General features: G+C 40.1%; 1 protein-coding gene across 1 annotated transcript; it reads left to right on the top strand.

Annotated features, from left to right (window-relative positions):
• Positions 1 to 8,510: 8,510 nt before the first annotated feature.
• LOC131364576 (integumentary mucin C.1-like) lies at positions 8,511 to 30,391 on the top strand. Its single transcript, XM_058407777.1, has 5 exons — positions 8,511 to 8,639; positions 9,489 to 9,545; positions 11,061 to 11,349; positions 11,515 to 11,651; positions 30,215 to 30,391. The coding sequence occupies exons 1-5, from the start codon at positions 8,511 to 8,513 to the stop codon at positions 30,389 to 30,391; spliced, it is 789 nt and encodes a 262-aa protein (XP_058263760.1).
• Positions 30,392 to 72,089: the final 41,698 nt, after the last annotated feature.

A 72,089-nucleotide genomic window follows, 5' to 3' on the forward strand; every position in this document is an offset into this window, starting at 1 on the left:
TTTTGCTGCCGAAGAACTACAATCTTTTTTTTCCCTTCTTTTGTTTGCCTGTGGCTTGAATGACACATTCCAGCTTCTGAGTCACGCTGTTTCATTCAGGTATTATAACCTCGCTGCTGCAGTTGAACCCTGCATTAAATGAACAAAACCCTACTGGCTGTGGATGTGATCGAGGAGAAGCAATGTAAATGTTGACGTGTCACGACATAGCAGTAACTTTACCCTTTTCCCTTACCAATTTTCACCTTAAGAATTAAAATTTTGTAAGAGATTTGCATCGGCATACGAATCATTTTTGGCATACGAATGAACTGACCCGAAGTTGCACGTGCGTCCAGGAGCCGTTCAAAACTTTAGCATCAGTGGAAAGCCGAGCAAAGCCAATTTGTTTTCAGTCAGTCAAAGCTGTTTGGAAAGAGTCAACCCACGATACCAACGTTTCCTTCAGCATGCGTCCTCAGCTAGCATTCTCTAGTAAGCTAGGTGATGTTTTTGGGCCGTATTTTTTTGTCGACAGATCGGTGGCGTGGGTGGTCTGTTCTATTTTTAGCCCAAGCTTGGTGGCACAACTTCCTGTGAGGACTCGACATGGAATGCTTGGCTTGGGTCGGGTCAGTTCTTTTTAAGCAATCATACAGATTACATATGCTTGGGAATACTGGTCATATTTTTGGGTGGCTGGAACAGATTATTTGACTTTACATTATTTCTTAAGGGAAAATTCATTTCAGTACAAATTTTCACCTTAAGAACTCGCGTCCAGAACGGATTCAATTCCTATTCTGAGGTTCCACTGTATTCCCTGAAAGCTACTTACAACGATATTATCTCCAGTCGCCAGTGGGAGTTTCTACTTTACTAGTGGTTGCCATAGCAATAACATTTTACAGTGGGTAGCATAACCCACTAGCATTCCACTTGACAACTAATCAGGTTTCTTGCACTTAAATTGAAACATCCAGGTAATAAATTCTTATGTGCATCATGTCATACAAGATACAAGAGGAGTAAGGAAAAGAAGTTTGTGCACTTTTCCCATGGATTAGGTGTGGTCTAATGTCTTTGCTTCTGTTAGTAGTCACACAGATTGTGTTTCCTGTCCTTTTTACTGTCCAATCCATATTCATATTAATATAATATCATTGAAGGGCCAGCAAAAAAACGCCCTCCTAACACACTCCCTAAATGTGATACTTGGAGTCGTAATAATTCTATTTTATCTTCGAGGGGTGAGTTTTATACTCTGCTAAACGGTCGCCTAAAGAGGCAGTGGACTAATCCACGCCTTTGCTAGCACGCTGAATGTTTCCCTCGAGCCGGCTGCCTTTCACACCGCCGCTCTGCAGGATGCCTCGACTTATTTATGAGCACCGGAGTCTCCGAGCATAATCGCTACCCGTGCTGCTGAGTGCCAGCTGGGTAGCAAAGGTAAAGACACCATTCCCATGCAGCCCGCTGAGAGCAGCTAACCCACTGGGTGATTGATGACCGCCCATTCAGGTTTCCACTCCGGCTATGTTTAGAGCATTTAAATGATGTCTTTGAAACGGCAGGAAAATTCCTCGAATGAAAAGGGGACTGGATAAAGTGCCGGGAGGATGTCAATTTGATATTTTGAAAGCCCTCGAGAAAGGGCTAATGATCTACGGTGGATGATATCAAGCTAGCTTGTTTAGGGGAAGGAAAAAAATGACAATTCAGCATGGATTTATGCAGGGAAGGTTAGCGGTGTTCAGAGTCGGGTTGCACAGCTGCTCAGGTTCTTATAATCACCTCTGATCAGAGATTTATTGAGTATAAGACATGTTTTTGTTTCGTCTTTAAGGAAAAAAAAAAATCAGGGATAGAATATACGGACTAAACAACCAAAAATTACTTATATATATATATATATATATATATATATATATATATATATATATATATATATATATATATAAATAATGTATATAAATATATATAAAATGCATATTAATTCTCAGATTTTTTTAACAATTTAACCATTTACACAAGAATTAATTATAGCTTTCTAACAAAAGCTTCACCTGTCAGTCACTCCAATTTTTGTGTAAACATCTGGATTTTGTGCTTCAGAAAAGGATCCTGTGATTGCTAGCGTCAGCGCTAAGAAACAGTCATTGTGTACAAATAGCTGAAGCTGATGGAGTACTTCCTGTTTGATTTTCTTCCTCACACACTGTTTCTTTGCTTCAAACAAAATATTTCCCTATGAGGAAGAGTTTTAGGTTGCTTTTTCCGGAAGGAAAGAACCCTTAATTATCCAAAGAACCCTGGAGGTGAATTAGCCAAAGCCTCAGAGTGTGTGTGTGTTTTTGTGTATTCTATTTGTGAATATAGAGCGTGATGCTAATGCAGCGTTAAACCCAGACGGAGGATAAAAGATGCGGTTTGTTTAGCCGCCACCTGAGTGTGTGTTTTCATGCTGCTCTCTTTCGAAATCACACTCGCTCCGTGTGCTGCTGCGTGATCTAGTGCTTAGTGCTTTGGCTAAACTGTTTGCTTGTCTCTCGGACTCACGTTGCGTCATGCTGTTACTGTCGCACGTGTGTTAAGCGAGGCATCTGTTTGGGTTCGAGAGCAAGCAGGGTAAAATGGAACAATGTTTTATCCCAGAATTAAGCCTATACAGAGTGCTGAGACAGCTAAATTGCTAACTGGCTACATTTTGTCTTGTTTATCAGCCTTCATTGATTAACACAAACAGAGTAGGAATGCTAATATGATTATAGCATCTTAGTTTAAAAATATTAGCATCAACAATGGAGTCTGATTAAAATGTCAGGATTTTTTCTGGTTCCTGCATGTTGTCAAAACCACAGTAAAGTCCGAGAAGGAAATCCACTCCGAGTTCCAAGATGACGGCTTGTTTTGCACTTGTCAACAGATATCTCGGCGTGTGAGGCGACGTCGGCGTTTGGCCCGGGCATGGCCGCGGTTCTGGCAGCAGGATATAGGTCACGCTTCCTCAAAATAGCCGTGAAGCCGGAGGCAGGAGGAACGGCAGTGACCTGGTGAAACAGTAACTCTGTGTGGCAGGCGCCCACGTCCCTGTGTGCTCTCTGCGGTGTTTCTCCCGAAACACTCGACTAGACGCTGACATTTCAGGACTCCTGCGTCTCACCGACGTGACCGAGAGTACAGTAAGATCTACAGGGCCGAGTCCACTCCAGAGAACTAGAAAAGAAGCTAATGAAATTTTTCATTTATGGGAATATCGTGTTCTTAAGAGCTGTTCTGACAGGATGTCTGACAGGAATTTAAGTTTTATTGATAAATGTTGCTAATATTCAGTGCTAACACTGGCAAGCAGGTTTAAAGATGAACTAATCTGACAGGATTTCTGAGAGGGATTTTAAGTTATATTAAAAAATGTTGCTAATATTCAACTCATCTGACAGGATTTTTGAAAGGATTTTGAAAGATTTTGCTAATATACACTGGTAATACTGAATATTTTATATTGTATTAATAAATGTTGCTAATATTTAGTACTAACACTAGCTAACGAATTAACGCAGGCTGTCCTGAAACAATTTCTGAGAGGATTTTTAAGCAATTTTGATAACTGGTGCTAATATTAGTGCTAACACTGGCTAGCAAATTAACACAAGCTGACCCGACAGGATTTCTGAGAGGAATTTAAGTTTTACTGATAAATATTCAGTGCTAAGACTCACTAGCTGATTGACATAAACTGACCTGACAGGGTTTCTGATTTTTAAAAAAAATATATTAATAAGTTATATAGATAGATTTTGCAGTGCTAATGTTAGCTATCTAGTTTAAAACAAGCTACGCTGACAGGATTTCTGAGAGGATTTTCAAGCTCTTTTGATAAATGTTGCTAATATTAGTACTAAGACTAGCTATCAGATATACACAAGCTGACCTGACAGGATTTCTGAGAGTATTTTAAAAAATATTTTGATCAATATTGCTAATATTCAGTTCTAGTTTTAGCTAGATCATTAATCCAAGTTGACCTGACAAGATTTCTGACAGGATTTTAGAGGTGTATTGATAAATATTGTGTGTATTGTGCTAATATTAATTAGCACAAATTATTCTTATATACATTTTTGACAAATTCCCACACACACTAAAATGTTATGCACAGTGTTATATGTGTATATGTATATTTAAGCTAATTTCTGTTGACAAATATGTTCACAAATCTATTCACATTCTTAAAATAAATAAATAATATATATATATTTAATAAGGCTACATTTCAAGCCATCAGTACAAAAGGCGTATCCTTTTAATCTCAGGCAAGCTGCCAACGGTTCATTTCAGAGAGTAAGACTGTATATTATCCTGTAAGCGTCCTCGATTTCAGCAGGAAGCTGTGCCAAGACTACATGGGTAAATTAGGTTGCACTACATGATGACATGAAGGCCATCTGTCGCCCAATTATCGAACAGACACTGCCATCCAGTGGAAACAGGGTGAACTCGGTCAAAGCTTCGGAGGTCATCATGCATAATAGATGCCATTCATTTCAGCTACATAATTAGCGTCTGATCCGTTCAATGGGACAACACGACCAAGGACCAACAAACTTCCTGATGACCCATTTTTAAGTCCCTGAGACACTTAATCTGCAATAAAAGTGAGAAATTAGACATACCGCTGTCTAAAAGACGAGTAGCGGCAATCGCTATAAACCCTGGAGGAACTGGAGATAGCTGTTAGCATGAACAGCTATTTATGTCATTAGGTTGTACTGAACAGTAAATTTCCAACAAAGTAAAGAATAAAGTTATCCCTGGGTGTTTGTAGAAGCAAACCATTCTAGAAATGCTAGCCATGCTAACAACCTTGACTCATTTTGGTTCATAAACAAACAAATAAACTCCTATTTTTGAACAAACGTGTCAGGATCAGAATTTGGCTTTTCTCTGAGAAAAAAGTGATTGTAGAACAAAATACTGCAATTTTGCGCTACAACAGTACATTTGTGCTACAATAACCTGCTAGCTAATCATGAATTTCATGAAGATTTAGCATGAAAACGAGCACATGAGTGCACATGAATGCCTAGCATGAACTAGCTTGCTAGTTAATTATAGATAAATACAGCATGATGGTGGAAATGAGGAAAATTTGTGAGGAAAGAAAGCAAACGTTAGGCTACAATTAAAGCTTATTTACACGTAGCATCAACCGCTAAGCCAACCATCATGCATTCTATCATACTGAGGAACATTTTGAAACTCTGTCAAGATTTACATAGAATAGATTAGACTAATTCTGTCATTTGGGAAATTTCAGTAAATAAAGATTGAATTCTAGCGTGACAGGCAGATATCTGACACGCTCATGAGGTGGTTTCATCTAAACTATGTCAGGATCCAGAGGCGTAGCTACAGGACAAGAAGCAGGAGAGCAGGCCTCAGGCTCTGGAGCTGTCTCGTGCAGGTGATGGTAAGAAGTTAGGACAGAAAAGTTGAGAAAGTGCTGGAAGAAAAATAAACAGGTAGCATGACATGAGGTAAGTGGTGGAGAAAATGACAAATGAATTACTAGGCTAACAGTAAGCTAGTTTAGTGCTATGTTAGCTGACCTTTTGCTTGATTTTTGGCTGAAAATAATGGATTATCCTTTGCGCAGCTTATTGTTAGCTACATTTATAGTCTGATTTATAATAAGAGTAAATTAGCAACTAAATTAGGAACTAGCAATACAGAAGCAGCTGGTTAGCATGTTGGTTTTGGATGATATTATTGCTTAAGTAAACATTATTAGCACTTGTCTATTGGTTAGCATATAGATGGTAAAAAAAAACCACTTGACATCCCAAATTTGGCCAGGACCAGAACCCCTGATGAGATTCTACCAGGGATAAAATCAATCCTATCCGAATAGAGGTATATTCACACCAGCTGAGGCGTTTTCGAGCAGCTCCTGACGTTTCTCCTTGACGTTTTCTCGTTGATATGCTAATACGCTGCGAGAGGTAAGCTCCGGCACACACTTAAGCTGAGAGGTACGTTTTTTTTTTTCTTCCCTGTTGTCACTTCCAGCTGAAGTCTGCAGTGACATCACATCACACACACACACACACACACACACACACGCTAACTCATCAGCATGCCACCGCTAAGAATCACTCTCTCTCTCTCTCTCTCTCTCTCTCTTTCTATCTTTTCACTCTTCTCTTTCTCGACAAGATCCATTGCTCAGTGCCTCATCGCGCCCGACGTTTGCCTTTGATGCCAATCATTTGGTTTATATGGTCAGTCAGGAGAATATTGACGGAAAAAGCAGCGATAAAGCCTCGTTCAGAGTCCAGCGAGGATGAATGGAGCTGACTTTATTGGCCTTATCAGGGCCCTACAGGCACACCTGATACGTCCTCTTCACTCTCAAGGGCACGGGCTTCTTCTCAGCCTCTCCGTGGCTAATTGTGTCCGACGAGAGCCGGCGTTTTTTAAGGACTTTAAGTCAACAAGGCAATCCTGGGCTTTTGTGATCACTCCTTCCTCACGTCTCAAGTCACCCGGAGATGAGGACAGAGGAGTTTCCACAATGGGCTTGTAATACGGATGAAATTGAAAGGAGGAGTGTGCTTGATAGTGGTGAAGAAGAACACTTAGAAGGTTAGAACAGGAAGCAAACAGCACAGCCCGTACACACAGTCGCTTCCTGTCAAACGTCCTTTCAGTTCAATTGAACGATATAGTAATCATTTCTCACCCGGGGAACTCCGTGTGCTTGGATCGGTTTATCTAATGAAGAGAGGGTTCATTTCAAAATCCAGTTTGTATTACAGATTACAGAGATTCACTTGATTTGACAGTAACAGGGAGACGGCAAAATGAAAAAGCGCTCTTTAAAACTTTAAACACCTTCCTACAGAAACATTTGTTAACATTGTTAACATAAACAGCAGACATAAGCTGTCATAAAGATGACATGTCCATTTTAACACAGTTTTTCATTGCCATGATGATATGTAATAATATAACTGACTTTCTGTTTATTACACAGTTATAACAACTTTATCTGTATTTGGAATTCAATCAAATCCCAGATTTATTTTAAAGAAATCTCGGAATTCATCGTTTCTGGATTCTTCGGATTGGGAAAACGGACCACAATGACTCCCTTCAACATAAAAACCTAAAAATTACACCGATCCTTAGTGATGGTTATAACTATAGCAGTCGTTACATTGTTATAACAGTATTCCGACACAAGCTTTGTATTTATCCGTTTTGATATCCGTCAGTTGACATGTCGTCGTGCTGCTTTGAAAGTTGTCATAGCAGCAAAAGAAAAAGTGTTCATGACAGCAGACCTTGGAACAAAGTCGAAATAGGTTTATGTCACCTGACATAGCTGTCATAAACATGTCATACTGCTCATACAGTCACGAGCCATGATGACAAAACAGCAAACTCTGCCAAAATATTAGCGAATAAAATGGTTGAATACAGGTTTTTATGTTGTAAATGAGTTGTAAATGGCTGTAAAATGTGTGTGTGGGGTCAATAAGACGTATAGTGTTCAGCGCTAAATATACACAGCGTCGGAGCACGGAGCTGCTGAAATATTAGAAGCTGGGCTTCATTGATTAGCGTCGGGTTTTGGTAACAGGCATCTGATTTTCGAGACCTTGCGCATTATAGACCGGACCATTAAAGAAGAAGAAGAGGTGTAATTTCTTTTCAGCGTTCAGATATCAGGATCGTCAGTGCAACTTAAAAAGTTGAAGGTCTCCTAAAGATCATTTTTCTTGCCTTTTTTTTAAAAACCTCATCAAAAAATGGTGCTTGATGGTGGGATGGAGCGGCGGAGGAGACAGAGCCTGGAGGAGAAGCCGATGGTGGAATTGTCCTGTCACTGGATGGATTGACTCATTCTTCCCAGCACAGAGGGACCTCTAACAACTACTTGTCTCCTTCTGATTATATCTCCCCCAACAGATTATTGAGTTAGAGACTCCGACTTTGACCTTGGCTAAGTGCTCCGCCGAGTCAGATCTGAGCTTCTTTTTTTTCCTCGCATGGGTATTAACCCTAGTTTTTCATTTCTCCTCACAGCGATGATGATTTCTTCAGATTGATCGGTGTATCATATATACATTATGTATAATACCATTTTTGTGCTTTGAATGAAAATGAATGTTTTTTAACAAAACCCATGCATATCCTAGAGACCTTTAACATTTAAGGAAGAAGCCTCCAGTATCAGGGACAGGGGAAAGTCTTCCAGGAATTTTATTATCAACATGAAACATTAAAGGTAACTCATAATGGATAGAAAGTAAATAGAAAGCTAGAAAATATTCCGCTTTTATATTTAAGCTTCTGTCCAATCAGAAGAGAGAATTGACACGTCTTCCTGTGCGAGAGCATGTGTCCTTGGAGGAAGGTGTGTAGGTAAGTGGCAGATGGTGTTTTAGTGACAGCGCTATTGTCTCTGACATTACGCTGAGAGAGACAGAATACAGCCTTCGGAGGCATCCGTCTGTCCAGGAGATATGCGGCTTATCGCTGGCTCGTTCTTTAGTTGGCACGTCCTGCCGTTGGCCCTCATCACACGCTTGGCATCGTCCACCAGGGCTGAGATCCAGGAGCTGGGGACAGACGTTGTGTCTTTCGTAGCTGGGGTCAGAATTACACCTCTCTATAGCTCTAGAGTTGTATCCGGACATTTTATTAGACTTTACTAGAAAGCTGCTAATCTGTATGCTTAGAGAAAAAAAAAGATATTTAACAAATGAAAATATCTTCAACGAGGACAAATTTATTGAGTGTGTTCTATTTCCTGTTTATTTTTTCATTTCAAGCTTGAAAACAGTTTTTTTGCCTGGTAATTTTGATCATTTTTTTCTATGGGAAGGTAATTTAGCTTTGTTTTCTGGAAAGAAGTGAAAATGATCTGCCAACAGAACAAACAAATAAACCATCTGAACGTTTATTTACATGAAGTCGATGTTTCCAGTGATGTAGCTGTAACTTCAACGCTTTCAATTCATATAAAATTAGTCTGAAACCGGTACTGCGCTTTGCCCCAGGCTGTCAGTCAGTCTGTGTGTTACCGTGGCAACAAGCAATCCAGCTGAGGCTTCTTTGAAAAATATTGTCATTGAAAAAAAATATATATAAACAAAATATTTAATCGGTGTTGTGTCTGAAATGTCAGTTACTCAATCTTCATTTGTTATTTACAGAACTGTTGTATGAATTTTTGTGGTACTGAATATCAGAAAGGTCGTGGTGATCTGTGATGACCTGCAGTCTCCGTGTCCACAATCACAGTCGTGCTGAACTTCATATGACAGCGAAAGTTCTCGTGCAATATGGCTTAAATAACAACAAAAACAACACCTACAGCTACAACGCATACAAAAACAACAACACCTACAACATCAACACCTACAAAAACAACTACACCTACAACATCAACACCTACAAAAACAACTACACCTACAACATCAACACCTACAAAAACAACTACACCTACAACATCAACACCTACAAAAACAACTACACCTACAACATCAACACCTACGGCTACAACATCAACACCTACAGCTACAAAAACAACTACACCTACATCAACACCTACAACACCTACAAAAACAACTACACCTACATCAACACCTACAAAAACAACTACACCTTCATCAACACCTACAAAAACAACTACACCTTCATCAACACCTACAAAAACAACTATACCTACATCAAAAACCTACAAAACTACACCTACATCAACACCTACAAAAACAACTACACCTTCATCAACACCTACAAAAACAACACCTACATCAACACCTACAAAAACAACTACACCTACATCAACACCTACAACACCTACAAAAACAACTACACCTACAACATCAACACCTACAAAAACAACTACACCTACATCAACACCTAAAAAAACAACTACACCTTCATCAACACCTACAAAAACAACTATACCTACATCAACACCTACAAAAACAACTACACCTTCATCAACACCTACAAAAACAACTATACCTACATCAAAAACCTACAAAAACAACTACACCTTCATCAACACCTACAAAAACAACTATACCTACATCAACACCTACAAAAACAACTATACCTACAACATCAACACCTACAAAACAACTACACCTTCATCAACACCTACAAAAACAACTACACCTACATCAACACCTACAAAAACAACTACACCTACATCAACACCTACAAAAACAACTATACCTACATCAAAAACCTACAAAAACAACTACACCTTCATCAACACCTACAAAAACAACTATACCTACATCAACACCTACAAAAACAACTATACCTACAACATCAACACCTACAAAACAACTACACCTTCATCAACACCTACAAAAACAACTACACCTACATCAACACCTACAAAAACAACTATACCTACATCAAAAACCTACAAAAACTACACCTACATCAACACCTACAAAAACAACTATACCTACATCAACACCTACAAAAACAACTATACCTACATCAACACCTACAAAACAACTACACCTTCATCAACACCTACAAAAACAACTACACCTACATCAACACCTACAAAAACAACTACACCTACATCAACACCTACAAAAACAACTACACCTTCATCAACACCTACAAAAACAACTATACCTACATCAACACCTACAAAAACAACTATACCTACAACATCAACACCTACAAAACAACTACACCTTCATCAACACCTACAAAAACAACTACACCTACATCAACACCTACAAAAACAACTATACCTACATCAAAAACCTACAAAAACTACACCTACATCAACACCTACAAAAACAACTACACCTTCATCAACACCTACAAAAACAACAACACCTACATCAACACCTACAACACCTACAAAAACAACTACACCTACAACATCAACACCTACAAAAACAACTACACCTACAACATCAACACCTACAAAAACAACTACACCTTCATCAACACCTACAAAAACAACTACACCTACATCAACACCTACAAAAACAACTATACCTACAACATCAACACCTACAAAAACAACTACACCTACATCAACACCTACAAAAACAACTATACCTACATCAACACCTACAAAGACAACTACACCTACAACATCAACACCTACAAAAACAACTACACCTACAACATCAACACCTATGGCTACAGCACCTACAAAAACAACACCTGCAGCTACAATGCATACAAAAACAACAACACCTACAACAACACCAACAACTACGACAACATCAACACCTACACCTACAAAAACAACTACACCTACAACATCAACACCTACGGCTACAACATCAACACCTACAGCTACAACACCTACAAAATCAACTACACCTACATCAACACCTAGAACACTTACAAAAACAACAGCACCTACAACATCAACACCTACACCACCTACAAAAACAACTACAGCTACAACACCACCTATAACAACAACACCTACAGCTACATCAACAATACCTACAGCTAAATCAACTTCTACAGCATCAACACCCACAGCTACAACACCACCTATAAAAACAACACCTCCAGCTACACCACCACCTATTACAACAGCACCTATAACAACATCAACACTTACAGCTACAACACCTACAAAAACAACATCTAAAAAAACAACAGTACCTACAACAAAAACAACTGTAAAAAAAAACAACAACACATACAGCTACAACAACACCTACAATAACAACAATTATAAAAACAACACCTACAGCTACAAGGACAACAAAACACCTACAAATAGAAAATCGCCTACAAAACAAAAGCGCCTACACCTACAACAACAGCAACATGTACAACTACACCACCTACAACTACAACACCACCACCAACAACAACTGTAACAACACCACCTGCAAAAACCACAAACATGTATGTCTACAACACCTACAACTACAAATAAAACAACCACACCTGCAACAACAACAACAGTGCCCATGGCTATATTTATCAATAGCCCCACCCCCTGGCCACTCCTTAACCACGCCCACAAAAAACCCTTAAACTGTCATATCATTGTTTCATAAATAAAAAAAACAGAACAATCTGGAAACTCTTGTGGTATCAGAGAAATAAAACACGTCTCTCTCTCGTTCTGTTCCTGGAACCGAATCAGCACCAGGTCCAAGCGCTCCTCTTTATTCCCTCTGCATCTGGCCGCCGCCGCCGTTCGTGGGAATGCGACTCTGAGAGATCTGTTACAAAGGAGGAAGTGTATTTGCACAACACCGGAGGCTCCGTGACTAAAAATACGACTAGTCTCCTAGGTGACTAAGCAAAGTTTTCTCTCTCTCTGAGGCACGAGCGCTTGACTTTAATTTCCCGAACGGCTCGCCTTTCTCAATCTCGGTGTCAAAATAAATAGAGCGCTCACACGGTCTTGCTCGAATTCTTTGTCCTCTTCCATTCTGGCTGCGGGGCTTTCGGCATTTTCAGATAACATATTTATAGTTTTATTGCTCATCATGGTGATGTTTTTTTTTTTTTTGTTGTTGTTCTTTTTTTTGTTCGAGTGTGGCAGTAACCATGGAAACGTGCAATTAAATGAGGGAGTGAAACAGAAGCCAGGGCTGTGTGTGTGTGTGTGTGTGTGTGTGTTCACTGGATGGAATCCGTTCACGCTCCACCTCACTCAGTAATGTGCTTTATGAATTTCAAAGCAAACATTTAGTGCAGCGTTTTTACCTTTTTTTTGGTCCTTTTTTTTTTTGACCTCCTCACAATAACCGTGCAGTGTTGTGTGTGTTTTGGAAGACAAATGTGTGAGACGAGTCAATGAAGGGATGGAGAAAAGACCAGACAGAAGGCTAGAAGGCTAAATATTTCATAAAGGTTGTTTATGATGGAGTTTGTATAATAGATGATGCATAATTGAACACAGATTTATTGCATCGTGCTACTTCCATATGAACAACGTTCCCTTTAAATTTCCCCGGAATTAAACCATTAAAAATTTACTATAACAAATCAAGCATACAATCACTTGTTTTCTTTCTTCCTTTTTATTTTATTTTAATTTACATTTAATTTAATTTGATTTTTATTTTATTTATTTACTTATTTTATTTTATTTTATTTTATTTACATAAGTTTATTGCATCGTGCCGCTTCCATATGAACAACATTCCCTTTAAATTTCCCCGGAATTAAACCATTAAAAATTTACTATAACAAATCAAGCATACAATCACTTGTTTTCTTTCTTCCTTTTTATTTTATTTTATTTTATTTTACTTTAATTTACATTTAATTTAATTTAATTTGATTTTTATTTTATTTATTTACTTATTTTATTTTATTTTATTTTATTTACATAAGTTTATTGCATCGTGCTGCTTTCATATGAACAACGTTCCCTTTAAATTTCCCCGGAATTAAACCATGAAAAATTTACTAATTTACAAATCATAACAAAGCATACCATCACTTTCTTTCTTCCTTATTATTTTATTTAAATTTATTTTACTTCAATTTTTATTTTATTTATTTACTTTTTTTTTTTTTAATTTTATTTTATTTTCATTTTGGAAATTCTCCTGGCTTTACGTTAAAGGTGCAATATGTGATTTTAGCTTGTTGCTAATTCCCTGTTTGTGATTTACCAAAAACACAGTGGATGGAGAGCGAAGGTCGCGAGCTGCTTGTTGCCGGTGACAATCGTCAAAACTCAGCTTTACGACCATTTTCCTTTGTTTTGAATTCGTTTGCAAATCATGGATGACAATTTTACTGTTGCTTTTCTGCTACACAGAGTGACGGATGTATCTGAGCAAAGCAAAAACAAAATGTTTAATCACATGATCCGTTCAGTTCGATGCTCTAGTCGCCAACATCGTACCCGATGTTAGCTATACATGTCACGAATGTTAGCTAACTCGAGCTTAAAACATCGTCCGTTTACCGCGACAGGAAGAAAACAAAAGATCGACATCATGTGAAATGAGAAAAAGGGCGGAGCTTCAAAGCAGCATCAATAACATCACATCTCACGTAAGTCTTCTCAAAATGGAGATCAAATGGAGGGGGCGTGTCTCTGTGTGGTCACCTGATCGCTGATTGGCTAAGTGAAATCTACAGAGAAAGAAATCAGTGACACATCTTTTCTTTTTTTTTCTTTCTAAACTTTTCAGTTCTATCACTATAGTCATTTCTATTTCTCTTCCTCCTTCCGTTCACTCCTTCACTCCTTCTTCTTTATCCATAATCCTCCACTTCTGTCTTTACATCTCACTCATCCATTATGTCTCTCTTTGTCTCTGTCTATTCCTTCGTTCTTTGTTCTTTCACTTTTTCACGTCTCTCATTGTCTGTCTATCTCTGTACCTTGTACTAATCCCCAATCCCTCCCTCCCTCCCTCCCTCTCTCTCTCCCTTTTTCTCTCATACATGATTCTCTGTCTGTTTTTCTTTCATTCATCTATTGTTTCTCTCTCTCTCTACTTGTTCTTTCTTTCTTTCTTTCTTTCTTTTTGTATGTATTTGTATGTTCTGCTCTCTCTGTCTCTCTCTCTCTCTCATACACACACACACACACACAGTATCTCAGCCATTCTCTCTCTTTTTCCTTTTTCTCTCATTAATACTCGCTTTCTCACTGTATCCCAAGTCTCTCTCTCTCTCTCTCTCTCTCACACACACACACACACATTTTTCCTCTCTTGCTTTATCTCTCATTAATTACATTTCTCACTCTATCCCAATCCTCTTTCTTCCCTCATTTCTCTCTCTCTCTCTCTCTCTCTCTCTCTCTCTCACACACACACACACACACATCCTCCTTCTTCACTCTCTCTCACTCACCCATTGACTCTCTCTCTTTTCCCTCATGCACTCTCTGTCTGGTGTTCTACCTCTCGTGTATCTTTCCTTAACCGTTCTCTCTCACTCCATCTCTGCCTGCTTGATCCTCTCCATTTCTCTTCCTCTCGTTCTGTTCGCCCCCTCATTCTCTCTATTCGTTTGCCCTTTTCACCCCCTCTCTCTGACCTATTCGCTTTTTTTCTCTGGTTCCGTCTCCCTCGCTGTCTTCACCCTCTATCTTTCTCTCACTATCTCTTTCTTTCTTTCTTTCTTTCTTTCTTTCTTTCTTTCTTTCTTTCCATTTCCATTTCCATTTCCATTTCATTTCTCTCTTGTTTTTATTGGTCTCTCTCTCTCTTTAACTGTCTTTCTCTTCATCTGATTTGTAAGGCTGTCAGAATTTCTCTCTCTCTCTTTCTCTCTCTCTGGGAAATGACTGCTTTACTGTGCTCTAATGATCCAGCAACACCTCCAACACGGCAGCTCGGAGATCAGCGAATCCCCTGCCGGCTTTTTTTCATTAGAGACACGGACGAGAAACACACGGAGAGATTGAAGCTTTTTCTCCGTTCCCGAGCGAACGCGACTCCCGCTTTATCGATTCGGCTATAAACACGCGAGCGCTAATGTGCTGCAGGATGCCATTTTGATAGATGAAGCTTTATATAAGCTTCGCTCGGGAACTCTGTACAAACTCCGCACTTGCCGGAGAAGTGAAGGGTGATCTGGGACCAGATCAGACTTAGAAAACCTTAAAAGGGATGATGTTTAGCCTGATAATATCCGGTCGGCTGAGTGGTGAGGAACTCGGAGAAATCGGTCCAGAGAAGGACTTTGCGCAGTGTGTGTCTGTATCATCATCAAAATCAGACGATGGCGGTCATGTGACCTGGTTGAAGCCCATTAGGCGTATTAAGTTTATCACCATAACCAGTGCAGTTCAATGCAACTCAAAATCAATCTGCGATATTTGAAGGAGATAAAAATCTTACAGAATTTCTGCAGATTTTTAGCAGATTTGAGTGGAAACGTGTCAGCTAAAACCCTTTTCCATTCACGTGTCAGCATGAGTAAAGCTCTCATAGGCAGTAATTACATATGTCTTTATTAGGAGGAGTTTAAAAGAAGAATCCTGTGTTTGCCAATGCTAAAAAATTTTGCAGGAAAATTTTATTTTTTTGCCGCACACACAATGAAAAATAATCCTGAAGGGACTGAGCTCCTGACATTTCATATAAAAAAAAATCCCCAAATGGCTCAAGAGTTTGTCCCAGATTTGTTGCAAGATTCAGTTTTCCCACATCTCCTTCCATCGTCAGTTAGTTGTCGAGGAAACGCAAGCACCTCTGTGGCTCCCGGCATCAGGAAGACTGGAAAAATCAGGAAGATCCACGGGCAGCCGAATGGAGGACGACGGACGAGTAATAAATGAAAACAATAAGCTGAAGACGAGAAAGCAAACAAGCAGCCGGTGATGAGATTAAAATGAGCTAATGGGCTGCTAGGCCACTTCAGAGTCACATTCCTCATCCCATTTGAATATATATTGAGTTTCCGTCTTCCCTCTAATCTCTCTATTGACTCGTTTTTGTCACAATGGGAAGGCGTCGCCTTGTAATAATGAAGGTTATTATAACCACCGGGTCAATCTGGTCATTTGGCGGTGCTTCCTGTTTGGGTGGAGGCGAGTAATTAGGGGAGAGCCGGATAAACATGCCGAGGAACAATTGGCTCAGGCTGGGAGCGCTGTCGTCGTCGTCACTCTTTATCCAGACCTTCTGGTGGATTTAAAATGTTTACGGTGACTTCCTGTCTCTGTCTGAAAATCTGATTCCGGTAATCTGAGACGAGTTTATTAACAATGGTCAAGTTATACTGTTACACCATTCCACTGTTACACATTCTCACACTTACACCATTATACCCTTATACTGTTACACACTCACACCATTACACTGTCTCACTGTTACACTGTCTCACTGTTACACACTAACACCATTACACTGTCTCACTGTTACACACTCACACCATTACACTGTCTCACTGTTACACACTCACACCATTACACTGTCTCACTGTTACACACTCACACCATTACACTGTCTCACTGTTACACACTCACACCATTACACTGTCTCACTGTTACACACTCACACCATTACACTGTCTCACTGTTACACACTCACACCATTACACTGTCTCACTGTTACACTGTCTCACTGTTACACACTCACACCATTACACTGTCTCACTGTTACACACTCACACCATTACACTGTCTCACTGTTACACACTCACACCATTACACTGTCTCACTGTTACACACTCACACCATTACACTGTCTCACTGTTACACACTCACACCATTACACTGTCTCACTGTTACACTGTCTCACTGTTACACACTCACACCATTACACTGTCTCACTGTTACACACTCACACCATTACACTGTCTCACTGTTACACACTCACACCATTACAATGTCTCACTGTTACACACTCACACCATTACACTGTCTCACTGTTACACACTCACACCATTACAATGTCTCACTGTTACACTGTCTCACTGTTACACACTCACACCATTACACTGTCTCACTGTTACACACTCACACCATTACACTGTCTCACTGTTACACACTCACACCATTACACTGTCTCACTGTTACACACTCACACCATTACAATGTCTCACTGTTACACTGTCTCACTGTTACACACTCACACCATTACACTGTCTCACTGTTACACTGTCTCACTGTTACACACTCACACCATTACACTGTCTCACTGTTACACACTCACACCATTACACTGTCTCACTGTTACACACTCACACCATTACACTGTCTCACTGTTACACTGTCTCACTGTTACACACTCACACCATTACACTGTCTCACTGTTACACACTCACACCATTACACTGTCTCACTGTTACACACTCACATCATTACACTGTCTCACTGTTACACTGTCTCACTGTTACACACTCACACCATTACACTGTCTCACTGTTACACACTCACACCATTACAATGTCTCACTGTTACACACTCACACCATTACACTGTCTCACTGTTACACTGTCTCACTGTTACACACTCACACCATTACACTGTCTCACTGTTACACACTCACACCATTACAATGTCTCACTGTTACACACTCACACCATTACACTGTCTCACTGTTACACACTCACACCATTACACTGTCTCACTGTTACACTGTCTCACTGTTACACACTCACACCATTACACTGTCTCACTGTTACACACTCACACCATTACACTGTCTCACTGTTACACACTCACACCATTACACTGTCTCACTGTTACACACTCACACCATTACAATGTCTCACTGTTACACTGTCTCACTGTTACACACTCACACCATTACACTGTCTCACTGTTACACTGTCTCACTGTTACACACTCACACCATTACACTGTCTCACTGTTACACACTCACACCATTACACTGTCTCACTGTTACACACTCACATCATTACACTGTCTCACTGTTACACTGTCTCACTGTTACACACTCACACCATTACACTGTCTCACTGTTACACACTCACACCATTACACTGTCTCACTGTTACACACTCACACCATTACACTGTCTCACTGTTACACTGTCTCACTGTTACACACTCACACCATTACACTGTCTCACTGTTACACACTCACACCATTACACTGTCTCACTGTTACACACTCACATCATTACACTGTCTCACTGTTACACTGTCTCACTGTTACACACTCACACCATTACACTGTCTCACTGTTACACACTCACACCATTACACTGTCTCACTGTTACACACTCACACCATTACAATGTCTCACTGTTACACTGTCTCACTGTTACACTGTCTCACTGTTACACTGTCTCACTGTTACACACTCACACCATTACACTGTCTCACTGTTACACACTCACACCATTACACTGTCTCACTGTTACACACTCACACCATTACACTGTCTCACTGTTACACTGTCTCACTGTTACACACTCACACCATTACACTGTCTCACTGTTACACACTCACACCATTACACTGTCTCACTGTTACACACTCACACCATTACACTGTCTCACTGTTACACTGTCTCACTGTTACACACTCACACCATTACACTGTCTCACTGTTACACACTCACACCATTACACTGTCTCACTGTTACACACTCACACCATTACACTGTCTCACTGTTACACACTCACATCATTACACTGTCTCACTGTTACACACACACCATTACACTGTCTCACTGTTACACACTCACACCATTACAATGTCTCACTGTTACACTGTCTCACTGTTACACACTCACACCATTACACTGTCTCACTGTTACACACTCACACCATTACACTGTCTCACTGTTACACACTCACACCATTACACTGTCTCACTGTTACACTGTCTCACTGTTACACACTCACACCATTACACTGTCTCACTGTTACACACTCACACCATTACACTGTCTCACTGTTACACACTCACACCATTACACTGTCTCACTGTTACACACTCACACCATTACACTGTCTCACTGTTACACACTCACACCGTTTCACTGTCTCACTGTTACACACTCACACCGTTACACTGTCTCACTGTTACACAGCCACATCATTACACTGTCTCACTGTTACACACTCACACCATTACACTGTCTCACTGTTACACACTCACACCATTACACTGTCTCACTGTTACACTGTCTCACTGTTACACACTCACACCATTACACTGTCTCACTGTTACACACTCACACCGTTACACTGTCTCACTGTTACACACTCACACCATTACACTGTCTCACTGTTACACTGTCTCACTGTTACACACTCACACCATTACACTGTCTCACTGTTACACACTCACACCATTACACTGTCTCACTGTTACACACTCACATCATTACACTGTCTCACTGTTACACTGTCTCACTGTTACACACTCACATCATTACACTGTCAAACTGTTACACACTCACACCATTACACTGTCTCACTGTTACACTGTCTCACTGTTACACACTCACACCATTACACTGTCTCACTGTTACACACTCACACCATTACACTGTCTCACTGTTACACACTCACACCATTACACTGTCTCACTGTTACACACTCACACCATTACACTGTCTCACTGTTACACTGTCTCACTGTTACACACTCACACCATTACACTGTCTCACTGTTACACACTCACACCATTACACTGTCTCACTGTTACACACTCACACCATTACACTGTCTCACTGTTACACTGTCTCACTGTTACACACTCACACCATTAGACTGTCTCACTGTTACACACTCACACCATTACACTGTCTCACTGTTACACACTCACACCGTTTCACTGTCTCACTGTTACACACTCACACCGTTACACTGTCTCACTGTTACACAGCCACATCATTACACTGTCTCACTGTTACACACTCACACCATTACACTGTCTCACTGTTACACACTCACACCATTACACTGTCTCACTGTTACACTGTCTCACTGTTACACACTCACACCATTACACTGTCTCACTGTTACACACTCACATCATTACACTGTCTCACTGTTACACACTAACACCGTTACACTGTCTCACTGTTACACACTCACACCATTACACTGTCTCACTGTTACACTGTCTCACTGTTACACACTCACACCATTACACTGTCTCACTGTTACACTGTCTCACTGTTACACACTCACACCATTACACTGTCTCACTGTTACACACTCACATCATTACACTGTCTCACTGTTACACACTCACATCATTACACTGTCTCACTGTTACACACTCACACCGTTTCACTGTCTCACTGTTACACACTCACACCATTACACTGTCTCACTGTTACACACTCACACCATTACACTGTCTCACTGTTACACACTCACACCGTTACACTGTCTCACTGTTACACACTCACACCATTACACTGTCTCACTGTTACACACTCACACCATTACACTGTCTCACTGTTACACTGTCTCACTGTTACACACTCACACCATTACACTGTCTCACTGTTACACACTCACATCATTACACTGTCTCACTGTTACACACTCACACCGTTTCACTGTCTCACTGTTACACACTCACACCGTTACACTGTCTCACTGTTACACAGCCACATCATTACACTGTCTCACTGTTACACTGTCTCACTGTTACACACTCACACCATTACACTGTCTCACTGTTACACACTCACACCATTACACTGTCTCACTGTTACACACTCACACCATTACACTGTCTCACTGTTACACACTCACACCATTACACTGTCTCACTGTTACACACTCACACCATTACAATGTCTCACTGTTACACTGTCTCACTGTTACACACTCACACCATTACACTTTCTCACTGTTACACACTCACACCATTACACTCTCACTGTTACACACTCACACCATTACACTGTCTCACTGTTACACACTCACACCATTACAATGTCTCACTGTTACACAATCACACCATTACACTGTCTCACTGTTACACTGTCTCACTGTTACACACTCACACCATTACACTGTCTCACTGTTACACACTCACACCATTACACTGTCTCACTGTTACACACTCACATCATTACACTGTCTCACTGTTACACACTCACACCGTTACACTGTCTCACTGTTACACACTCACACCATTACAATGTCTCACTGTTACACTGTCTCACTGTTACACACTCACACCATTACACTGTCTCACTGTTACACACTCACACCATTACACTGTCTCACTGTTACACTGTCTCACTGTTACACACTCACACCATTACACTGTCTCACTGTTACACACTCACACCATTACACTGTCTCACTGTTACACTGTCTCACTGTTACACACTCACATCATTACACTGTCTCACTGTTACACACTCACACCGTTTCACTGTCTCACTGTTACACACTCACACCATTACACTGTCTCACTGTTACACACTCACACCATTACACTGTCTCACTGTTACACACTCACACCATTACACTGTCTCACTGTTACACTGTCTCACTGTTACACACTCACACCATTACACTGTCTCACTGTTACACACTCACACCATTACACTGTCTCACTGTTACACTGTCTCACTGTTACACACTCACACCGTTACACTGTCTCACTGTTACACACTCACACCGTTTCACTGTCTCACTGTTACACACTCACACCATTACACTGTCTCACTGTTACACACTCACACCATTACACTGTCTCACTGTTACACTGTCTCACTGTTACACACTCACACCATTACACTGTCTCACTGTTACACACTCACATCATTACACTGTCTCACTGTTACACACTCACACCATTACACTGTCTCACTGTTACACACTCACACCATTACACTGTCTCACTGTTACACAATCACACCATTACACTGTCTCACTGTTACACAATCACACCATTACACTGTCTCACTGTTACACTGTCTCACTGTTACACACTCACACCATTACACTGTCTCACTGTTACACACTCACATCATTACACTGTCTCACTGTTACACTGTCTCACTGTTACACACTCACACCATTACACTGTCTCACTGTTACACAATCACACCATTACACTGTCTCACTGTTACACTGTCTCACTGTTACACACTCACACCATTACACTGTCTCACTGTTACACTATCTCACTGTTACACACTCACACCATTACACTGTCTCACTGTTACACACTCACATCATTACACTGTCTCACTGTTACACTGCCTCACTGTTACACACTCACACCATTACACTGTCTCACTGTTACACAATCACACCATTACACTGTCTCACTGTTACACTGTCTCACTGTTACACAGCCACATCATTACACTGTCTCACTGTTACACTGTCTCACTGTTACACACTCACATCATTACACTGTCTCACTGTTACACACTCACATCATTACACTGTCTCACTGTTACACACTCACACCATTACACTGTCTCACTGTTACACTGTCTCACTGTTACACACTCACACCATTACACTGTCTCACTGTTACACACTCACACCATTACACTGTCTCACTGTTACACACTCACACCATTACACTGTCTCACTGTTACACACTCACACCATTACACTGTCTCACTGTTACACACTCACACCATTACACTGTCTCACTGTTACACACTCACACCATTACACTGTCTCACTGTTACACACTCACACCATTACACTGTCTCACTGTTACACTGTCTCACTGTTACACACTCACACCATTACACTGTCTCACTGTTACACACTCACACCATTACACTGTCTCACTGTTACACTGTCTCACTGTTACACACTCACACCATTACACTGTCTCACTGTTACACACTCACACCATTACACTGTCTCACTGTTACACACTCACACCATTACACTGTCTCACTGTTACACTGTCTCACTGTTACACACTCACATCATTACACTGTCTCACTGTTACACACTCACATCATTACACTGTCTCACTGTTACACTGTCTCACTGTTACACACTCACACCATTACACTGTCTCACTGTTACACTGTCTCACTGTTACACACTCACACCATTACACTGTCTCACTGTTACACTGTCTCACTGTTACACACTCACACCGTTTCACTGTCTCACTGTTACACACTCACACCGTTACACTGTCTCACTGTTACACACTCACACCGTTTCACTGTCTCACTGTTACACACTCACATCATTACACTGTCTCACTGTTACACTGTCTCACTGTTACACACTCACACCATTACACTGTCTCACTGTTACACTGTCTCACTGTTACACAGTCACATCATTACACTGTCTCACTGTTACACTGTCTCACTGTTACACACTCACATCATTACACTGTCTCACTGTTACACACTCACATCATTACACTGTCTCACTGTTACACACTCACACCGTTACACTGTCTCACTGTTACACACTCACACCGTTACACTGTCTCACTGTTACACACTCACATCATTACACTGTCTCACTGTTACACTGTCTCACTGTTACACACTCACATCATTACACTGTCTCACTGTTACACTGTCTCACTGTTACACACTCACACCGTTTCACTGTCTCACTGTTACACACTCACATCATTACACTGTCTCACTGTTACACACTCACACCATTACACTGTCTCACTGTTACACACTCACACCGTTACACTGTCTCACTGTTACACAGTCACATCATTACACTGTCTCACTGTTACACACTCACATCATTACACTGTCTCACTGTTACACACTCACATCATTACACTGTCTCACTGTTACACTGTCTCACTGTTACACAGTCACATCATTACACTGTCTCACTGTTACACACTCACATCATTACACTGTCTCACTGTTACACACTCACACCGTTACACTGTCTCACTGTTACACACTCACACCGTTACACTGTCTCACTGTTACACACTCACATCATTACACTGTCTCACTGTTACACACTCACATCATTACACTGTCTCACTGTTACACACTCACACCGTTTCACTGTCTCACTGTTACACACTCACACCATTACACTGTCTCACTGTTACACTGTCTCACTGTTACACACTCACATCATTACATTGTCTCACTGTTACACACTCACACCATTACACTGTCTCACTGTTACACTGTTACACACTCACATCATTACACTGTCTCACTGTTACACACTCACACCATTACACTGTCTCACTGTTACACACTCACACCATTACACTGTCTCACTGTTACACTGTCTCACTGTTACACACTCACACCATTACACTGTCTCACTGTTACACACTCACACCATTACACTGTCTCACTGTTACACTGTCTCACTGTTACACACTCACACCATTACACTGTCTCACTGTTACACACTCACACCATTACACTGTCTCACTGTTACACTGTCTCACTGTTACACTGTCTCACTGTTACACACTCACACCATTACACTGTCTCACTGTTACACACTCACACCATTACACTGTCTCACTGTTACACACTCACACCATTACACTGTCTCACTGTTACACTGTCTCACTGTTACACTGTCTCACTGTTACACACTCACACCATTACACTGTCTCACTGTTACACTGTCTCACTGTTACACTGTCTCACTGTTACACACTCACACCATTACACTGTCTCACTGTTACACACTCACACCATTACACTGTCTCACTGTTACACTGTCTCACTGTTACACACTCACACCATTACACTGTCTCACTGTTACACACTCACATCATTACACTGTCAAACTGTTACACACTCACACCATTACACTGTCTCACTGTTACACTGTCTCACTGTTACACACTCACACCATTACACTGTCTCACTGTTACACTGTCTCACTGTTACACACTCACACCGTTACACTGTCTCACTGTTACACACTCACACCGTTACACTGTCTCACTGTTACACACTCACATCATTACACTGTCTCACTGTTACACACTCACACCGTTTCACTGTCTCACTGTTACACACTCACACCATTACACTGTCTCACTGTTACACACTCACATCATTACACTGTCTCACTGTTACACACTCACACCATTACACTGTCTCACTGTTACACACTCACACCATTACACTGTCTCACTGTTACACACTCACACCATTACACTGTCTCACTGTTACACTGTCTCACTGTTACACACTCACACCATTACACTGTCTCACTGTTACACACTCACACCATTACACTGTCTCACTGTTACACTGTCTCACTGTTACACACTCACACCATTACACTGTCTCACTGTTACACACTCACACCATTACACTGTCTCACTGTTACACACTCACACCATTACACTGTCTCACTGTTACACTGTCTCACTGTTACACACTCACACCGTTACACTGTCTCACTGTTACACACTCACATCATTACACTGTCTCACTGTTACACTGTCTCACTGTTACACACTCACATCATTACACTGTCTCACTGTTACACACTCACACCATTACACTGTCTCACTGTTACACACTCACACCGTTACACTGTCTCACTGTTACACACTCACACCATTACAATGTCTCACTGTTACACACTCACACCATTACACTGTCTCACTGTTACACACTCACACCATTACACTGTCTCACTGTTACACTGTCTCACTGTTACACACTCACACCATTACACTGTCTCACTGTTACACTGTCTCACTGTTACACACTCACACCATTACACTGTCTCACTGTTACACACTCACACCATTACACTGTCTCACTGTTACACTGTCTCACTGTTACACACTCACACCATTACACTGTCTCACTGTTACACACTCACACCATTACACTGTCTCACTGTTACACTGTCTCACTGTTACACACTCACACCATTACACTGTCTCACTGTTACACACTCACATCATTACACTGTCTCACTGTTACACACTCACACCATTACACTGTCTCACTGTTACACACTCACACCATTACACTGTCTCACTGTTACACACTCACATCATTACACTGTCTCACTGTTACACACTCACATCATTACACTGTCTCACTGTTACACACTCACACTGTTACACTGTCTCACTGTTACACACTCACACCATTACACTGTCTCACTGTTACACACTCACATCATTACACTGTCTCACTGTTACACACTCACACTGTTACACTGTCTCACTGTTACACACTCACACTGTTACACTGTCTCACTGTTACACACTCACACTGTTACACTGTCTCACTGTTACACACTCACACTGTTACACTGTCTCACTGTTACACACTCACACTGTTACACTGTCTCACTGTTACACACTCACACCATTACACTGTCTCACTGTTACACACTCACATCATTACACTGTCTCACTGTTACACACTCACATCATTACACTGTCTCACTGTTACACACTCACATCATTACACTGTCTCACTGTTACACACTCACATCATTACACTGTCTCACTGTTACACACTCACATCATTACACTGTCTCACTGTTACACACTCACACTGTTACACTGTCTCACTGTTACACTGTCTCACTGTTACACACTCACATCATTACACTGTCTCACTGTTACACACTCACATCATTACACTGTCTCACTGTTACACACTCACACCATTACACTGTCTCACTGTTACACACTCACACCTTTACACTGTTATACTGTTACACTGTCTCACTGTTATACACTGTTATACTGCCTCACTATTATATTGTTGCACCTTCACACCGTTACACTGTCTCACTGTTACACACTCACACTGTTACACTCTCTCACTGTTACACTGTCTCACTGTTACACACTCACACCATTACACTGTCTCACTGTTACACACTCACATCACTACACTCTCTCACTGTTACACTGTCTCACTGTTACACGCTCACACCATTACACTGTCTCACTGTTACACTGTCTCACTGTTACACACTCACACCATTACACTGTCTCACTGTTACACGCTCACATCACTACACTCTCTCACTGTTACACACTCACACCTTTACACTATTATACTGTTACACTGTCTCACTGTTATACACTGTTATACTGCCTCACTATTATATTTTTGCAACTTCACACCGTTACACTGTCTCACTGTTATACCTTCTCACCATTATACTGTTAAACCATTACACTGTTACGCCTTCACACTGTTACTCTGTTACACCTTCTCACTGTTATACTGTCTAATTGCTACACTGTCTCACTGTTACACCATTATACTGTTACACCGTCACACTGTCTAATTGTTACACTGTTACACCTTCACACTGTTACAATTTTACAGTGTTACACCTTGACGCCATTACACTGTCTCACTGTTACACCATTATACTGTTACACCTTCACACCGTTACACTATTACGCTGTCCCTTTCTTTCTCTATCTTTCTTAACCACTCTTTCTTACAGTAAACATTATGGAACATTAACACACTCACTCGTTCACTCACCCTCCTCTCCTTCACTGACTTAATAATACAAAAAACCCTATAAAACTAGAGACTCCTTCCATAAACGATGAAAACTGTCTCCTTATAGAAAATCCACAGCGCTGCTCTTATAGCAGGTTCGTGAGTCAGGTTCTTCTGACCAATCAGAACGGAGCATGGAGAACTCTGAGGTATAACAGCATGCTCATCTACAGCCCCAGGTTTAGGGAGTCTAACTCACGTCCCCATGGCAGCTCCTCTGCACTGGTAAGCGTGCGAGAGCGAGAGCTTGGGGATGTGTAATTGTCAGCCATCATGTTGCATCATTTGCACCAGAAAGCGATTAGGAGTGTGTGAAGCAGGTGAGCATCAGTCTGGCAGACACACAGCCATGTCTTGTGTAAAAAATGAGAAAGGAATAATCCCGTTAGTGGGCACAGAGATGACACGCTGCAGACAAATGACACGTCGCCGCTTTTCATTCGGCTAAAACGTGAAAGCTGCACACGCCAGAGCCACAGCAAGACCCGGCCATTACTGAGATTGTGCTGCAGCTTCATACATAACCATAAATCTCCCAGAGACACTGGTCTAATTCACTCTCCTCCTCTTCCTCTTCTTCTCTGCTCACACGTACATGTCATGTGGTAACACTCAGGACCCCACAAACCCTACAGTCTCACACACACACACACACTCTGACTTACACACATATTCAATCACACCAACAATCACACACATACAGACTTATTCACATACACAATCATTTACACTGACACTCACACACACACACTCATTCACATTGACACACACACTTACACACACACATACACACACTCATTCACACCGACACTTACACACACACACACTCATTCACACCAACACTCATACACACTCGCTCACAAACACACCGACACTTACACACACACACTCATTCACGCAATCATACCCACACACACACTCATTTACATTGATACTCACAAACACACACACACACACACTCTCATTCACACAATCACACCCCCACACACACTCATTCACACTGACACTCACTCACTCACACACACTCATTCACAACGACACTCACACGCTCATTCACACCGACACACACACACACACATATTCATACAGACACTCACACACACACACATGCTCATTCACACACTCATTCACACCGACACTCACACACACACACACACACATATTCACAGACACTCACACACACACACACACACACTCATTTACACCCACACTCACACGCACACACTTATTCACACACTCATTCACACTGACACTCACTCACTCACACACACACGCTCATTCACACCGACACACACACACACATATTCATACAGACACTCACACACACACACATGCTCATTCACACACTCATTCACACCGACACTCACACACACACACACACACACATATTCACACAGACACTCACACACACACACACTCATTTACACCCACACTCACACACTTATTCACACACTCATTCACACTGACACTCACTCACTCACACACACACACTCATTCACAACGACACTCACACGCTCATTCACACTGACACACACACACATATTCACACAGACACACACACACGCTCATTCACACACTCATTCACACCGACACTCACACACACACACACACACACACACACATATTCACACAGACACTCACACACACACACACACACTCATTTACACCCACACTCACACACACGCACACACTTATTCACACACTCATTCACACTGACACACACTCATTCACAACGACACTCACACGCTCATTCACACTGACACACACACACATATTCACACAGACACACACACACGCTCATTCACACACTCATTCACACCGACACTCACACACACACACACACATATTCACACAGACACTCACACACACACACACACTCATTTACACCCACACTCACACACACGCACACACTTATTCACACACTCATTCACACTGATACATGTACGCGCACACACACACAAACAAGTGATCAAACAAACAAACAAATAGACTTGATTCATGACTCTTATGCTAAACAAACAATGAGCTAACTAACTAACTAACAATGTTTAAAGGTTCTGTATTTATGATCACTGTCACGCATCTGCTCAGTGCTTCACCACAATCAGGTGTGGACTCTGAGAAGTATCTAAGAACTAAAATTCTATTCTATAATTCTAATAATAACTAGAATTAAGCGGTGAGTCTGAGCGAGGACGACCCCTACCTTTCCTTTAAACCAGCGTGGAAAAAAAACCCTCTCCTAATAAACACGGGCCGGCGTTAAGAAATTGGAACGTCAGGACAGGACGGAATTATATTAAAACACGGTGTCTCGCGGCACTTCAGGAGCAGCGGGGATGTAGTTACACAGAGGTCACTGATGACAAGTCCTTTACCGCCTGGGCTGCTGCTAACCCAATTTATGTAGACTGTCACCAGGACTGTACCGCAGCGCTGGCTGGATATAGCGCTGATCTGCACCGCGCTGACGTTACCGAGGAGGAAAAAAACATACCTTCTTGACACGCTCTTGTCAGGTGTCGTGGCTGCGGATGACTAAAACCTTTCTCCGCTTAGGTGGTGGTGGAGCAGAGGTTGAAATCGACATGAAGGAAGTCAAAAAGTGACGAAGGAGAGACAAGCTTCCACATAAATACGCGTTAAAGTCGTTTAACACTGTTGTTCATGACGTTGTAGCTGTATACAGTGTTGTTGTTTTTTCAGCTGCTCCCTGTTGGGGGTCGCCACAGAGGATCGTTTGGTCCACGTGTTTTGATTTGACACAGGTTTTACGCCGGATGTCATTCCTGATGAAACCCTCCCATTTAATCCATGCTTGGGACCGGCACTGACAGCTAACTCTTCAGCGGCTAAGAGTTAGAGTTCGAGTTCAGTGGTTGGGTTAGCGCCCTGACCGGGAACTGAACCCGGGCCTCGGCAATGAGAGCACGGGATCCTGCCACTGGACCACCAGGAGGCTCTATCTGTATTCAGTGTAATTAGAGTATTGTTTTCTTGCATTGTTCGAGCCGATTGCCTTACAGCGTAATCGCTAAAAATCAGGCCTGAAATGGTGACAGCAGCCATTTTACTGAGAAAGGTGCAGCAGATCGCGAAAGCAAGCGTCGAAAATGTTCGATCAGTTCATTAGGGAGTGGAGTTGTTCAGAATGACTGGAAACGAGGAGGAAATCGAGGCAAAGGAGATGTTTAGTTGCTAAAGAAAGAACACTCAGAGCCGATCAGGGAGAATTATCAAACAATGAATGTGGCCGCGTGAAGGGGTCACGTGATTCTGACAGGGCTGATGGGTAACATGGCAGAAAAGCAGCACGTGAATGGGGTGAGTTACATGTGCTACACTTTTAGGTGTAAATTAAAGAGAGAGAGATAACTCACCCAGAAGTTGTTTCAGGACTAACATGTACGTTTGTATCAATCAATCAATCAATCAATCAATCAATCAGCGCGACTTCATTACCTCTGATTCTTATTACTCGCATTAGAAACGTCCTGTGAATGAGTGTCCGTTGGAGCCTCGCGCCCAAAAAACTCGAAGTATGTTGTTTGTGGTAGTGTTGAGGGGGGAGGCGTGGCGAGTGAGGCGTAATGGCGCGCGCACTCCAGAGTGACACACGCGCTCATTTGCATCGGCGGCACGTGGCTACGCACCGGCGACCGCCCGCCCGCTCGCGCCTCTCTCTCTCTCTCTCTTTTATTTCTATCGTTCACTCTCCATCGACGCGCGCGCGAGAATCCGCGTTCACCTCCGAGAATCCGCAGCCTCCAAGAAAAAGACCAGGGAGCCACTTTCTGCTCCTCGCGCCTTTTTTTTTAATTTACCCCTTCCCGGTTTGCCCCCCCACATACCCCCTCCAACCCCAACCCGTACCCCATTACCGCCAGCACGCTTACTACTTCCCGTTAACCCCCCCTTACCCGCACCCCCCCCGCCTCGACGGCCATGAAATCTTGGCAGCTGATGGCAGTGGCGGGAGATGCCCTTCAGGTAAGACACGCGCGGGGAGAGAGAACACGAGCGCGCTCGCGCATAAGAGAGGAAGAGCAGGAGGAGGAAGAGCAGGAGGAGAAGGGATGTGCACGCGAGCGCGGCGGGGACGCATTCCGGTGCGACGCCGTTAAATAAAAAAAGAGGAAGAAAAAAAATAAGAAAAGAAAGAAAAGAAAAGAAAAGAAAAGAAAACACGCTCCGCGCGCTTCCTTTCTTTTCCCCCCACCGGAGGTCAGTGATCGGTGTTTTGCGATTCGCGAGAGGCTCGCGAGTTGGTTTTGTGCACACTTGGCTCGCATGGCATGGGTCCCAAAGGCGCGCGCATGCTTTATTTATTGCTGTGTGTTTGCTAAGAGAGAGAGAAAACACTCCGCACAAGATGATGCACAGATGATGCGTTTGTGTTTTTATTCTAAAGTTGCATATGTGTATATATTTTCCCGAACTTCTCCTACAAGCATCGGCTTTCTAGAGACTTGGATATGATGCATTTGGAGCACTTTGCTATTTATTTATTTATTGCATAAATTGAGGTGCATTTATTTTGTGTGTATATGTCCGGGCGCGTGCGTGCGCGTGAGTTTAAGTGCATCTGCACTGGCATTAAGATAATGATTAATGCAGCAGCTCCTCCTGGGAAAAACAGGCGAAAGAGTTTCCAGTTAGCATTGTCCACGCTTAGCATTGTCCACGCTTAGCTTTGTCGGCAGGACACGCGTGCACGTGCATGCTTCAGTGCTTCACGATTTATTGCAGAAAAATAATTGCACAGGATGATGCACAGGACACGTCTGGGTTTGTTGCGTGTTTTTTTTATCTTGAAGTTTGCGACTTGTGCAGCAGTGATCACTTTAATGTCTACTTTTTTTGCACACTGAAGTTTGTGAAGCTTTTATTCTTTTTGCTTTGAGTTGCTGTGTGTGTAGATCTGATATCAGGTATGTTAGTGTGGAAACTCACACACACACAAACACACACACACACACACACACACAGAGAGAGAGAGAGAGAGAGAGAGAGAGAGAGAGAGAGAAAGAGAAGCCGAATTAAAGCTTCATGTGTGTGGATGATGCTGAACTGTTTGACCTGAAGCTGCATGATCATGATGATGATGATGAGGAGGAGGAGGAGGATAGTGATTATGATGATGATGAGGAGGAGGATGATGGTGATGATGATGAGGAGGAGGAGGATGGTGATTATGATAAGGATTATGATAAGGATTATGATGAGGATGATTATGATGCTGCTGATAATGAAGATGATGCTGAACTCATTTGACCTGAAGCTGCATGATGAGGATGATGATGATTATGATAATGAAAATGATGAGGATGATGATGAGGAGGAGGATGATGATGGTGATGAGGTGGAGGAGAAGGAGGAGAAGGATGATGATGGTGATGAGGAGGAGGAGAAGGGTGATAAGGATGATGATGATGACGATGATGATTATGAAAAGGATGAGGATGATGATGAGGAGGATGAGGATGATTATGATAAGGAGAAGGGGGGAGGTGGAGGATTATGATAATGATGAGGATGATGATGATTAGGAGGAGGAGGAGGTGGAGGATTATAATGATGGTGATGATGATGATGATGCTGCTGCTGCTGCTGATGAACAGTATGACCTGAAGCTGCATGATGATGCGGATGATGATGATGATGATGTGGATGAGGATAATGTTATGATGATCATGATAATGATGAGAATGAGGATGATGATGGTGATGATGATGGTGGTGATGAGGAGGAGTATGATGATGAAGAGGATGATGATCATGATAATGATGAGAATGAGGATGATGATGATAAGAATGAGAATGATGATTATGGTGAGGATGATGATGATGAGAATGATGATGATTATGGTGAGGATGATGATGATGAGAATGATGATGATTATGGTGAGGATGATGATGATCTTTTTGGCACAAAATCTCTCTTCTACATCATTCTCCTGAGAAGCAATAAAAAAATCAGCAAAGAACACCATGCTGTGAATGTTTTTTACATTTCTTCCCAGACCGTGTCTCAGATGGAGGATGCTCCGTTCTGGACTGCGTATTGTTCCAGAGATTTATTTATCTGTTTATTCGAACGTGTCGTTATTTGTAAGCCAGTAAAAGTTAGCGTCTGAGTGCTGGAGTTGCTTTTCTCTGCACCCCGATGGCGCTGAACGCGGCGTCGATAAATGGCAGACGTGGCGTTAGAGAAACAGTAGGACAATAATGATGAAGATCGATACCTGTCATCGTCACTCATCCCCGAGTGGCCTAGATTCTGCAGAGTGGAGAGAACGACAGAATGACAAAATCACTAAATCTGTCCATCCAGTCATCTGATTTCTGTAGTGCCTATCCTACACGGGGGTGCTGGGAGTCGGGAGTCTGGAGTCTGTTCAAGTGGACTCGAGGCAGGGGATATCCTGGATGGGGTGCCAACTCACTGCCACACACACACACACACACACACACACACACACACTATAAAGATGCTATTCTTAATGTTAAGCAAGTGGAAGGAAACCAGAGAACCCGGAGCAATCCCCACAGGGTTCGGGTTAGGGTTGTAACCCTAGAACATGCAAACTCCGCCCACAACAGGGTGGAGCCGGGAATCAAACCAAAGGTGGCAAAGTACATGGGTGGAAAAAAAAGGAGATGCTTTCGAGTGAAGGAGGCTCCAGGGTCAGTGTTGTGTTACAGATAGAGATGACAGCGATGTTTATTTTTTTATTTTTTTATTTTAAATAGGTTCTGGTGTCGGAAACATGGCCTCGCATCATGAACATTCCATAACATTAAATGTAACAATAAACGGATATAAACTGCAATTTAATCCTTTGCTTCATTACGCCGCTTCATCATCGATTATTTTCCCGTAACTGCATGAGACAGAGAGTGAGTTTAATCCTCTACATTATTCGTTATTACACCAAAATCAACAGGAATGAATGAAGCAAATACAAATAATAAATAAATCATCGCAGCTGAATATTAAATCAAAACAAATTTTTTCCTTAAACATGGTGAGGTGCACTTATTATTTATATATTTATATAATTTTTAAAAATATATTTCCTTAGTGTTTTAGCAAAAAATAAGAGAATAACACTTAAATCTCAAGACTCAAGGATTTTTTTTCCCAGCCTTTTTTTTTTTTTTTTAAAGACATTAAAGCTGGGGCCAAAGAGCCACGACGATTTTAAAGCCTTGAGGAGTTTTAGAAGCTTTTTAAACATCAAAGTGCTGTGCATTAGAGAAAAACAGAAGAAAAGGACGTGCGAAAGCTCGCCATTGTACATGTGCATTAATACATTAGAGAAATTTCTGCCTGGAGTAATACGAAGGCTGCCGTGTGCCGCAAGGTGACGTCGGGGGGCCGGATCCAGACGCGACTTCTGACACGTTTCTGCGGCTGAACTGTAGCACGCTTCGGCTTCTGATAAAAAACATTTAATTAGCTCGCAGAACAAGAACTACTTTACTTATTTATTTATTTTTTTATTTTTCCTGCTAATGGGTCCCCGGTGACGGCGGTGCCCAAAGACACACGACCCGAACGCACTGAATGTTGAACACACGCTTCCGAAAGTGTTCGTTATTTCCGAACAGGAAGCAGCTGGGCTCAATTGGTGTGGGCGTGTAAGTAGATGAACAGAATGAACGGATAACAGGGTCGAAAACCAGTCTAAACCACTCAATTAAAAAGGGAAAGATTTAAGAAAGTGCCGGATCGGAGCGTTCAAGAAAACGTCTAACAAAATTTGACAGCAAAAATAAAAGTAAAAACTTCCAATAAAAACTTGAGCAGAATAACGCCTGCCGTTCTGAACCCGAGTGATCAAGAACTGCAGTTTAAGCCACGCCCACTTCACATTTAAATCCCTGCGTTTTGCGCAACAACAAATGCAAATGTCATGGTTCTGATTGTGTTCCGATACTCGGATGTATTCAATACATCTCAACGGTGCTATATTAATACGTTTGCATTAGCCCCACCCCTAAATTGTGCATTTTTAAATAAAAAAAAAAACAAAAACAGACAGCTACATACCATTTTGTTTAAAAAAGTCGGGCTGTTATATGAATTAAAGATGCAACTTGAGTTAAATGTTTTTCGCTACATGAATCAGAAAGTCTTCACATCGACATTTGACAGGAAGTAAAAAAAAATAATAAAAAAGTCTGAAACAGATTTTTCAACTCACAGAGCGTCTTTTAATTCAGTGATACCTCAAGGTTTCGGATATTAGCGACAAAGTCGGTGTTAAACAAAATTTCCAAGATGGCCGACGACTCTCCGGTGGATGAGACGTGTCCTTTTACATTTACATTGCTGGCTTTTGATTGACGCCCTTGTCCAGAGTGACTTACATTCTATCTCATTTTATGCAACTGAGGGTTAAGGGCTTTGCTCAGTGACCGCTCGGTGGACCTGGGAGACAAACTCAAAACCTTCTGATCAGTAGATTAACACCTTGACCACTAAGCTACAATGTCTACGTCGTCGGGTTTATTTATAAATTTCATAAATTCACCGTATTCACGTCTCATTATGTTCATGCTCGCAATCGACTGGAAAAAAATTATTAGTGTTAAATTTGAGACAATACGACACTTCTACAGTTCATAGCTAGATGCTAGACTACATAGGGCATAGTGTAAGAGTGGAGTGTGTAGTATACAATTTAGAACACAACCGTTGTCTTTATTCTCTGCGCTGATTGATGTAGTAAACGATGTGTGATTTTCTTGCGTCTTGCGAGGATCGTTCCGTTAGAAATCGGACAGTTTGGATGTGGTGCAGTGTGACGAGATCGTAGAGCAGAACACCGAATCCGTTATGTGCCGAAATACTACGTATTGGACATCCACCAAGACCTCTTCTTGTAATCGTCTGGTTATTGTAGCTCCAGGAAATTGAAGCCGCTCGTCCTGGACTCGGTTATTGCTTATTTATCGTTTATGAAGCTGCTGTGACGTTAGCGCTCACACCTCCGTTAATCTACACCCAGATAACGCAGGTGTACAATCTGTACAACGCAGTTAGTGATATTGTTCCTGCTGCAGCGTAATCAATCACAGCGACAATAAAACTGACGACGATGCAATAAAAGTTTGCAGGTTTCTGAAGGGACGTTGGGTTTAGCGAACGTTCGGTGTGACGCAAGCGAGCGAGCGCTGGCTGCGTTCAACACGGAGCCAGAAGAATGCGGAGATCAGGTCATTATCAGGACGACAACGATGTAGAGATTATTAGTTCTCATGCAGGATTGCCTAGCAACCTCTCTTTGGTTAAAACGTGATCTGGAGGAGTTTTCTGTACGCAGAAGTTTATTTACCTTGGAAGGAGTCTCCAGTGTCAGAGGGTTTTTTTTGCGGGGGGTTTGTTCGTTTTACTCTGGAACATGACATGCTGCAATATATTTCTTTTTTTTGCTCTTTTGCTTGTTTTATGAACTATAAACAACAGTGTAGCGCTGCGTAAATGTGAATAATAACACAAATTCTGCCGATGAACCGATAAAAAATATGAGCCTTTATTATGACAAAAACTTTCAGTGTTTCAAAAAATGATCCAGCAAGCAAAATCTTTAAAAAAGATTTTTAAAAATTCAGCCTTAAATGATGTATTATTATTATTATTATTATATTTTTATTTGTAGTTGTATTATTTATTTATTTATTCTTCTTATTCTTTATATTATGTACCTATTACTATATTATTATTTATATTTCTGATTCTTACTATTTTTCTTTTTTTGTTTTATTCTTATGCAAAGATTGTGCAGATTTTTTTAATTTTATGGGTCAGATTCTTCTTATTTTATTTATTTGTTTTGTCTTCATGTTATTTAAGGAGATTTATTATTATTATTATTATTATTATTATTATTATTATTGTTATTATTATTAATGTTACTTCAGGAGCAGGCTAATTGGAACATGTTCCCAGTGAGTTCCCAGTCCAGGTGATTGTGACATTGTTGATCATTAAGGCTGTAGATGGCTGTAAATGTCGTAGCACTGGATCAGTGTGTTAAGGTATGAAGTTGATCATGTTGCTCTTTCACAACCAGAGCTTTTATTTTCTTGCTCTTTCAGGCCAGAGCTCTTTGATTTCTCCTCGCTTCACTCCAGAGTTCTTTCTAGTTTTTTAATATTTCAGCCTTTTCATTATGAGAGGCTTTATTTCCGCGGCGCAGGAGTGGAGCCTAGCGTGTTTCCCCACAGCTTTTCCAAACAGGAATATCATCCAGCTGAGCCCAAAAGATGCTCTTTCCGAAATGCCACCAGGGGGTTGGACAACAAACAGCATGCGAGCGTCCGCAGCCGGGACACGATGCCAGCAGACGCCGGAAAAATGTCCGGAAGCCTTGTACGAATTCAGCAATGACAAAAAAAGTAGAGCTACTCGTTTCTGTAGCGTAATCAGTCTTTCTACTCGTCTAATACAGTGTGAACAGTTTATTCAGCACTAAAGCATGTTAGCTAATTGCTAAATCTTTAGCGCTAATGTCCATCATTTCCGTCGTTATCCTTCCTTCACGCAGACGGATTCGCAATAACGCAGAGTAAACACTTAAGCGTGATCACGTCCAGCTCTGACGGTGATTATTTGATGTCACCATTGACGTCGTGGCTCCGGTTGTTTTTAATCGTAATAAATTATCTGTTCTGCTCATGTAACATCTGGGGGGTCGGGAGTTTCCTAATTGCCCAGTGGAGCGAAGCAACTAATCACGTTACGCACGACATTCATCAAACGTGATGATCCTCCCGATTTCTTACAGATGTTGGAGATTAGCCTCAGAAACATGCCTATCTACCTGTGTTTTACTGAGAACTGCGGCGCTGTCGAATCCTCGTGTCTGATTGGTCAGAAGGAACTGACTGATTTTCTGTAAACAATGCTAATGTACTTAATGCGTTCCGGTAATAACCATGAAGGAAATGCTATAAATATGAAGGTGTTTCCTCATAAGGATGTGTTTATCATCATCATCATCATCATCACCATCTTTGGAAGGAGTCTCCAGTGTCAGTCAGGGGTAAATAAACAAATAAATCAAACTTTTATAGAGACTTGCCTATGGCGGATGAATACATCCAAACCTTCAGCACAACTTTTTTGGGTGAACAGCGTTATCAGGGGCTTTTCTCAGGATTAAAATGAATTAATGAAGATGTCGCAGTAAGTTTCAATCAACAGGAAGTGTTTTAAAAAAAAAAGAAGGAGAAGTGTGTGTTATGTATGTGTTATGTGTGTGTATGACCTCCATGGCGCAAAGCTGGAGGCCCTTTTTTTTTTCTTCTCCGAGCTGGTTCTGCAAAATGTAGATAACATGTCAAACGTCTTCGGCGGAAAATCCCTCAGCCTCATTTTAATATCAACCCAATAAGAAGGTGATGAATATTAGAACGGAGCTCCGGGTGCTGTCCGGTCCGATCCTGCGAACGCTGCATCCTGATGAAGACCTGGCTGTGGACGTGTGATGGAAAGTGGCGCTAAGTGAACTTGAAAGGAGTTGCTAACTTCTGTGCAATATCTGAGTTTGCTAGTCGAACTACCTCTAGTTCTAAACTCAACGTCAGCAGAAGCCCCGCCCCCATTTTTTTTTCCTCACGTCTCTATCGAACACATTCCCAGTCGAGACGATTGTTGTGACGTTGTTGATCGTTAAGGCTGTAGATGGCTGTAAATGTCGTAGCGCTGTATCAGCGTATTATGGTTATGAAGTTGATCATGAGTTGATTTATTTTTTTGCTCTCTGGAAGCCCCGCCCCAATCAGTATATATAGTATAATTCCCATCAGTATATATCGTACCTTCGACTTAGCTAATGTTTTTTTGGCTAACGTCAATATGTTTTAGCTAACGAAATTTTGGTTCAAAGTATCAAAGCTTGAAGACGGCTAGAAAACGATCCAATCAAATCATACGCTTTAGGAATAATTGTAATATTTATTGAAAAATTAATTGTTGTTTGTCTGCACAACATCGTACAATCTGGAACGTGTGTGGAAATGTAAAATTCAGACACACACAATCTTAATAATTCTGGAATGTTCCAAGAACTAGAAGAAGGAAAGTGAAACTTTTCCACCTCGAGCCTTTCGGTTGTTTACGTTAAAACACACGAGTGGCAGCTCTTTCTAACTCAGATGCCTGGTGGTTAGATGAAACCCTCGTTTCTAAACACACACACACACACACACACACAATAAGTTTGTAAGTTGTAATCACTTGTACAAGTTGCTTTGCTTATTTTTTCCCGGGTCTGTGAGAAAGAACAGCATTTAAATGAGCGTCCATGTTTCCCCGCCCGGAGCGGCGAGGGTCACCCTGGACGCGGCGCTCGATTCGTTTGAGAAATGCGGCTAATTTGGAATCAGAAAGCGTGCGAGATCTCGTTACCGGAGCACGATAGACCTAGAAAAAGCCGAGCCGCGTGATAAGCTAGTGATTTATAGCCGTGATCCCGAGCTAGAAGTTTAAGTTCAGGGAGCAAAATGTGCAGTTCTTCAGCATCCTGTCGTTCCGCTAGTTTAGCTCATTTAGCGTCAGCTTTAATCGATGTGCTAATATGCTGGTAGTGAACACGTGAAGGAAGCGCTTAACAACCGGAGAATCTGACCTGCAAGCGTCTGAGAAAGATTCCGGGATAATTGTGTTCATGAAGGAGGAAAAGAAAAAACACAGCAGTTGCCTCCAGTAACTCGTCTTGATCGCATCGCTCGAGCCGCTAGTGCGTCTTTTTCCGTTCTCCGTCAATCGCATCAATGCGACACCCTGCGAATGTCTCACGCCGACTTCACTGACCGGCGACATTTCAGATGTAATTCAGGTTACGAATGCAGCAGCGAAGCTGGTTTTCAAATATGAATTTGCTCCACAGGAAGACAGAGAGTGTGAAAAGCTTATAAAGCCTACATAACTATCTACATGGATACCAAACGGACATTAAGGGATGTTAAGTTTTCACCATCAAACTGTCACACTTAGCCACATTGTCCTTTAGTTTATAACCTGCACCATTAAACTGACATAATCAATCCATAACACTGTCATTGAAACTGATGAATGATGCTGAGAGTCAGTTTGCAGTGTGACTTGCATTATAAGTTAAAAGTAGTGCTTATAATGTTATACTGTGTAGTGCATAAGTAGTGCTCGTTACATGTTATAGTTTACTGTGTAATGCATAAATAGTGCTCATAACACATTATATACACTGTGTAGTAGATAAGTAGTGCTCATAATGTTTATTAGCATACTGTACAGTGCATAAAAGGTGCTCATAACACGTTATATACACTGTGTAGTGCATAAGTAGTGCTCGTAAAGTTTTATAACATACTGTACAGTGCATAAAATGTGCTCATAACATGTTATATACACTGGGTAGTGCATAAGAAGTGCTCATAATGTGTTATAACATACTGTGTAGTGTATAAGTAGTGCTTATAACATGTTATATACTCAGTGTAGTGCATAAGTAGTGCTCATAACATGTTATATACATGGTGTAGTGCATATGTAGTGCTCATAACATGTTATATACATGGTGTAGTGCATAAGTAGTGCTCTTAACATGTTATATACATGGTGTAGTGCATAAGTAGTGCTCATAACATTTTATACACACGGTGTAGTGCATAAGTAGTGCTCATAACATGTTATGTATACTGTGCAGTGCATAAGTAGTGGCTATAACGTGTTAAAACATACTGTGTAGTGCATGAGTAGTATGCATAAATTTCTAATTTCTAATGTCTAGTGCATGAGTGGTGCTCATAACATGTTATAACATACTGTGTAGTGTATAAGTAGTGCTTATAACATGTTATATACTCAGTGTAGTGCATAAGTAGTGCTCATAACATGTTATATACATGGTGTAGTGCATAAGTAGTGCTCTTAACATGTTATATACATGGTGTAGTGCATAAGTAGTGCTCTTAACATGTTATATACATGGTGTAGTGCATAAGTAGTGCTCTTAACATGTTATATACATGGTGTAGTGCATATGTAGTGCTCATAACATGTTATATACATGGTGTAGTGCATAAGTAGTGCTCTTAACATGTTATATACATGGTGTAGTGCATATGTAGTGCTCATAACATGTTATATACATGGTGTAGTGCATAAGTAGTGCCCATAACATTTTATATACACGGTGTAGTGCATAAGTAGTGCTCATAACATGTTATGTATACTGTGCAGTGCCTAAGTAGTGGTTATAACGTGTTAAAACATACTGTGTAGTGCATGAGTAGTATGCATAAATTTCTAACATACTGTACCATGCATATGTAGTAGGGGTGTAAGGAAATGTATCACGATATTATGTTTTGCAATACTGTATCGATTCTCAAAAACACAAATTTTTAATAGTTTACATGTGAAGTCTCGCGGTAGACAGTGATTCAATTGTGTTGCATTTAAACCTTCGACCGCTGTATGGCAGCGTTGTAATTGAGCTTGACTCAGACAGGATGTAGCGTAAGGGCGCACCGCTGATGTTAGCATTAGCAAACCTCATCGACTAGTAACGTTACCATGGCTGAATCCGAAAGAGTCAGACCGGCCCGCGCGGCGTACAGAGCTGACGTGCAATGTTTCGCCTCACAGAAAGCTTGTGGTAGCTAGCCACCAGCTAAAACACAAACAAGACCTGCTCCAGCTACCAAAACACAGCTTAATTCTGGAAACAGTACAGGAAATCCTGTAAGCACTTTTATTTTTTATTGATGTAGGTAGATTTAGATCCCTGGCTCAGGTTGCACAAAAATAGTGTAATAATGTTGGATATAAGTGAGAGACTGAGACGGAGAAATTAAAAACTTGCATACGTACTACAACAGAATGTAAACCTTTAAAGCAGGACAAAAATATCGACTGTCTACATAGATATATAACTCTGTTTACATAAAGACTCCTGCAAGCACTTTTATTTCTTTACTGATCCAGACAAATCTTAATTTGTTCAGATTGTACAGAAGTAGTGCTGTGTTACAGGGACTGTGATAAATGCAAATGCAGATCTCACTCTTCTGATAAAAGTCAACTTTTTGCCAAGATTGTATGTGTGGTGGTGTGTTGCTTATTCCATGACAGTTTTCCTGAAACTGGATTTAAAAAGAAAATCGCCATATATTGCCACGCTTACAGTATCGCAGTCTATCGCAATATATCGACTCGTAACCGCTGTATTGTGATGCATATTGTATCGTCAGGTTCTTGACAATACACAACCCTAAGTCATACTGTTTAATGCAGTATAAGAAGCTGTAATGTGTTATAAACCCTGTATAAAACCCTGCTATAACCCTGAATAAAAGCGCTATAAGCAACGCTACTAACTCTGAAACCTTTTCCTGAGTAATTCTAACGAACAGTCAGTTCAGCGAACACTCTCTGACCAATCAGAGCCTTTCGAAGTCGTACAGGAAGGTTAAGAATGGAGCAGGAAGACGTCCCTCTCGTTTCCTACCAGAGCGACATGCACCACTGGTGGCTTCATTAACATCAGCATCAATTAGCGGCCCGATTACACATAACCGTATTAGCCGCTTATGGCTACGGGTTCGACGTAGGAGGGCTGCTGGTGTCGTTCCTCATCGCCGTCAAGACGCCCGGTCGACTTTTTTTTTTCTTTTTCAGGATCCTCTGTGACGCTGATGAGCAGAGAGATAATTCGGAGCGATCTCGCGCAACACGACTCTGCCTCGGCTTTAGCTCTCGCGCGGCTCTAAATCGCTCCGGGCTCCAACACACCACTATATCAGCTCTTACTCATAGGTCAGATGACTCATTGCCTTACCTTTTTCTCCCTGTAATAATGTTAAAAACCTTTTTTTTAACTCGACACGTGTCACCCAGGAGCCGCTCTACTGTGGTTCGAAACCGAAACCTAACACAACCCCGTGCAACTTTTTTCACTCATAATTATCTCTACCAGATTCAGCGAGGCAAATTTGAGAAAGGCTTTACTGAACTCCGGAATCAGCACTCCTCGGATTTTCAGCCCCTCCCTTCCCTCCGTTCCTCCCGTCTTTTTTTTTTCCTTCCCTCTTCCTCCCTTAAACGCTGACTTTTCACCCGCAACATGGCAATTATTTCACGCTGTCTCCTGCCACCGTGCCATCGCTCCTTATCGCAAATGGAAGGAAAAGTCTTGGGCCGGTTATCAAAATGCTAATGTGCTCGAGAGGAAACATTAGTCTTCGCCGGTAAGATATTATTAAATGCGGCCCACTTAATCTTGTTAAAAAAAAAAAAGAGGCACTATCTCTAGTGGGTTGCCAGATGTTTTTTTTTTTTTTACGCTTCGGCCGTGCCATCTCTGAGGTGCCAGGAGGTGAGAGATGGAGAATGGAAACACCATTTTCTCTTAAATTACTGTTCTGGATTATAAACCAAAAGAAAATATGAAAATAAAAAAATATTTTCCAGTCGATGAATAAAGGCTGGATTCACATTTCATCCTTTCCTTCAAGCTGCCAATGATCAGTTTTTAATCCTATGAGCTGATATGTATATCGAGGACGCTTGTTATATTCCTCCTGATTTATTTGTTGTCCACAGAACACTTTGTTTTGTGAAATATTTAAATATTAAAATAAGTCTGATGCTGGGAAATGAATAGAAATCGACTGTCATGGCAACAGGAACCTGATCACGGAGACGACTAATAATATTACACGATATTATAAAGCATTAAGCCATCAAAAACACATTAAAAAATATAAATAAAATAAAATAAATAAAAAATAAATAAATAGTACTATCATTATTATTATTAATAATAATAATAAAATGGAGACTGTGTAATGCTTTATTTTAAATTTTTTGTTTCATTGTCTATGTATCTGTGAGCACATGTAACATGTTTTTATATATAAAACGTATTAAAGTAGCCATATGTGTCATTTGTGTCACTTTTCCGATAAAAGTGAAGAGCAGCAGGTGTTATGAGGTGTATTTTATTTAACAGGCAGTAATTTGCGTTTCCTGAAAGTTTGAGTTTTCTGAAAACCTGCAACAGTGTCACGTTTATAGAGCCATGGCGTCATCATCACGTCATAATGACATCTAAACGTCTTTCGTTTAAAATTTCTATTCCCACTCAACATTTTAATGAATATTTAATGATGTGTCACTGTTATGTCCTGACATCATGGTGATGTAATTATATTTAATTTAATGACACCATAATATACACTGTTATGTTATATACACTCTGTAGTGGATAACTAGTGCTCATAATTTATATACACTGTGTAGTGGATAAGTAGTGCATAGCATGTTATATACACTGTAGTGGGTAACTAGTGTGCATAAGAAGATATGTACGTGGCGTAGTGGAAAACTAGTGCTCATAACATGTTAAATACTTTGTGTAGTGGAAAACTAGTGCTCATAACATGTTAAATACTTTGTGTAGTGGAAAACTAGTGCTCATAACATGTTAAATACTTTGTGTAGTGGATAAGTAGTGCTCATAACATGTTATATACACTATGTAGTGGATAAGTAGTGCTCATAACATGTTAAATACTTTGTGTAGTGGATAAGTAGTGCTCATAACATGTTATATACACTGTGTAGTGGATAACTAGTGCTCATAACATGTTATATACACTGTGTAGTGGATAACTAGTGCTCATAACATGTTATATACACTGTGTAGTGGATAACTAGTGCTCATAACATGTTATATACACTGTGTAGTGGATAACTAGTGCTCATAACATGTTATATCTGTTGTGTAGTGGATAACTAGTGCTCATAATATGTTATATCTGTTGTATAGTGGATAACTAGTGCTCATAACATGTTATATCTGTTGTGTAGTGGATAACTAGTGCTCATAACATGTTATATCTGTTGTATAGTGGATAACTAGTGCTCATAACATGTTATATCTGTTGTGTAGTGGATAACTAGTGCTCATAACATGTTATATCTGTTGTGTAGTGGAAAACTAGTGCTCATAACATGTTAAATACTTTGTGTAGTGGATAAGTAGTGCTCATAACATGTTATATACACTGTGTAGTGGATAAGTAGTGCTCATAACATGTTAAATACTTTGTGTAGTGGATAAGTAGTGCTCATAACATGTTATATACACTGTGTAGTGGATAACTAGTGCTCATAACATGTTATATACACTGTGTAGTGGATAACTAGTGCTCATAACATGTTATATACACTGTGTAGTGGATAACTAGTGCTCATAACATGTTATATCTGTTGTGTAGTGGATAACTAGTGCTCATAATATGTTATATCTGTTGTGTAGTGGATAACTAGTGCTCATAACATGTTATATACGTTGTGTAGTGGATAACTAGTGCTCATAACATGTTATATCTGTTGTATAGTGGATAACTAGTGCTCATAACATGTTATATCTGTTGTGTAGTGGATAACTAGTGCTCATAACATGTTATATCTGTTGTGTAGTGGATAACTAGTGCTCATAATATGTTATATACGTTGTCTAGTGGATCAGTAGTGCTCATAACAAGTTATATACACTGTTTAGTGGACAACAAGTGCTCATAACATGTTATATACGTTGTGTAAAGGATAAGTTGGGCTTATAACATATTATATATGTTGTGTAGTGGACAACTAGTGCTCATAACATGTTATATACGTTGTGTAAAGGATAAGTAGGGCTTATAACATATTATATATGTTGTGTAGTGGACAACTAGTGCTCATAACATGTTATATACGTTGTGTAAAGGATAAGTAGGGCTTATAACATATTATATATGTTGTGTAGTGGACAACTAGTGCTCATAACATGTTACATACGTTGTCTAGTGGATAAGTAGTGCTCATGAAAAGTTATATACACTGTGTTGTGAATAACTAGTGCTCATAAGATGTTATATATGTTGTGTAGTGGATAAGTAGTGCTCATAACATGTTCATATGTTATACTACATATGTCATTATTTAATGACGTGTCACTGTTAGGTCCTGACATCATGATGATACGTAATTATAGTTTAGACTTATATTACAGACTTAATGACATCATAATTAATGTGATGCATCATCATGACCTCACTCAGCTTGTCACTGAGACGTTATGTCATGATGACACCGGCCGGATGTCAGAACCGACAGTGTTCACGAGGTCATGGTGCCTTTAGTATCTTTATATTTTGGAGAATTCAATTTGTGTGATCAGGATAAATAAATAAATAAACAGTCCTCTAATTGAAGAGATATACCAGAGTTTGAGGAGCTGTCAGAGCCTGAATTCATAAAAAAAAAATCCACGCCCATTTTGCCTTTAAATTCAAATAGCATCATTGTGTTACACGCTATTAAGATGGACAGTTTGTCCTGTTAGTTTTGCACAAAAATCGGAGTCAACTTGAATATATATCCATCAACGTGATTAGCAGTTCTAGTAGCTTAATATCGTGATACAGCGACACGTTGATAATCTGCCTCCACCTTCGTGACTTGGCGCTGCACCAAATTGGAATTTGGCTGCGTGATGTAAACATTATTCAGACAGCAGAATGACCTTTCATTAAACCTCTCCCTTGGCTTTGCAGTTTAGACCGCTGGCTCACAGGATTACCAGGAATTACGCAGATGATGTTTCGGAAGCCACGGTGTGTTTTACGCTTCTCGGATCTCTGTGAAGGACCTGTGAATAGGTCAAGGTTTCCATGCTCTGATTGGAAAAGGAACATCTTTGCAACGAGAATGTTAAGAGAACGTTAAAAGAACGTTAAAAGAACGTTAAGAGAACATTAAAAGAACATTAAGAGAATGTTAAAAGAATGTTAAGAGAACGTTAAAAGAAGAAAAAGAGAATGTTGAAAATTCAGAGAATGTTAAAAGAACGTTAAAAGAACGTTAAGAGAATGTTAAAAGAATGTTAAGAGAACGTTTAAAGAAGAAAAAGATAATGTTAAGAGAATGGTAAAAGAAGGTTAAAATAATGTTAAGAGAATGTTAAAAGTATGTTAAGAGAACATTAAGAGAACATTAAGAAAACGTATTCCTCTTCCACAGAGCAGCTGTTTCGTTGTTCCACTGACTCGTCTCAGCACCGATATCTCCCATTGTCTCGGACACGCTCCGCCGTCCCTCCAGCAAGCCTTTCATCTCCAGTCCCACCAGAATTCATCCCATCTGCCCGAACCACGGCGTCAGCTTTATTGTTCTTTATTGTTTTTTTCACATTCGCAGCATTAGTTTTTCTCAGCGGTCCAATCTTTCAAACCTAGACAACACCTGGAGAACCTTTCGATTCTCTTTCCATCATTTTCAAAACCAGCTTCTTCTTCTTCTGTGAGATCAGGCCACAAAAAAATCTCTCTTCCGGCTCATCACTTGTGTCGCACGTCGATGTTCTGATGTTTATTTAGCCGCGAGCGAAGCAGGCCTTTGCCAGACGGAATTGGCAGCACGAACGTTACGCAACCTGTGACAACTCACAGGGCCGTGTTTGCTCTGAATATCAATATGCGCGATACAGCAGCACATAAAGCGACACATGGTGAAGTAAACAGAAACACACTGCGTCTGAGAGATAGAGATAGCGCTGATAATCCTGACACGGGTCGCGGATGGGAAATACCGGGCTGCTGTTACAAAAAAAAAAATGCATACATTAACCTGCTAGTATAAAATTATTATAATGTGTACATTACATTACACTGTGCTGTATCTAGCTTGAAGGAAAGAGTTGACATATAATGCATCATAGCACATCCTATGCATGTCTTAACTGAGCTGTCATATGTCCAGTCATTACTAGTATTTGTCTCTATACATCAGCTGCTGCCAACATGTCTTCCTTTGCATTATGACAGCTGTTATGCCACGTTACGGCAGCTGTTATAAAACTTGTACAAATACTCCACATCCAACTGACACATCCATATCACTATAACCATCATACATTTTGACTTATCATTCATAATGTAGTGTCAGTGCTATCTTCGTAAAGGGTTCAGCATGACATTGACATGACATATGCGCTCATTACCACGCGAAGACACGTAAACAGAAATAGAGATTGAGGTGATTTTTCCATAGTTTGGAGTCACTATGAACCAGTAAATGATGCATAAAATCCGAAGATACTGGCAAAAAAAATGAACATGTGACATAAGCAGTCATAACAGCGTTATGACAGGTAGATGACCTTTGTGTATCATCTGACGTACAAATTCATTGAGTCATTGCGACTCATTATCGTGAGCTTGACGTACCATGTTTGAAAGAAAATGTGGCAAGCTGCATAGAGCCTTCATGACACATTCATAAGAAAGACATAGTGTCATTTTTTTAAAGAAAACACTTCAGCAGGATTTCTTCAAATGAAACAATATGATTCGGGATGTTTGATGTTATGGATCGTCTACAAAAGTTCCTTCCTGTTATGACTGATGTTTTAGCAGTTATAACACATTATAATGCAAAACAAAGCTCTGGAAATTCCTGATGTAAATGAGATTTCAGCCCAGCTTCCAGATGTTTCTTATCGATTTCCTTTCTCGCTATTCATCCCCCCAAAAAAAGATTTGATTTCAGGTAGGCTTAGCAATTAGCTCTGGAATGCCGACGCTCGCTTTCACTATGCAAATAAAGCGCTTTCTTTTCTGTCCTATCTGAAACTCTTTGTGTCTCCGGTGGACGGCGAGGCAGCTGCAGAACGCTTTTCATTTCCAAACTGCAGTTAATGAGGCTTTGTAACGGCCCGTGGAGATCGGCGCGTCCTTCCTCTCCGAGGTGCGCTTTAATTGCATTCTCCTGACTCGGTGACGAGCTTCGCCATCATGGTGGCTCTCTCTCCGTCGAGACTCCGGCATTCAGTATGTGGAACTGTAGCAGCTGTCATCGCTTGCTTTTTTTTTTTTTTTTTTTGTTAAAAATAAACACCTCTCATCAAGGAAGATGCACAAATTACCGGGTTTCAATAGACATCAGTCGGATTCAGATTCAGCAAACGCTACAGAGGTCTGGTGGGGGTTTTTTTCTTTGTTTTTTTGTTTTTTTTGTCTTGAGCACTGACCGAGAAGCCGGTTCCAGACAGAAAATGCCTCCTAATTGGCCTCTGTAAACCTGGACAGCATGAAATAAAATCAATGTCGTCCCTAGACCGATTTTTTTTTATATATATATTTCTTAATATATTTATTTATTTATGGGTCAAAAAACCAACCTTCCGCACGTTACTACACCTTCGTTTTATTTATTAGTGTTTTTTTTTTTGCATGACCTTCAAATGAAAAAAAATAAAATAAAATAACAAACAAAAGCACTTCTAATTGGCCTCCATAAACTACCCGGATGGCGTGAGACAAAAATCAATTTCCTTCCCGCAGGATGATTTTTTATTTATTTTTTTTTTTGCAGGACGGGAAAAATGGCAGCCTCCTGGCAGCCGACGTTTTTTTTTTTTCTTTTTTTTTTTAAAAGGTCACTATCAACAAACTAGTGTCACATTGATGCATTGTAAGGAGTGGCCGCTCTCCAGGGGTTTTAATACGGAGCTCAGCGACTGCCTGGCTTCCTCTGGTCGCGGCTCAATGCACATGCAGTGCCTTTCTAAATGGAGATTAATAATGTCATCCGCAGCAGAGGGTTTACAGACAGACGTTTCTTTCCTTCCTCATTCGACAGCAGACAATATCGGCTCTTCAGTTCGGAGCAGAATGACCCAGTTTCACTTCCCGTTTTCACTTGGAAAGGATGTGTTCAGGACGGTCTTCAGTAGGGGGCGCTGTACTGAGAGCTGAGAACACCAACACTGTCTGTCCTCACTGTTTAATGATCTGGTTTGTTTTTTTCACTGCCAGTTTGAAACAATTCTCTCAATCCGGGATAGAAAATGTGGACTGAAGACAACTTTGTGTCTATGATGTTTGTTTTTTTTCTTTCTTCGCTAATGTCGAGCACTGAAATGATCTAAAAGCGATTGAGTAAATTGTCATTTTTTTGCTGCACCTTTACTTCTGCTTCACTGAAAAATTGGTTTCATTAAACAAAACAGCTTCTCAAAGTTGGATTATTCACCAAAACGAATAAAATAGCACTTGATCCAGCACGCAGGATTATTTTATTTGAAATAATAATAAGGTTTTAATGAGGGCTAGTACGAAGGTCATGAAATCGCAGCATGTGTGCAGGATGTCATTAACTTCAGCATGTAATAATATAGGTTTGTTTATGTTTACTTAGTTGTAGCTGATATTACTGCTAGCGTGAAACTAACAAACCAGAATAATACCAAAAATTCTAACAAAAGTCTTTTTTTTTTCACATCAAGGACGTCAAAAGAAAAACAAAAAGCATATCACTGATCTGGACTGAAATCGTACAATTTCAAATAATCGTATTCTGAAATATATAAAAAATAATCACTAAAGAATAAATTAGCTTTATTTTACACATTATAAATGTAGGTCAATAAATTGTATGTAGGCCTCTATATTTACAAGAAATTTTATTTTATTATTAAAAGAAATGTTAATTGTAAAAACAGAGATAATATAAGTTAAACAAAGATAGCTATTTATTAATTAAACGACTTACAATTGTAGCCACTAAACAGACATCGTTTACATCCTTCTTCTTGTCTGGAATTGTATTAATAGCTTTTACTTTGAACAACAGAGAGAGAGAGAGAGAGAGAGAGAGAGAGAGAGAGAGAGTGAGGGAAAGAGTGAGGGAAAGAGAGAGCGAGAGAGAGAGAGAGTGAAGGAAAGAGTGAGGGAAAGAGAGAGCGAGAGAGAGAGAGAGAGAGAGTGAAGGAAAGAGTGAGGGAAAGAGAGAGCGAGAGAGAGGGAAAGAGGGAGGGAGAGAGGGAAAGAGTGAGGGAAAGAGGGAGGGGGGGGAAGAGGGAGGGAGGGAGAGAGAGAGTGGTGGTGGTGGAAGTGTCACTTCTGTGAGGTGCCAAGAAACACAAGGCATGTTTTTAGCACTTCTGTATGTGGAGACATCAGATAGCCGCTGATCTGTGAAAGACATCCGATAAAAACAAAAGCAGTCACTAAAACCGGAAAATGATCAACAACAGCGTGGAGCCATGAAGCAACAGTCACTGACTGTTTCCTAACAGCATTCCAGCATTCTCTCTGACACTGGAGACTCCTTCCATGGCACTCATCCTAACCATCAACTTAGAAAAAACACATTTTCACTACAAAGCCACACAGTTTCCTGGAGGAGGTTGTTACTACTGTAAATTAACCAGAACATCAGCATAATGTAACTAACATTAACCATATCGTACAAATATACGGATAATGTCAGCATCTTACAAAAAATCTTACAAAAAATAAAAAACGAATCTTACAATATTAAAGATCTTCTGTATGTCACTATATTTTTACAATATTAACATTAACGTCACAATATTTTATTGATATTATCTTTTGGGAGGGTTTCATCAGGAAGGGCATCTGGTGTAAAACCTGTGCCAAATCGAAACATGTGGACCAAACGATCCACTGTGGCGACCCCAAACAGGGAGAACAACAACATTTACATCATATATTTTATGATGTTAATGTCACTATATTTTACGATATTAATGTTAATGTTGCTATATTTTACGATATTAATGTCACTATATTTTACGATATTAACGTTAACGTAACTATATTTTACAACATTAACGTTAATTTCACTACATTTTATGATATAAACGATAATGTTACTCAATTTTGCAATATTAATAATAACGTCACTATATTTTACAATTTGAACATTAACATCACTATATTTTACGATATAAATGATAATGTCACTAAATTTTGTGATATTAACATTAACCTCACTATATTTTACGATATTAACGTTAACGTCACTATATTTTACGATATTAATGTTAACATCACTATATTTTACGATATTAACATTAACGTCACTATATTTTACGATATTAACGTTAACGTCACTATATTTTACGATATTAATGTTAACGTCACTATATTTTACGATATTAACGTTAACGTCACTATATTTTACGATATTAACGTTAAAGTCACTATATTTTACGATATAAATGATAATGCCACTAAATTTTGTGATATTAACATTAACATCACTATATTTTACGATATTAACGTTAACGTCACTATATTTTACGATATTAACGTTAACGTCACTATATTTTACGATATTAATGTTAAAGTCACTATATTTTACGATATTAACGTTAACGTCACTATATTTTATGATATTAACGTTAAAGTCACTATATTTTACGATATTAACGTTAACGTCACTATATTTTACGATATTAACGTTAACGTCACTATATTTTACGATATTAACGTTAACGTCACTATATTTTACGATATTAACGTTAAAGTCACTATATTTTACGATATTAATCTCGCTATATTTTACGATATTAACTTTAACGTCACTATATTTTACGATATTAATGTCACTATATTTTACGATATTAATGTTAACGTTAATGTTAACTGGGTCCTCAGGTTTCCTCCCACAGCCCAAAGTCATGCTTCTAAGCTGACTGGAGTCTCTAAATTGCCCGTAGTGTGTGATTGCATGAGTGAATGAGTGTGTGTGTGTGTGTGTGTGTGTGTGTGCGTGTGTGTGTATGTGTGCCCTGCGATGGGTGGGCACTCCGTCCAGGGTGTATCCTGCCTTGATGCCTGATGACGCCCGAGAGTAGATCGGATAAGCGCAACAGACAATAAAATGTAAAATGAAATTAAATGTTAACATCACTATATTTTACGATATAAACGTTAACGTTACTATATTTTATGATATAAATGATAGTCACTAAATTTTGCGATATTAACGTTAACGACACTATATTTTACGATGTTAATGATATCTTATGATAACTTATAAACACTAACTTCACAATATCTTATGATGTGAGCAGTATTATCGTACGATATGGTGAAGTTATGGTTAATACAGTAAGATGTCGTTGATCTGTTAGCGTCATCGTTAATACAGTAACAACTTCTCTAAAGAGATGATGAGCGTTATCTTCTGCTGTTAAGGAAACGTCACCATGTTGTACCAATCAGAATTCAGAAATCGGCAGCATTGTGTTTTTCAATCCATTTTTTTTTCATCTCAGATCGTTTATCTTCTCCAGAATAAATACCTGCGATTCATGTGATCAGTGATTTGTCTCTCCTCGGCAAAGCGTCCTTGGCCGTGGACAAAAAAAAAAAAGAGAAAAAAAAAAGGGCATTACGCAAATAAAGCCATTATCAATCATGCGGCTAGTCGTTCATTACGCTCGTGCGGTTTAAATCCACATTTTGCAGCTTAATGATCCAACTTTTTGGCCGGGAAAGTGTCAAAAGCGCCAAAGCACAGACAATTAAGTCGATTTATTTTGACCTTCCTGGGCTTTGGCCATAGATTTTTTTCCGCTGATGAAAAGAAGGCTGATGCTGTGAGAGGAGGCCAGTTTCACTTCCCCGGCGTTACACTTTGTCTTAAGCACAGCTCAAAGCCTTTACTCACAGTTCTGGAAAGCAAGATTTAAGATATCCAGAGAAATAAAATAAAACTAATTAATAAACAAAACATCAGTGGCTTTGGCTGGTTATCATCTTTTCCCCCTCACACCATTCCAGTATCTTATTACTAATCCTCCAAGGACACTGGAAATGTGTTTAGTTCTTTTTTTCTCACGGCTCGAAACATTATTCTTGACATCTGTGGTTTATCCGAAGCACCAGCGTTTATGCTGAGCCTCCATACTGGAACTTGGAATTTAACCTTAAAACCTAAATCACTTTCATGATACGATACATGGACACTCGAACCCCTTACTTTTTAGACACTGAAGCATTATGTCCTGCACGGAATAATACTATAACACACTCTGCGTCACGCTGTTATAAGGAAATAATCAACAACAGGGTCATGTGATGAAGAGTTTCTGCTCGCAAAGTGGATGATTTTTGTAGTAATAGCACATCATACTTTTTATCCCTTTATAGCGACATAAAGGCTTAATTAAGTGTGTTCATAAAGCTACATGACTCAGAGGTAAGCTCTTTATGACTAAGCATTTAGATTTAGCCTTATACACTGACTATGACTTGGTGTATATGTTGGTGTGTCATATATACAGTATAATGGATTTGATGTTGCAGAGCTTAGCTTAGTGGAGTGAAGGTTTTATATAATTTTAATAAAAAAAAGGTCAGATGTAAGTTGCAGGTCCGATGCATATCAAATACGGCCCCTCTTCTTTTTTTTTTCAATTAAAGCAGCGTCTCCGATCGCGCCGGCTGTTGACATTTGGGAGAAAGCAGCGTCTCGCTGGCAGCCGTAGCACTAGCATCTCATCAGTTGACTAATTGGAGGGGCCTCGAGCGCCGCGTTCTTCGCTCTCGCCTGCTGTTATGCTCATTTGGTGTGACAAATAGCGCGCCGGTGGAGGATGCAGGACCCCGGCGCTGTTCTGACCTCTGACATCTCATTTGTTTCTGATAAATGGCCATTTTCTCAAGGTGCACGGTTCACTTGAGAGGCAATCGTGAGGTATGAGGTGCCTTCTTATGTGACATGGAGAAGAAAAAAAACAAAAAAACAAAAAGAGTGCGATCTTCCAGGCATCCGTGATGATGTGTGGTGATGGAGGCGGGTTTTTTTTTTCCCCCGTGTCTTGTGTAGCACCTAGAGAAGAAACAATGAGCTGTATGTTGTATCAGATGCATTAGTAGTGTGAGAAATGCTCCTAATAGCCATGGCATTAATCGTGCTTATGATTTATTATATATATTCTTTGTGTGCTGTATTATCAATACACTTCAATACCAATATGGCTTTTTAAAAATTTATTTATTTATTTATTTATTGATTTAATTTATTTTCAGTAATAAAAAATAAAATAAAATAAATGTCGCTTCACCATATCTTTTGATATTAAAGATAACTTCACAATAATTATCATATGATTAATTAATTTAAAAAAAATTTAAATTAATTACTTTAATATTAATATTTTTTGTCAGTAAGCTAGCAAACCACCCTCACATTTCATTGTTTTGTTTTTTTTTTTATTATTTTTTATCATATTATTGACATCATCAGGTCTTACAATGACAACAGTAACGTCATCAAATCTTACGATGATTTAGCGGTAGATCATTTTCTTGCTGATCCACCTCACAGCCTGGCTTCGTTAACTCTGCCCACCACTCATTAGTATTCATAAACAGCAATATTATTCATATTTCTTAGTCGTCTCGTGTAAATTTGAAAATATGTCGAATGTCGGGATGAAAAGCAAAAAAATATTTAACCTTAAGCTGCGAAGTAAGGTTAGCTTACGGTTAATTAACTGATTAGCTACCAAAAAACTTGTTTTTGTGAGATTTTGAAAGCAAAGTTTTGTATTTCCGGCTATGATTTGCTTTATATCTTTTTTATCATTCAACTTTCATTTATTAATATTTCAGGTTTTATTTAAGTTCAGTCTGTGAGCGTTGATGCTATTTGAGCCACGGTCCAGTCATGTTAAGCATGCAAATGATATGCAAATTCACCATCAGTGACATCATTAGCGAGTTGAAACAGACGAGATACTTGTGTTTAAGCAGCGTGTAGTCGCTTAGCCCCGCAAACACATGGCTGCATTAAACGCTACAAATAATTGTGTAAAGTTGCTGTCAGTCATGTGAGGGCAGCTTAAGGCTGAGTTGATTGCTGCCCCTCATTTACATAATTGTCACTTTTAATTATCGGGGCTTATAGAATTCCCATTATACAGTGACAGAGCACATGTGAGGCGTCAGAAGTGATGTTTAAATCCACAGGGTTTTAACGTTAAAGAGGCTTTTACCCTCTGAATGCTGACGGAATTTTTTTTTTTGAGGTTCCATTTGCGTAGCAGAGGTCATCCTGTGCCGTTACAAACAGGCCCAAGTGTGTATCTGTGCAGATAAGAGAGCTTTCACAAGACTTCCCTGTGAGAGAGAGAGAGAGAGAGAGAGAGAGAGAGAGGAAGAGGGAGAGAGCAGAGAGAGAGGAAGGAAGAGGGAGAGAGAGAGGGTGAGAGAAATGGAGAGTGAGAGTGAGATGGAGAGAGAAAAGGAGGGAAAGAGAGAGGGTGAGTGAGAGGGAAAGAGAAAGAAGAAGAGAGAGGGACAGAGAGAAAGGGAAGGACAAAGAGAGAGCGTGGGAGAGAGAGAGAGAGAGGGGCAGTGAGAGGGAAAGAGAGAAAGGGAGAGAGAGAAAGGGAGAGACCCAGAGAGAGAGAGGGAAGGAGGGAGAGGGAGGTGGGGGAAGGAAGAGAGAGGGGAAAAAATGAACATTTGCTTGTCGGGAGATAAACACGCTTAATTAGAATACACATTTGTTTGTTAATTCTCTCCATAATTGAGATATTTTAATCTGCGAGAGCGGCAGCTATTTAGAACAGTCAGCCGTGGCCTCTCGCATTGATCTGGAACGTACGTCTGGAAACCCTCTTCGTCAGACGAGTTTGGCGACACACCAACACGACACGCCGGAAAAAGCATCCGTTTCGGATAAGGCCAATCTGTGCCGAGAGCGAACACACACACACACACGGCGGCGGTCAGTCCTGCGGAAAACCCAACTTTTCTCTCCGAAAATACGGAAAAGCTTCTGTTCTAACGACAACAGAGAGCTGTACTGGCTTTTAATAATCAAATACAAACTTCAGTAGGGAAACACTGAAGATATGGTTTGTGTTGCAAATCAGGTCGCTGCCACATCTGCATCACTGTACAATTGCACAACTGTAACTTCACATCTTATTCACTTTTTTAATGTTATTTCAGCACGATTGCGACTGCTTATCGCACAAGTTCCAGGTCGTATCATTCAGCTATGACGCTGTATATAATATCATGCAAGCTGCGACATGTCACTCCATTACAGCTCTTTTTCACGAGGTGACATCATGCAGTCATTAGTGGATATCACACACATGTAGCTTGTAATTGTGAGTTATTTTTATGCAGTCGTAACTTTTTTGGTCGTAATCGCAAGTCACAAAGGATTTGCGACTTTATTTATCGCAAGTCATTTGTTATTCTCACAAAATTCTGAACACAACACAACACACTATTACACAACTGCAGCTTTTTTATCTCATAATTGTTGCCATTATTGCAACTGTGACTTTTTTTTGTGAGTTTCTAACAACTCCGCCCTGAACCTGATTTAAATTTGCAAATATTTGCATAACATTAACTGTATTTCCTGCTCAGAAGCAGGAAGAATAAACGGCCTCCAGTGTTTCTACGCCGCCTTTATAACGACTTTGACTTCGCCGATCGAGGACACAGTCACGTTTTCAATGCCGCTGAGGCGAAACCGCTATCGCTGCTATTCTTCGAGTTCTTCCACAGATTCCATTTATCTTTCTTTTACATGAAGGACATCATCATCATCATCATCAGCCTTCCTTCCTCTCCTAGAAACACCCCCCCTCCTCTTCCCTACTTTTCAGGAGTAAATGCTTTTCAAGGATGAATCATAAGATAGACACACAAAAGCTAAGGTGATCCACTGAAGAGTTTTAAGAATATTTTTTCAGAGAGCAGACGTTCAAAACGATTTTTTTTTCTGGCTTTCAGCTCTCAGAAGAAAAAGCGTGACGGTTCAAAGCCATTCGAGAGAAAAGTGGAAGCTTTAAAAAAACAAAACGAAGCAGTCGGACCGATTTCAGGGACATTTTTATTATTATTATTATTATTATTATTATTATTATTATTATTATTATTATTATTTTCGGTACCATTTGTATTAATGCGCTAGGTGATCGTTTCTATAGCAACGTGTTATTGAGTAACAGTCTGGAACATTTCCAGACATCTTCAGGACTGGAGAAAGACTGGTGAAGGAATGACGGGATGCTGTAACGATGGTTAACGATCGTCGTGGCACGGATTAAACGTAACATAAAAATTCTGTGGAACAAGGTTCAAAACACTCGTACCAGCGCTGGGGTGTTGGAAATGATCCTCAGTGTTGATTATTTTCCAATAAGTGCACATCATGACATGTTTTATGAACACGTTTAAGTCGTTTGATTTTCGTCTGATGCAGTATGGCGAAGGCTGGAGCGCCCATCCCCCAACCTGACTGAAAATGTTTTGTCTGCTCTATAAAATGGAACAAAAACAAATTTCTGTCAGGATTTTGTCATGAAGGGAGAAGCTAAGCTGCTATTAAAATGTTCTGCTGTTTTATCAATAACCTTTTTTTATTTGTCCCTTTTTCTGTTATTGTCTCAACCCTAGCTCAGATCCCTTTCTGTTCTATTACTTATGTCGCTTTTCTACATGCTAGCCGTTTCTGTTTCCGCATTTGTTATTAAAACTCAGGGAACATGGCGTCCTAGTCCTCGCAGCTCGTGCTTGAAATGGGATTTTCAGAAAGCCGAATCGCGCCCACTTAACCCCTGAGAAACGCCGAACGCTCTTTCTGCAAAGACAGCCAGCGCGATAAAGCCGTCCTTGGGAAATGGAGAGCAATTAAAAGCATATTAGCTGTTCAAGGCCAAAAATAATTAAGGCTCTTCGACCATTGTGTTTTAGAAAATAGCTCTGGGTGGCAATCACAAGAGGCACAAGCAGTCAAAAGTCACGACACACGTTAAACGTCCAGGCCGTGCCCGGTCATCGCTAGAACGGAAAAAAGGCCACCTTCAAAGGCACCCTTTAATTTCACGCTTTTTTTTCTCCAGATTTCTAGCTTCTTTTTTCTTTTCCCCTCCTAGAAAGCTTAAAGCAAGCGTCTCACGTTACCAGGTTTTTAAAACGCGATAGGATTCGCATATTAAATCACACAGAGGAAATTATATCACACAGCAGAACAAATGGAAAAGAAGAAAAAAGAAAAAATAGAGAGGGCAGTTGAATATTCTCCCTGTTGGCGTGTAAGAATACACAAAATGAGAGGCGAGGAGTTTTTCACCCCTGAGGACACGCAAAAGGAAAGAAATGAGGCGAGAACTGGTTCAGTTCGATATCCTGTACTGCTGCACGCCTCTGTGTGAAGGAGGAATCAAGCAGAGATCGTAGGAAAAGAAAAAAAATCTTCCTGTTTATACTACTGAATTTAAATACAAATATATATATATATATGTGTGTGTGTGTGTGTGTGTGTTAAAAAATACAAGGATGTTTTATATTTTTTTTAAACTGAGCAAAGAAAAGTGGTGTATTTAAATTTATTATTTTTGGAAAAAAAAAATAATTTGATAATCTTATTATTGTATATGCAATAATGAAGTAAGAATACTCACAATATGTTAATTATATGTAGGGGTGCGTATCGTGAGTTATGACCTCGTATCGCTCTGTCTAAATATTTTTTCATTTAGGATTTTTAAACTATTTTAAAGCTTATTTTTGAAATATCTTGTGAAATATTGTGAAATAAGGCATTTATTACATTAGATAATTCTGTGATATTTTCTGTATAAAAATAAATCATTGCTAGCTATGATAATCCAAGTGGGCTATTTCCCTAAAATAAAATTTAAAAAAAATTATAAATGTAAATGTATTTTGTAAATGCAAATGTTTGTTTGTTTGTTTATTTATTTATTTATTTTTACGAACCTGTCACATTATACAGACCAACAGACCAAGCGTATTCACATTAAGACTTATTCATCAAGGTCATGTGACTCCTTAACAAAAAAACAATAAATTAATCATGCCGTCCCTGTCAGCGTCCTGATACGTCGTCTCTTTAGCATCAATCTGATTTTTTTCTCTCTAAACTGTTTACGGTTCCGCAGAGAAGCGAAGCCAAGCACATGGAGTTTCATGTCGAGTCTGTCTCGAACACGGGCGAGTCTCAGCGGGCGTGGAGTGTGCTTCGAGTCGCTTCTCTCCACTTCTGCAGGATTTATCCTAGACGAGGCGAGTGCTCAGCGAGCACCGCTGAAACATTACACTCCCCCCCTCTCGGGAGGGTGGAAAGATTAGGGCTTTATCTCCTTTCTAATCGCGTCCTGCCTTGCGCTTGCTTGTGTGTCATTGCTGCCGCACAGTTTTAGAGTGAAATGACATTGATACTCGTAAGTAGCAATAGAGAAAATGAGCCGCCTAGAATGGAAATGGCGTTTTTCTTTCTTTCTTCCTTTTTTTCTTTCCCTTGGAACACAGATTTTACCTAATAGTGACTGCTTGAATGAGGAAGAGGTGATTTTAACAAACAGGCAATCATGTACATGCTGAGTGGCAAATTATTACAGCTTACAACTGCGAGGGAGTTTTTAAATGAACATACGATTTCCACTAGGGTTTTACTAGCTTGCTGTTTGTGTTAGTGAGTGGGCTTTAACACTCGTATCAGCTTCAAATCTGCCATTCTTGCTCATGGACATGTGTGTTTATCTGTCTTATCCATCCTAAATGCCACACAGCAAAATCCACAGTGTAGTATTAACTCTCTGCTGTTAAACTAACACTAGCAATATTGAATAAGAATTGACAATATTGAATCAACCCTTAAGGCCAGTTTAATCCTGAAAACGTTTTTGGGGCATTTTTTTAGTCACGTCCAACCTGAGAACCGACCTGATCTCCTAATCAATTCATGCAAATTTAAAAAAGTGAGGTCACTGTGGTTGGATTTCCTTTGATTTCACATGAATGTTTTATAAAATGAGTGAAGGAAATTGGTGAAATTTTGGTGAAATTGCATTAATCAAACAAGAAAGGCTCAGAAACCCTCTGACTGACCAACAGTGTTGTAGTCTAGACCATTTCAATACAATCCACAACCAGATACTCATTACCAAGACTAGATAAGATACACAAGATATTATTTCTACAAACCTTCACCACGCCAAAACCTTTACCATTCAAAAGAGCTACAAAAAAACAAAACGTTGACCCAACTGAGACCAAGACAAGATTTAACAAGCCCAAAACTTACCAGTCAGTCCCAATTTCCATACTAGTTGAGATCAAGACTTTTCCAAGACCATTTCATATTGAGACCAAGAGAAGTTTGAGGTGTTTTACAGTAAAACACAAGACAAGACAAAGACTTAAATCAACCATTATCACCACCCAGACAAGACAAAGAACCACATCATCTTAGACCAGTAGAGGACCAAAAACCACACCATCCAAGATCAAGACAAGACCAAGACCCCTTCCAACCGAACGTGAGACCAAGACATTTACCAGTCAAGGCCAAAACCCAGTGAGATCAAGGCAAGACCAAGACCCCTTCCAACCAAACCCAAGGACATGTTTACCACCAAAACTAAGTGAGCTCAAGACTGATACTGAGACCTGTCCAAAAAGAAACATACAAGACTAAATTTCATATTTGATCTGATAAATAAACAATAAACCCACTCACAAACATCCAAGACCTGTACCAGATGAGACAAATCCGAAACCTATACCAACGGATACCTAGACAAGGCTAAGATCAGACCACCTTAACCCAAGACAAGCCAAGATACTTTTTAGTCTAAATGAATGTGAAACCATTTCCTATACCGACTCAGACCAGGAAAAATATTAGCAGTAAAATCCAATGCGAGACCCAAGATGACAGAGTACAAGAACAAAATCTCAATACAGGCAATCAGTCTAGAGTTGTTGTTTTTTTTCTCTTTTGGAAAATTATTTCTAATAAATCCAGGCTGTATAATTGTCAAGGACACCAACAATGGTGCACTAAACAGTGTCAACAGGCAGGGCTAGCGGAGCGGGAAAAGCAGATTTGTTTCCCAAAAACCATTATAGACATAATAGAAGGGTTTTTGTCTTGACCATATTTCTCCAGCTTGCTTTTCGAGCTCAGATGCAGCCGAAGGACAGCCGTGTGACTGAAAGAGAAGATAGCTGGTCTATTGACTGAAGATATCGAAGTTCGATAGTTTTGTGAAATCCCGTGTCCCATGTCAATCGCACTCCTGAGCACGAAACTAGATTTAACACAATTTCTTTCATTCCATTTACATAGCTGCCAGCTTTTAGAGGAGAAGAGAAATGGCTGCTAACTGACTCATTTCAAGAGGGTCCCTTTTCATTTTTATTTTTTTTAAAGTCTGAGTAAGGTTTAATTGCTTTCACTTCCTGCAGGTTCTCCGGCATTGTAATTACACCTGGCTCAACTTTGACTCTCCCTCTCTCTGTGTTCCATTAACATTGTTGTATTAAAACTTAAAATAAAGCTCACTATTGTTGGGGGTTTTTTTCCTTCCTGCTGGTAGAGCTTTATTAAAGCTGCCTGGATTGGACGTTGCGAATTCCAGGATACGGTGTCGGATTAACACTTCTGATTTCGAAGGAACACCTACGGCGCTAACACCTACTGTATAGCGCTTAATTAGGTCTTAAATTATTGAATTAAAACCCCTACTGTGTTAAATAACCAGCTACAATGTTCATTCGTTTAAAGTCCAGCCGGAGATAAATTATTCAAAACTTCCTGCAGGTAGGAAAGCCTATTTAGATGTTTCTTTATTTGACTCAATTTATGAATTTGTTTGTTATAAAATGTTGAAAAGAAGTGAATTGGACAGACAAAAATATTTGAACACAGATGTGTGTTTCAGCCTGAACGTTAAAGATGAGTCGATTCGATTGATATTGAGGTTAGAAGGTTGACCGATTCACCGAAGGGGAAAGGACTGAGACAACTGAAATAGAGACAGATATGAAACATGGAGGCGGGATTACCGTGTTTTTGGTCATTAAAACAGTTGAAGGCAGGACTATGGTTAAAACTAATTAGCTAGCTAGCGTTACGCCTGCGATCTCTCCAAAGTACATGCTTATTGTTTATACAGTGCTAGCTAACATGCGCTAGCATTTTTGTTTTCTTTTTTGGTAAAAATTCTCCACATGCTACTGTCTTCTTGTTGAATCTGTATAACCGCCTTCTGTGATCCAGTCAGGATGTAGTTTTCTTTCAGGATCCTGGTCTTCTTCCTGTTAATATCCCCGATTCCAAGTGGTTTCATCTTCACCACAGCAACCTGACACTCGCCAGCGCTAGCGTTCCCTCCACGCTAAAGTTGCACACTGCTCTATTAATTGTAATTAACGCCATTAATAAATTGCTCGCTACCAATTTGCACTCGTTCTCGTTCAGTTACTAGACGGGATTTTCGCACCGCCAGGCGAGGAGAAGCTCTGATTACGGCCAGGCTTCGTTGCGCAGTGATAAATGAGGAAATAATGAAGTTTTGAAAGTTTGACAAATGCTATCAGTTAAGTGGCGATTAGACTAAACACAACTGTTAGTCATTTATCAAAATTGTGTTTCTATTAGCGGCATGACGACAGATTGGTACAGTGGGGCTCACTGATAAGGAAATCTGAAGCAGATTTATTGTTAATGTTACATAAATGTTCCTCAAATCAGAGCAAAACACTATTTTTGAATGACTTTTGAAAAGTTTTAATATTCAATAAAACTACTTAAGAGCCACATAATAATTTATAAGGCTTTATAAGCATTTGTCAACACCTGAGCAGGTGACTTTTATTGGCATAAGGCTGTCTGACCTAGGCTTATATTAAAACATTATAGCTGAAGCCAATATTTTATATTCCTGCCCATAAGATGTGTATAATGTCTAATGAAGTGCGATGACTGCTCAACCAAGCTATATGTATTCTTGGTGCTTCTTTATTCCTTAAGTAAGTGTTTTCATTAATAAGCTTTGTAGGAATAGTCTCAGCACCTAATTGTGTATGCATTTCCTGCCTATTTTACTTTTTATATAATATCTATAACTGCTTATAACAGTAACATGACACCATAATGACAGGGATATGTATATCTCCATTATCTAAAGTTGTTCAGAAACTTTGTGTAATCATCATACCTAAGCTAGAAAGTCAGTTGACTTGACGTACAAAAAAGTGTCATAACTACCTACAGTGACATGACAGCATAATGACAGTGATATGTATGTCTAAAGTTGTTTGGACACCTTGTGTCAAATTGTCAAAATCCCTTGTCTTGGTATCCAACAAAGTGTCATAACTACCTTAGGTCACTGACTTTGACATAATTGTTATGACAACATATAACAGTGACATGACACCATAATGACAGAGATATGTAATTCGATGCTCTGAATTGTCCGGACACTTTGTGTAATTTTCATAACGGAACTAGAAAGTTACTTGTCTTGTCATTGAAAAAAGTGTTATAACTACCTTAGGTCATAGACTTTGACTTAGGTGTTATGTCAACTTATAACAGTAACATGATGACACCATATGACAGAGATATGTATTGTGTGACATGTCTCAGTTCTCCAAGTTGTTTGGACACCTTGAGTAAAGAAAATCACATTTCAGCTAGAAAATCACTTGTCTTGGTATCTAACAAAGTGTCATAACTGCCTTATTATGCCTTATTACTGTTTTGGACTTTGACTTTGTTTAAACGAAAAAATAAACAAAATTCCACCTTTATGACAGCTGATGCATGCTGAGATACACCAGTAACCTTTATATGAAAGCCATATCTGTAATAAACTATGAACATCTGTTGTAATGCGTTCATAAGGCATTATAAAGTATTTTGAATGACAATGCATTGTGTTGCTCGGATCCGTTCCTTCAGTCTACTCAGCTCAATCTGCTGAACCAGTAGAAAGGGCATTTTGGGGAAAGAAAAGAACTAAATTTATTTTGGATACCAAAAATATCTCGTCTCTAACTCGATTTTTTTCCTCTCGCTCTCCATCCCGGTAATCATGGACGTTTTTTAAGCTGGTAGGATGGTCAGGAATGAAACCTCCCATGCTGATGAGCCAGAGTCCGGTGTCCTGCAAGACCGAGCCGAATCTCTTTCGCGTTCAGAAGCTGGCCTGATTGATTGGTTAATGAGGCATTATTCACATGTTGCTATTTTTAAGGGTCAGGATGTGAGAGAAGTTAGCATTCATCCAGCCCAGGGACGTTCTCCTGGGTTCGGCCCCGGAGCAGGAGCGCTTAAACGCTCGGCCGGGTAAATAAATGCAAATCCATTCTCATTCTCGGTGCGTGTAACCTGCAGAAAAAAAAAACACCAGAGCAGAGCTTACTGCAAGGGCTCCTGACTCATTTGTGTTCGTGGATCATTTTAACGTTAAAGGCTTTAAAAAAGGAAAAGGATGCAGGTGCTGGGTTTCGCCTCGGGGCAGAAACGTTCAAGGACGTTAAACAGTTCCAGAGTGGAGAGTGCGCTTAGCAACACATTAAACATTCTCTTTCTCTCTCTCTCTCCCTCTGCCTCTCTCTCACACTCTCTCTCCCTCTGCCTCTCTCTCTCTCCCTCCCTCCATCTCTCTCGCTCTCTTTCTCTCTGCCTCTCTCTCTCCCTCTCTCTATATCTCTGCCTCCCTCTCTCTCTCTCTCTCTCTCTCTCTCTCTCCCCATCTCTCTCTGCCTCTCTCTCTCTCTCTCCCTCTCTCTATATCTCTGCCTCCCTCTCTCTCTCTCTCTCTCTCTCTCTCTCTCTTTCTCTCTCTCTCTCTCTCTCTCTCCCCATCTCTCTCTCTCTCTCTCTCTCTCCCCATCTCTCTCTGCCTCTCTCTCTCTCTCTCTCTCTCTCTCTCTCTCCCCATCTCTCTCTGCCTCTCTCTCTCTCTCTCTCTCTCTATGATTCACATTCAGTTTGTATGGATTGTAGCATCATTACATTTTTAACAGGAAGTATGTTTTTTTGTTGTTGTTGTTTTTCAACATGGTTAGCTCCGCCCCTCATCTCTCTCAACCCATTAAAAGTTAAATCCGTTAATGTTGATAGCATCTTTTTTTTGGGATTTTTGCAGCCGAAGAAGCTCGATTCTGCAGCGGCTTTTTTTGTTTTTTTTGTGTTTAATATCAATATCAGGAACTTGTTTTCCTCTAACAGCAAATCCTGAAGAGTTTCATTCAGCTCAATATATTGATGAAATATGTGTCATAATTCCCAAAATTGACTCCTGTCTCTGGAGACTCCTTCTATGAACATTAATTAAGCATCTTGCAGAGATTATAACGATAAACGATTACACATTATTATTATTATTATTATTATTATTATTATTATTATTATTATTAGTCTCGGATTACAGGAGCATCTGCTGTACAGGCCCCTGTAAATGAGCTGTTACTATAGAAATGAGAACGTATGAGAACAAGCTGCTAAGGACGATGAATCAGCAGCTTTTCCACCAATCAGAATCCAGAATTCATGGACATGCATCTGACAGGAAAGGAGAAGAGGTAAAGTAGTGACACCCTAGAGAGAGAGACAGAGAGAGAGAGAGAGAGAGACAGAGAGAGAGAGAGAGAAAGACAGGCAGAGAGAGAGAGAGAGAGATGGCAGAGAAAGACAGGCAAAGAGAGTGTGTGTGTGTTTGTGTGTGTGTGTGTGTGTGTGTGGTAAGGTCTGGGTAGGAGTGTTTACGCATCTTCTTTCCTCTGATGGGTTTGGACGCCATCTTTGCTCCCTGACATCTTGTTAATTCCAGCCAGAGAGATATTTAATGAGGCTGCAAATTGCAAAGTAGGTCAGCGGAGAAAAACAAACAACAACAAAGCATATGCGAGTGCCGAGCTGCGAGAGTTTTACTTTTAATCAGTCTCCGGTGTCTTCTGTCACTTTAAGAATAAAACCATCATGAGGAAAAAAAACAATTGCTATTAAAAATAATGGTGGATTTGTTATTGAAGAGAGAGAGAGAGAGAGAGAGCGCAGTTCAGCTCTCGATCTCATCCGTGGCCTTTCACGACTTGTTAGCGGCGCTTGAGTGTGTGCCAGCGAGGAAAGGCGGGGGATTAGCGGGCAGCGGGGAGCACCGTAGCACCCGCTGTCTTGCCGAAAGCACTGTAGCAGCCTGAGGGTTCGAATTCAGCCCAGTCGCTCCTGAACTTCAGAGATCTTCAGAGATTCTGACCATCTGCTGAGGACACGGCTGTGAGCAAAGACACTGCACTGAAGCTAGTGATGGGAGTGAATACCGACTGGACGGATTAAAGCTCGGACACTCGGGCTGTGAATTAGGGATTGTTCAACTGAATCGTTATCGATTGTTCTGTTTTATTTACATCTTTTATCAGTTCCACTAATTCCTTTGTTAATTCTATTTGAATTGGAATTACTTAAAACGTTCAAATGTGTCATAATAACTGTCCTGAATTCTGCCTTCTGATTGGTCAGACAGTGTTGAGCCACCTAAAATCGCCGCTAATTTCCCATGAGTCCCATGGGAAATCCAAGAGTTCAATTTAATATTATTCATTAAAATTAATAATATTAAAAATGTATATATAACAAATAAAATTAATTCATAATATTAAAAATAAAATTAAATGTAAAAACAAAGTCAGAGGAATTTTTGAAGTGTGTATTAATGCAGTGTAGTGTAGTAGTATTTTTTTTTCAAATATTATTATTATTATTTTATTTAAATGATTTAAAAAATATATATTGTTATTTTTTATTTATTAATTTAAAAGAATTAGTGGCCGGAAGTCAGACAATTAATTATTTAATATAAATAATATATAAATAATAATTTTATTATTTTATTATATTATATTATATTATATTATTTTTTTATTTTTTTTTTACCAATATTGATCAAGAATTGCGGTTATTTGGGTTATTTACCAATTTTTGTCTCGGATCTGCAAACTGCATTTTAATAATCCTGAGGGGAAAAAATGGTCTCTGTTTTGACTTTATACGAAGCGTGAGGCTCAATTCTGATCGGAACGAACGTGAAATGAAACTTAAAGCAAATCTCTCCTTACACCTTTAACTGCCATCAACTTGTTTTGAGAATCGTTTAAAGTGTTTAAAGAAGCTTATAAAGGCTATAAATATGAAGAGTTTCTGAGAGAACAGATCATCTACGATCAAGAAAGAACCCTGATGCTTATTCCTTATCCTGATGCTGGAATCCCAGTACCAGAGGTCTATCCCGGGAATACCAAGACTGGAGGCCTGACTGGGAATACACACAATAGCGTGAATCAGATATTGTCCAGTTTCTCATTATTACTGCACATATTAAACAATTATCCGAGGCAAATATCCACAGATTGGAGAAATGTGAAATACCCCCCTCCCCCCCTGCGGCTCGACTCAGGAACTCGTGTTCAGGACGAGTGAGAACCGTCGAGAAGCCGCTGTCACCTTCTGTACATCTCCTCCTCCATCTTGCGCATGAAGCCATTTGCCTTTTCCATTGTCTTGAGCATAACCTTGACATTTGTGTGAAAACGGAAAACGCTGTGCTCCTCGGCGGACGAGTCTCCGCCTGCGATGTTAATGAGGGCGCCGCACTCCGTCTGTGAAATTTTAATGTGTCATTTTGGCGATAAAGGTGGTTAAACAATCGGCGCTTATTTCATTTCGAGGCAAAGCCGATGAACAAACACGGGGCTCATTACGCCGTGAGAATGGAGCACGCGAGGAGAGACGAGGATGTGCGTGTGGAGGGAAAGCGAGAGAAAGAAAGATGGAAAGAGAGAGAGAGAGACGCCGTTTCTTTGTTATCACTGCCATCTCCTGGTCCACAGCGATCGCTTGTCAGAGTGACGGAGGCAGAACTACAATATTTTTCCTTGACGCTCGTGAATGCTAATAAAGCAGCTCAGTGTGTGTGTGTGTGTGTGTGTGTGTGTATTCGAGTGCCTTCTCCGAACACCTGCTTGACGTTTCTCCACCAAACTGAAGTACAAACATTTTTGTTTGAGCCTTTCTCTTTTTTTTTTCCGCTGAGAGCATCAGATCTGCATGCTAATTAGCCATTCACGCATTAAACACACACGAAAGAAAGAAGACGCAGACTCTCGCGTGTTTCACCACAAAGCCGGTCGAGAGCACTAGAGCTCGCAGAAAGGCTCGCCGTCGCACGCGTGCAATAATCCGACTGTTTGTGATGGAAAGCTGTCAGAAGCTCCGTGATCTGCGGGGTGCGGATAGCATCTGCGGCGCATCTTCGGATACATTCTACTCCATCTGCTGTTGGGAAGATGATTAATTTAAAAAAAAAGAAAAAGGGATAAACAGTCTGCTTTGTTTCCAGTCAGACTTTAGATGGAACGCCGAACTTCCGCAGTCGAACGTGTCTGATTGGCACGAAGGCCAGAGGCGCCATCAAAACTGGCCTTTCCTCCATTTTCATAGTGATCAAGGTGGAAAGATGGAGCCTTTAAAAAGCCGCAAGATGACTCGAAGTGGAAACAGGATGTCACGATGTTAATGGCACGCTACGGAATTCCGGCACAATTGATATTCCAGAGCACTTGGAGAGGTTAAGTGCATTTAACGGGCCCCAGCTCTTCCTGGCGGAGCTATTTGCAATAACAGAACCCATAAACACGTGTTCATTAATCGAGGCAGCGTCACCGAGAGGCTGAGCTCTCCGACCCTACAGCAGGAGGAAAGTTTTCATTCAACCAACCAATCATCTAACAGATAACATCTATTCTTATAGGTAGAGTTTATAAGGCTACACAATGCCTACATAAGCCCTTGTCACCTTTTTAGTTTTTGATTATTTGGTGAGCAGTGTGCCTTTCTTACACCACATCTCACATATGTGTGTTCTACATATTTATTTTCTTAAAAAAGCATGCTAACTTCTTTATGGTAATGTTTATAAAGCTACACAACACCTTCATAACCCCTTTCCGTTACATGTCATCCTTATGTTTGTTAAGCAGCGTTCCTTTCTTTCATCTCTTCATCTTTTCTGCCTGTCAAGAAAATTAGAACACTTTACACAACGGTAGTGTTCATAAGGCTGCATAGCACCTACATGAGCCCTTTCCTTGACATTTCATCATTATGAACCTATTTGTTAAGAAGCATGCTTTTGTTACATCTCATCTTTCAGTTTTCAATTTTCTACCTGTCAAGAATAAATAATAACACTTTCCACAACAGACGTGCTCATAAGGCTACATAGCACCTACAATAGCCCTTTTTTGATACTAAAAGCTAGGCATTTATTAACAATGTGCCGTTGCTACATATCATTTTTTATATTACTGGATAAATTGTTACATTTTATATAGCAGTAGTGTTCGTAAGGCTGCATAGCACCTACATAAGCCTTTTCTTGCCGTGGAACTATTTATGAGACTGAGAGCTAGGCATTTTTAAGTAATTATCTCATCTTGGTTTTTTATGTGCATATAGAGTAACTGTCACACTTTACTTAATAGTAGTGGTTATAAGGCTACATTATACCTACATAAGCCCTCTCCTCTCTTAATGGAAATAATACATTATTGTAAGCTCATCCAAGAGATGGCTGCTTTCTTATTTTAAGTTTTATGTCAGGTTGATATTACACCTGAATGAAGGATTGATATAAGGCTGTTATGACAACTTCTGCACTTCTGGTATATCATGGAAAGAAGGTGACATCATAGTGAGCTTTCCAGGGTTATGTACATTTTTCTGTATTGGAAGTTCATGTTTTATTCAGAGTTTAGTTACATGTCACAAGTGCACTGCTGAGGAAGGGTCAAAACACCCTTATGTCAACAGCATTATGTCACTTGACTCATATGTCATGCCAACTTGGCATCACGATAAAGTAAGCCAGCTTATATACAGTATGAATATGTACTAAATGTATATGTATATTTATATTCCTGCTCCAAGGGTGTTTATGAATGCTTATTACAATGTCATGACAGCATAATAATAAGAGTTTCAGGTGTTATGTCAACTTTGCATCAACCTTGTCATAAGTGACACTAAGCGACATAACACATCCTTATGTCAGATACATAACCTGTCGACATAACCTCTGCATGAAGTGACATAGAGCGGTGTGTATGTCACTTGAATTTGAGTGACATCCTTATGTCAGACACATCCTTTTGTCAGATATATAACCTGTCGACATAACCTCTGCATGAAGTGACATAGAGCGGTGTCTATATCACTTGAAACTTTATGACAGCGGAATCCTTTTTTTGGAATGAACCCTTCAGTTTATGCAGGTTTATATTAGTTATGAAGGGCTTACATAGGTGTTATGTAGCCTTATAAATGCTAAAATTAATGAAAGTGTTATTTCAAATAAATATATTGCGCTTTTGGCACTGTAACAAAGGTGCATCACTGAACAAATGGGCACTTTTTGGGTGGAAAAATAAATAAAAAATCACACCTTTGTGTAACCGCATCCTTTAATCTCTGCTTTGGATTAAGAAAC

Source organism: Hemibagrus wyckioides, linkage group LG02 (assembly GCF_019097595.1).
Source record: "Hemibagrus wyckioides isolate EC202008001 linkage group LG02, SWU_Hwy_1.0, whole genome shotgun sequence".
Lineage (NCBI taxonomy): Eukaryota > Metazoa > Chordata > Actinopteri > Siluriformes > Bagridae > Hemibagrus > Hemibagrus wyckioides.

Bases quoted from the DNA above. Each gene is read 5' to 3' on its own strand.
- LOC131364576 (XM_058407777.1), top strand. From the start codon at position 8,511: ATGCGGCTTATCGCTGGCTCGTTCTTTAGTTGGCACGTCCTGCCGTTG. The intron at 8,640-9,488 runs GTCAGAATTACA...ACAAAAACAACT, and splicing joins TTGTGTCTTTCGTAGCTGGG to ACACCTACAACATCAACACC. The intron at 9,546-11,060 runs GCTACAACATCA...AAAACAACTACA, and splicing joins CTACAACATCAACACCTACG to CCTACATCAACACCTACAAA.